Here is a 72,089-nt window from a genome sequence, read left to right as displayed (position 1 = left end):
GAGGGAGCTTCTGCTTTGCTAAAAGCCTGACGTTTTGTCACAGAGTCACTTTGCTCACTGGAAAAAAACCCAGCTCCGAGAAATAAGAAGCAACAAAATCATAGCAGTAGTTTTTAACTCTGACATATTCAAATTATCTGGGCAGTTTTGAAAAAAATACTGATATTTGGGCCCCATCCCAGACCAATTAAATCAGAATTTCTTAGGGATGGAGCCTGGGCCTTGTTGATTTTATATACTTCCTAAGCCCGTCATCTGCCTTCTCTACCTGCTCCACCCTGACCATGCAGGTGAAAAAAATGTATAACTAAGGTAACAGCAAAAAATGTCAATGCTTAAAATTTTTTTTTTTGTTAATAGGCCTAATTTGTAAATTTATGTGACTGCTTATAATTGTTGTTTATAAGATTATCTAAGCTCTGCCCCTAGAATTTTCTAGTTTCAAAAGTCATACCAAAAGGCAACAGTAGATGGCTCACTCCTCTCAGAAAGATTCAAGAACCAGCACCGGATACTGCATGGAAGAACCAAAACTCTCCTTGAAATTAGCTTGAGGTAGGGGGTAGGTAAGAAGATAAAAAAGTGTTGGGGAAAATAAGAATTCAGAGTCTCTCCTAGAATAATTGAAGACTAGGTTAAAAGAGTCACCAGAGGGCTTCCCTGGTGGCACAGTGGTTGAGAGTCCGCCTGCCGATGCAGGGGACACGGGTTCGTGCCCCGTTCCGGGAAGATCCCACATGCCGCGGAGCGGCTGGGCCCGTGAGCCATGCCCGCTGAGCCTGCGCGTCCGGAGCCTGTGCCCCGCAATGGGAGAGGCCACAACAGTGAGAGGCCCGCGTACCGAAAAAAAAAGAGTCACCAAAAAAAAAAAAAAAAAAGTACTAGGAATGGAAATGAGCAAAAAGTGATTCCAAAGTATATACTGTCTTTGAAACTGATAATGAAAGTAGTGAAAGTTTGAACGAGGAAGTTGACAAACCATAAAAGTGAGTCCCAAAGTTCCCTCTAATCATAGATATCTTTTTTTCCCCTTTTTCGTTGAAAGTGAGAATGGAAGATTTGGGTTTTATATGGACAACATCTGTGAGGAAACTTGGTCTGTCTTTCCCCTGAATGTCAATATGTACCATATAGAAAGGCCCAAAAGGCCAGGAATTTTCTCTTGCATCATCTGTTCTTAAAATTGTTTTCATTTTCACTTTTGCCAATTATACTGTACTTCAGAGACACGAAGTAATGATACCACTTGTTATCTCTTGCCGCTCTTTACCATCTCTCCCATCGCCCAGAGCACATGCCCTGTTTTGACCCAGAACTAACCTTTTTTGGAGTGTGTTATTGGCCAAGATTGCCAGCTAGAGGTCTGTGGACTCAATCATCCTACAGACATGTTTTGTTCGGGTCTTACAGTGTTTAAAAAAATTTTTGTTTGAACATTTCCCAGGACTTCTATCTTCTTGTGAAAAATAGAAAATTTGTCAACATTGGGCCTACATTCCTATATGGCAACCAGCCAAAGCTAAAAAATGACTTTCTGCTTTAGATGTGGCCTGCAGTCTCGAATTCTCCACAATCCCCACCCCTTTCCATTGCATCATTCCTAGCCTAGTCATTCATTTTCTTTATCTGCCTGTCCCCTATAGGGCCATGCACCTTTCAATTCCATATTATTCCCTCATACTTGCTCCTCTTTGGGAAATGTTTTCTGAGTTTCTTTCTGGTAGACCTCTGCCAGTCCCAATTCAACACCTCCTCCACTGTGAAGTCCTTCATTTGTCTGTTTCATTTGTGATCCCTTACATATATTGTTATCATAATAATATCATAATAATATCATAATATATTAGAGTTCATTATAAGCATTAACTCCCTAAACACCTGTTCCCTCAAATTCAAGAATCTGGATCTATTTACTTCTTCGTTGCCAATATTTAGCACAGGTGCCAGTGAATGGATAAGTTTCCAAGAGAGTCATGATATAATATAGAAAAGGGTGAACTAATTCCCACAACATTGAAGGAGGAGTGGGTTTTTTCTGAGACGAGCCTTGGATGTGTTAACAGTGGTTGAAAGTGGGGCGAAAAAGTAGGGTAGTAAGAAAGTTAAGAATATAAGCGGAATTTTCGCTTAAGAGCAAAGTCAGAAAATAGGACACATAATTGTACATAACCTGCAGATAGGTAAAAAATAAGTACACGGTGAGGAAAACTGTGAAGAAAACATATGGATACAAAAGTATTTGCATTAATATTTATAGTTTCCAGCTGAGAACATTTTCAAATGTAATCATATTGCTCTTACAATTAAAGAAGGCCAATTTCTGGGGTTCTTTATAAACCTATTCTTCTACATTATAGAGGTAAGAGGTTCAAACGCCCAAATGTGTGTTGTGGGAGAAAATAAGAAGAAAGTAACTCTCATTTTTCTGAACCTTTCACCAAAGAAGGAAGGAGAAGGGGAGGAAATTACTGAATACATTAACATCTTAAGGTTTGACTGGTAGGTAGACCAGAGCTCAGCTGTATATTTCCAAAGCAACACTTACCGCTACATGGTCTTTAGATTTTTTATGCTTGCGTCTTAAATTAATTCCAGTAAACAATAAAAATATGGGAAGACAGTTGAACAGTTGTTTACTGAATGAGGTATATGAAAAGTAAAAATGATTGCACACATCATAACAACAGAACTGATACTCTGAGCTAATAAACAACAATAGTCTGGTTTGTGTAATGGATTCTTCTTTATCACTCTAAGGGGTACACACATTCTCTTGTATAATTCTAGATCACTTCCTTTAAAGCTTCTAACTAAAGTACTCTGACAAATGTGTGCTTGCATACATTTAAATTTATCTTTTTTATTACCTACTATTAATTTACTCCGACTTCTTTTCCATTAGCTGCTTAAAAAGAAGGCGCATGTAGTAATTGACTTAGAAAGACAAATTGCCGAGTTTTTAAATGAAAGAAAAGAAATGTGGTGTTTGTAAGATGACAAGTTTATGTGGGAGTGTTATTTTCAGTGACTTCAAGGAACCCTCCTATTTTTGTTGTATAACGTCAAGTTAATGCTGTGCTCTTAATTTTTTTTAAAAAGTGTTCTCTCTCTTACAAAATCCTGTTGAAGAAATAAAACATACACATCTAAGTATAAGATACTAATTTCCTCAAGTATCTTCTATGAAGTTACAAAACTCATGATGAAATAACAGCCTCTTTGAGCCCTGTGTTCAATATCTCTGACTTCAGTTTATGCCGTTAGAAGATCCTTGGCATCAGAACATTCGTTCTCAATCCCATGCCCCTTAAACGTTTGCTCTATAAGCAAATAAGAGGTAGAGGTGTTAAGAGGAAGAACTGAAATGTCTTATTCTGAGGAGAAGAAAGTATGTCTCCACGTTTTCATTCGAAAACATCTATTATCATGATCAAATCCTTTCCTGTCACCAGTTTTTAGAATTAAATGTTTTATTTTACTTGAATGAATAGCAAAATGTATAGGCTTCACAGTCTATAAGTATATTTTAAAAACTGGTTTCTTGAATCTATTTTCTTGATCCTAGGAAGCTAAATTGTGCTTCCTTTGGAAAACTGACTAAAATTTCGCCAGGATATTTAAGGCAAAATGACACTAGTTACAGTCTTATTTTCATCTGTTTCTGTTCTTTACCGTAGGAGAAATTAACCTTTGACTTTTCAGAATACAAAGATCATTATCTCTTTTTAAATAAATTAGTCAGCATGAGCTCTTGTCTATCATTTTCCATTGAAATAAATGACCTCCCAAATATAGCAGTGCCTACCATAATTCAACTTACTTAACTGAGCATATGCTTTTAAAAGAATGCTTTGTTTTGTTGTTGTAGCTTTATTTCGTGTTTGGGCTCAGGACATTGCCTGTTAACATGCAGTCCAAGCCATTTGCCACAAGCCCTGTTTTTACATGTATATATCAAATAGGCAAATATGGATCTAGGGAATTTGGGGTGGGGAGCAGTCTGAGACCTTTTGACTTTGCCACTTACTAGCTGTGTGACCTTGGGAAGATTTAACTCTTAGTCTCCTCATCTCAAAAAGGAGGACAGGGCTTCCCTGATGGCGCAGTGGTTGAGAGTCCGCCTGCCGATGCAGGGGACACGGGTTCGTGCCCCGGTCCGGGAAGATCCCACGTGCCACGGTGCCACAGAGCGGCTCGGCCTATGAGCCATGGCCGCTGAGCCTGCACGTTCAGAGCCTGTGCTCCGCAACGGGAGAGGCCACAGCAGTGACAGGCCCACGTACCGCAAAAAAAAAGGAGGACAATACTTAAATTCTAGTGTTGCTGTAAAGATTCAATGGGATAATGTATGTCAAGCTGTTGGTCTAGTCCCTGGAACATGAAAACATGATCAATTAATGATACTGACAGAAAAGATGATATGATGATGAGGATAGGAAAAAGAGAAGAGAATGGTTTTTGGTCATTCCCTACCCAGGCCCTTTATCCTAGACAGAATTCAGGAATTCTCCACTCAGTCCAGGAAATGTAGGGAAGAAAGTGGGGTTCATTGACAGGCTGTGTCAAAGTAACGATGTCCTTTTTTTTTTTAATTCCCTCATTCATTCAGGAAATATTTACTGAGTGCCCAATGTATGCTAGGCACTTTTCTAGGCAAAGAAGATACAGCTGTGAAGAAACAAGGCCTCTTTCCTTCTTGAACCTATATTCTAGTGGAGGAAAAGACAATTACAAGGGTGAGTCCAAATATATTGTACATCAGAAAGTGGTTACATGCTAGAGAGAAAAATTCAGCAAGAAAGGGGTATTAAGAATTTGGAGGTGGGGAGCAGAAATATTACATAGAATACATAAGAAGATCTCCCTGAAAAGGGAAATTTGAGTGAAGACCTAAAGCAAGAGAGGAAACAAGTCATGTGGACAGAAGAAGAACATCCAGGTAGAAGAAAAGCAGACCCTGAAGTAGGAGCATATGCCTATCATGTTCCAGGACCAGCTAAGAGGTCACGGTGACCGGAGTGGCCTGGGCAAGAACAGTAGGGTGATACGAGGTACAAAGTCAGGGCAGGAGGCAAAGCAGTGGTGAATCACACATATGTCATCACTGGGACTTAGCTTTTTACTCTAAATTGGAAAACCATCAGGTTTTGAGCAGAAAAGTGACATGGCCTGATTCGTCTTCTGAGAGGGTCTGGCTACAGTGTTGAGAGTAGACTGAAGGCAGTCAGTTAGAAAAGTAGAGTTTGTAGGTAGGCAGCTACTCACAGGGTGGTAGCAATGGAGGTGGTGAGGTGTGGTCATACTCTGGATACTTTTTAAAGGTAAAGCCAACAAGAGTTCTTGGATAATCTCCAAGTTTTATAAATGGAAGAATGAAGTTGCCCTCTTCTGAGGAAGGAAAGATTTGGAAGGATCCAAAGGTGAGAACCAGGCACTTCGCTACATGAGTCTGAATATCAAGAAACAGATCCAAACTGGAGATAACATTTCAGAATCAGAGGCATGTAGGAGTACATAGAAGGTATTTAAAACCATTTGTAACAAACTCTAAAGCAACAATGGGCTAAACACCTAAAACAAACTTGGAACAAGCAGAGTAGAAGATAGCAGAGAAAAAGAACATGGAAATGGAAGGGGATGGGTTACAATAGTTTGTTGCAAGGGGCTCCGAGGTCAAGGGCACCAAGCACAGCTCACTGTAACAGGAAATTGGCCATGGGGGCAGGGCTGTGAACAAAGATGAGCAATTCTGCCTCCTTGCACACCAGTGGGCCTTGATGATCTCATCTTACTATCAGCTCTTACACCTCAACCTACTCTCCGTACTCATTTGAGGGACACCTACTTCAGTGTTTAATTCTAACTTCATTTTTCTTTTGAACAGATAACAGCTCACTAAAGGACTTACTATACAAATAAATAATGTAAAAAATATTTCGAAAGGAAACGTTTATCCATTTGCTTCATGTGCAAAGAAAATATTGACATTTGAATGTGTTTATTAGGAATCATTCCTACAGATTGATTAAAGCAGGATCCTCAGTTATCATAACTTGGCATATGACACCTTGAGCTCCTGGAGCTTTTCTGCCCTGACTCTGCTCTTGGCTAGATTTTCCTCCCCATCAGGAACTCCTGGGAACTCTCTCCTTGGGCCATTCCCTTTCCCATCCTAACTCTCTCTTTGGGAGTTCAAACACCCCACACAACCACCAACCATATGCTGATGAAGTTGATGTTCCTCATTTTTCCATTTCTCAGTATTAATCCAACAAAAATAATACTTCCCTGGGCATCTTCCATCTCTCATAGGTGTCTCAAAGGCCACACATGTCCAAACTATTATTTTCTCTTCATACCCTCTCCTCCTTACCCAGAATTACATTTCCTACAAGATGCATCATTATTTATGAAGTCTCTAGAGCCAGAAACCTCGGCGTGACCTTAACTCCTTTATTGACGTCTTTCTCAACTCGACATCAGTTAGTCTTGTTAATTCTGCAATTAAATATGACTTCCTCCCCTATACCACTTCTATAATTCCTGCATACTTTTATCTTTACATATATCAAAAGATTTAGCAATTATGTATTTCTATGTCTGTGTTCCCTGTTCGCCTGTGAATTTCTTAAGGGAGGACACTGGATCTTCTTGTGGAAGTGAAGGGACTAATTCCAGATTTCAACAGAGTGAGACTAACTGGTAAGGGCTTGGAGCTAAAGACAGAGGTGACTGTAGCAAGTGACACCAAGAAGAAAGGGGCTGACATCTTGTAACAGTATGATCTCGGAAGGTAACCCCTAGAGTTGTACATATACAGCCTGTCCAGCCACCTACAGAAGTCCTGATTAAATACACTTGAATCCATGAGCGAGAATTTGCTGAATGCCTGCGGTGAACCAACACCATGATAGGCGCTGGTGGGGAATAAAGAAGTATCAGACACAGTCCTCTTTCCACCAAGAGCACAATACACGACAGTACAGAATTCACTGATTTACTTAATGGAGACTGTGTCCTGGAAGAGGAAAAAAAACATTGTAATGAAAACCTTCGCGCAGGAGGTGAACTTGAGAAGGGAGTAAAAATGGGTAGAATCCAATAGAAAAGGAGACTATGAAAAGGAAATGAACACATAGGTTCTGGAATGTGTTCACAGGACAGTCAAGAGATGAGGCTTCCTGTTGTGGGACAATGAGAAGTAAGGCAGGGCAGGGGAAAGACTGAAAATCTAGGCAGAGGAAGATAGTGGAAAGCCTGCGAGAGTCATTAATTTGAGCAAATTATAATTTAAATTTGACCCTCTACTCTACTTTTTAAAAAATCTATTTATTTTATTTATTTATTTTTGGCTGCGTTGGGCCTTTGTTGCCGCACACAGGCTTTCTCTAGTTGCGGTGAGCGGGGCTACTCTTCGTTGTGGCGTGCGGGCTTAGTTGCTCCATGGCATGTGGGATCTTCCCGGACCAGGGGTCGAACCCAGGTCCCCTGCATTGGCAGGAGGATTCTTAACCACTGCACCACCAGGGAAGTCCCCTTCTACTCTACTTAAGGTTGATATTTCTTTGGGCTCTATTGAATTTCCTGAGGTCTTCTTACATATGAAGCATGATGACATGGATCCAGCAGTCTTCGAAAGTAAAGGAAGAGAGAGGGTGTGCCTGACACCAGTCATCAGAAACACACCAGCTGATTAAGGAGGGACATTATTTCACTTTAAAAGGAGGCTCTTGCTTCCTCCTAGGGACTCTGAGACTGACCACTTCAATAGGAAAGGCGACATCAAAAGGAACTGAGCGATGGGCAAACCAGAGTTAGAACTTCACAGTAGAACTTCAATTATAGACTCTAGAAATGTGTGTTTAACTACAGAAAGAGGACTTGGAGCCCGACCCAAAGAAACATCTTTGTGCATGTGATGGAAACAGACTACATCAGTTAAAGAAAGGCCAAGAAAGGAAATGACAGAGAGGTGTGAGGTCTGTTTCCCTAATCACCCTCTCCAATTCTCAGTGAGTGCAATAGCCTACCCAATATGACAGAAAACTCATCGTGAAACTGGAGCCAGTGGCAAAGCAGTGAGCAATTTCATAGAACAACAACGGACATGAGGTCTTCAACAGAACTACAAAAGGAAGAAAGTTAACTGTTAAACCTCCAACAGTTACGTTCTGCCTGGTTTAGGAACAACAAAATTTAGAGGCCATAGAGTCTTAACTTTAATCCTCAGACGTAAGTGTTTTCCTTTTATAAGCTTGCTTAGAAACTGAACATACTAGACTAGGAGATTTTTTTTCCTGTAATTTGTTGTGCATTATCAGCTATTTACATAATTACTCTAATTAAACTAGTTACAGCAGTTCCTGTAAATATGCAAGAGATCACTGAAACATGTAATTATGTCCTTGTATCATTAATTAAATTATATCAGCTGGGAAAATTACTGTAACTATGTCTGGAGGTGTCACTAGTCTGTGTAATGGAGACATAGAATTCTTTACTGAATTACAATAAAGCGCTCTGCTCTAATAATCCATTTAAAACACCACTTGTGATTTTTAAAGGTCAAGATCCCAGGCATAAAAGAAAATTTTACCTTTCATACCCATAATGGTTTGAAAAACTGATCAGGTTTTAGACTTCCTTTATTACCAACTTGGGTAGAAGGCAAATTGACAAGTGGGCCCAATGACCTAGCGGTCATTCCTAGAATTGCAGAGAAAGTGGGCAGGGCCTAAGCTCTGAGCTCTTCCCCTGGTAAAGACACAGCCAAGGCCCATCCAGGAGGACATGTCTGCCTCCCAGGCCGGACGGGCCTCCACTGTTCCCTCCTGTATTCTCGTGTACCTAACCATTAACCTCTTTGCTCAGCGTTTATGTGTAGCTGTCCCAATGGCCCTAACCAAAATATTGGATTAATAAGGAGGATTCCTAGGAAAGACTGCATTTTAAAGGATACAAACATCAGAAGAGTGAAAATCTCAAAGTACTACATTTCTAAAGATAGAATTTCAGACATTGTGAGCATGATTTGTGAGGCTAAGGATCCAGTCTCTTATCCTTTCAAATCAGACAGCTTCTGCCTTCCCCTGAGGCAGGCCCTACTGCCTGGAGGTACTTCAAGCCTTATACCAGGAAATAGTATCCTGATTGAGTCAAGAGAAAATGCAGACAGCTCGGCCTGGGGATGGCAAATGATGGCCACAAAAGCCCTTATTGGTTCCAATGATGCTTGCTGTATAGGAAGAGGTAACTAGGACTAAAAAGATGAGGGGATCCCCAGAGCTTCAGAAAGACACACAGGAAACCCCCTCCCTCAGAAAATAACAAACAGAGAAAGCTTTCAGTTCTTCAAGTGCAAAAAATAAGAGCTTATGACTAGAATTCTGATTCTCTTTAGTTTAATGTTTATTTCTGGGGAGAGGAAAAGGTTAACTTTGTTCTTATACCAAAATCTTACAAAGGTTTTCATCTTTTTTGGAAACAAACAACTACATTCTAAAAGTTCTAATTCTTTGAAGTAGAAATGTCTAAGTTTTGGAAGAAAGCACATGATTTTATCTTCAATAATTTAAAAATATAATAAATACCTCCATTTGTCTCTAATCTTTGCATGTAGCAGATAACATACTTGACTAAGTTTCCATCAAATTCACATTTATGGACTAACCAGATATTTAAAAACTAGATTTGAATTATTATGATTTCTGCCTTCTTTCAACTTCATTTCCTGAGGTAGAATTAAACTCATTCCACAAAATGACACATAATAACATACCTCACTTTTTGGGTCCACCAAGGACTTCATGAATCTAATGATTACTACAAAATTCTCCCCTTTAAAAATGAAATGAATATATTCATTACAATTTACATGCAATTTAAAGTGTCCTCTAAAGTCTACTCATGGACCCAGGTTGAGGACCCAAAAAATACACTTTGAATTTTTAATATTTATTGGATTTGTGACTGTTCTCTGTTAGGACTTCTGGACTGAAGTGAAAAATCAACTGAAAGTTTCTTGCTTTTTTTTTTAACCAAAAGTCTTTAATGAGAGAAAATCATGGCTGATGATAATGTGTAATACAGAATACTGGCAATATTTCAGCGCAAACACTGGTCAGGAACTCAGACCAACTTTTAGTACACAAATACTACAAATACTGCTTGTTCCACTCCCCCATCCTTCCTTCTTTCAATGAATTTTCATAAGGCTCAGAATAGTGTATATATAAAAACTATTTTTCAACATACTCCTGAGGTAACATTGTCTCTCTGATCTATCAGTGTTGTCATATCTCCCCCCACGCCCCGCCCTGCCCCGAGTGAGGCAGCCTCAGCAGATCTCTCCACAGGCTCCAGGTTGTCGGCTTCTGTCTGCACATCACGATTCACCTACCTTAAGAGCAATCTGGTCTTCTCAAGGCGAAGCGTGTCTCTGAAGACAGGTTCCTTTCCAAATAAACCCAGTAAAGGCTGGAGGGCCTGCCTGTGAGGAGAAAACAAAATAGGAGCGATCTTACTCATTTTCTGAAACCCTAGGAGCACCATCCCCAAAGTTGTAACTCAATAAACAGAGCATCTGGGTACAAGATATTGCACGAGCCTCGGAGAAGGGATTTGCATCTCCTGCTGCTTCTCTTCCACTTGGTGACAGCCAAGCGTGGTCTCATTTGAAAGCCCTTAGTTAAGCTGTGCAATGCTACCTTCCAAATCAAGGTTCTTTTAGATCTATCGTGAGATGAAAAAGCGATGTGAAAACTGCATTTTTCATACTGACCTGAAGTTTTATGCCTTCTGCCAAGTAATTGCAGGAGCTAATCTCTTGATCAACCACAGTAAATAAGACTTTAGGATCACATACTTGGCCACAGAGTTTATCCTAGGATATAGGACAACAAATGGAGTCTCTGATACCATCAGTGGATTAACTCACCTCACTTAGGTAGGTAGTTGTTCTCACACAGTAGTTCAAGTGGCCTCAGCATGACCCTTTACATTAAGGAAAACAAGAATCTGGGACTTCCCTGGTGGTGCAGTGGTTAAGAATCTACTTGCTAAGGCAGGGGACACGGGTTCAAGCCCTGGTCCGGGAAGATCCCCCATGCTTTGGAGCAACTAAGCCCATGCGCCACAACTACTGAGCCTGTGCTGTAGAGCCCACAAGTCACAACTACTGAGCCTGCGTGCCTAGAGCCCGTGCTCCGCAAGAAGAGAAGCCACTGCAATGAGAAGCACGTGCACTGCAACGAAGAGTAGCACCCGCTCACCACACCTAGAGAAAGCCGTCCTGCAGCAATGAAGACCCAACGCAGCCAAAAATAAATTAATTAATTTTTTAAAAAAAGTTTCAAATACAAGTACGAATGGATTTAAATAAGGGTTGTTAAAAAAAAAAGGAAAATAAGAATCTAATATGTAATCTTAAAGACTTCATGTCTTTGAAGGACATTGCCTTTGAAGGAAATGTTTTTTAAAACGCTGAATAGAATGTGCATATTAGGGGTACTGTATTTATTAGAGGCAGAGGAAGAATTAGACAAAACTAAAAAACCCAGGTTAATTCTAGGCTGCTTCTCAAGTCCACCAAATGGGGTACTCTCACTAGGATTTTTATCTCCTACCGAATGAGGTTTTTCACTCCAGTATCTAATCTGGGCCTATTCTTGACCAAACCCCCAACTCAAAAATGAATGCACCCTTAGAGGTAATAGTTATAAATGGATCCATATGGTCTTTCAATTCAAAACAATCTTTGAACAGGAATCTGATCTCACCCTAGGGTGTCTAAGTGTCGGGTAGACAGGGAAAGTATCTTTGGACAGGACAGTCTACTGAGAACACATTAGACTAGGTAATACAGGCCAAATACTCACCAACATCTTCTCCGGTTGGTGGATAATTATGGACAACCTAAGCTCTCTCCCACAGAACTTCATGCACCTTGTACGATAATTATCACATGCTAGTCTCCCTACACTGAGCTCCTTCAAGGTAGGGACTTGTCATGTTCATCTTTGTCCCCAGCGCTGAAGGACTTCCTGGCAGCTGTGCTGGCCTGCAGCTTTGTCACTCTGCTGCTGACCCTGTTCCTGCTGACCCTGAGGAACGTGCTCAAGGCCTTCCATCGGAGCTGCCCTCTGGGCTGCCTGGGGGGCACACTGAAGCGGGCTGTGGTCTGCCCAGCACCCAGGAGATGGGGCTAGTGACCAGGGCAGCGGAGAGCCTCTCTTCTGAGGGGGAGATGGATGGGGTATACCAGTCTACTGTGGTGATCACAGAGTGAACCCTGATGGAATGTTTGCTGGTCTCCAACGAAGTGCTAGATGCTCTATTTATGTAAATACAGCCAACATGACACTGCTGTGAATCCTGGAAATTATTTTCTAAATCCCAGAAGCAGAAATAAAAGACAAATACAAATCTTTCTTGCTATACCAAAGCAACATACATTTTGTAAGCCACTTTGCTGGAGCTGTTTTACATCCTTTTTGTTACAAATGGGGGATCAAGAGGATATCTAAATAAGTAAGTATAATTGAAGCCCTGCCTTTTTGACTTTTGGAAGTAGCTGACGTTGGTTACTTCTGATGGTTTGAGTATTTGTGGTTGATTCCCTTTCTTCTCTGAACATCAAGTCATATATTCCATAAAAGGAAAGCTCTTAGATTTACATGAAACCTGATCGCAACTCTACTGAAGCCCAGTTGTTTTCTTTAAAGAGGGTATGCCTAATCATTGACAACTAATTCCATGGCTCCAGGCATGACTCAAAGCCAGAAATGCAAAACAATGACTGACCTCAGAAGGTGACATGCTCCTTTGGAAAATTATGCGGAGCAAATCCTTATTCAAAAATCTCTGTGGAGTTATTCTCCATTCTACTTGCTGCAATGGGTTAAACCTCTTCTAGGCCTAGACTTCCACAATCTCTCTCAAAATGAGTGATATTCTCAGCTCACTCAGTATTTCCAAAAATCATCATTAGATTATCTTACCCCAGTAACCGAAAAGAAATTGAGGAATTTTACCATTTTTTAGGGGGGATAGTTGTAAGGTTTCTAGGAAGATTGTTTATTAATAAGTATCTGATCTTGAACAATTCCATGTTTTATAGCTACACTGTCTAATATAGTAGCCACTAGCTACATATGACCATTGATTAGTTGAACTGTGGCTTGCGTGACTGAGGAACTGAATTTTAAATTTTAGTTATTTTTAAATTAATATTACATTTAAAACCTGACACTTGCTTCAGTTACTAGAAAACTTTTAAGTATGTTTGAAACACTCTGGCTCTGTAAATTTACTTTTTCAACTGTACATTTTGTGAATTCTCATAACAGATCAAATATTTCTGATAAAAATTTAGCATGTGAGTAGAGATGCGCTATAAGTACCAAAAAAAGAATGCAGAGTATTTTCTTAATAATTTTTAATACTGATGGTGCATTGAAGTGATAATATTTTAGATATATTAGGTTAAATAAAAATATTGTCACAATTAGGGTTGTCGGTTTCTTTTTACTTTTTTAAAACACAGCCACAAAAAATTTTTGAGGTAGATGTATGTGGCTGGCGTTAAATTTTATTTGTCAGCAGTCGTCTACAGAAAACTCAATTATCTATGTGTCAGGGGAAAAGTACAGGTAATATCACTTTTCATTTTATTGATAAATTTTAATTTTTGACCAGACTGAGTCTCAGATTCTTCATTACTAAGATCTTTCAGGGATGCTACTTCCTCTGAGACGGCCAGACAGAAGGCAAGAATGTGGGCTTTTTGTTTGTTTTTTGTTAGTTTGGTTTTGGGGTTTGTGTGTGTGTGTGTATGTGAGTGGTAGGAATGGAGAGACAGGGGAAGGGCCTAAAAAAATCCTGAAATGGACATAACTCTTGAATTAAAAGCTATGTTCAGTCTAATTCAGTGCCTCAAATATTTATGAAATATCCACAAAGTGAAAGTGACTTGTTACCTGCAGGTTAATAGAACCCAAAATGCTGGTCTCTGAGGTGCTTATCATAAACCATCGAATCAGCATCACCGAATTCTGCCTATTAAAAACGCAGATTCCTCGATTCCAGAGAGGTTTATTGAATTGGAGTCTATTGACTCTAGGATCTATTGAACAGACATGGTTACTTAGGAATCTTGCATATTGAATGGTAATTCTTATGTCACTAAAAATGAGACCCACTGTTCCCGAGGACCAGGCAGAATGAAACAAAGGTTAAACATAAAGTAAGCATTCTGTTAGAGGCATTGATTCACAGTGTGCCCTGTGGTGACATACGAGCAGTGGACTGTTCTGAGGACATAAGAATGATATGAGGCTATTAGGAGTCTTAGATGTAATGCTAAGGATTTTGATCTCTACCCTGTAGGTAGGTCACTTTTTAGCGTGAAGGGGACATTGGTGGAGGTGGTAGGGGAGGCATGTGTAGTCTGAAAACAGTTTCCAGATGACCCTGATATTCTGGTCCAGAGCCACTGCTATAAGCAGGATTTTAAGCAAATGAAACTAAATGAGATTTAAGCCATCCTTAAATGGCTTTTAAGGATGCTGGCACAGCATCAGGGGGCTGACAAGTGTCTAAACTGAAGTGGTAGTAGAAGGGATAAAAAGGAGGGAAACTTGGATAAATGTTAAAGAAATAAGTTTAGCAGGAATTTGTGCTTGATTGAAGATTGGGGCAGAGAGAGTCTAGGGTGACTTCCAAGTGCCTGGTTTGACTAACTGAAAGGGAGGCGATGCCTTTCACTGAGAGAGAACACCAACAACTTAGCCTATTCTGATTTCAAAACTTTGCTTGGCATGTTCTTTGGAATGAGTCATTCTATGCAAAACCTTCTGACAGTCTTCAAAAGAAACCAATAAATCCATAACATGGCACAAGATTGTATACCACTACGCTGGAAACACATCAGGTTTTGCATTGATAACATCTGTTCCCACGTTACATTTTCAAAGAAACCTATTTACTGTGAAATGCTTTTAGGATATGAATCAACATTATCATCATGAAAATTCTGATATTTACATACTGAAAGGTATCTTTAAGTACATTGCAGTGAGATTTTTAAAAACTTTTAAACATTAGTAACACCAACTTCATATATCGATATATAGCAAATTGTGAATTTTAAAAAGTAATAGTCTGAAGATAAAAAGTATCTTCTTTCGGGCTCCCCTTGTGGCGCAGTGGTTGAGAGTCCGCCTGCCGATGCAGGGGAAGCGGGTTCGTGCCCCGATCTGGGAAGATCCCACATGCTGTGGAGCTGCTGGGCCCGTGAGCCATGCCCGCTGAGCCTGCGCGTCCGGAGCCTGTGCTCCGCAACGGGAGAGGCCACAACAGTGAGAGGCCCGCGTACCATAAAAAAAGAAGAAAAAAAAAAAGATTGTAAACAATTTGATATAGTTTCTTTAGAGGCTATTTTCTTTATGAAAAGTAAAATGTTTGCTTAACACAAGTATTTAAACCAAATTAAGATAATTCTGGGAACTGACATTTTACAAAAGCTAACTATTTTTATTTATTTCCTTAGACCCACTACTAACACCAAAAAGTAAATTAGAATAAATAATTCCATAGATGTCACAACTTTTGTAGTATTGGTTTTACACTTCCACAGATTTTTTATATTTCTAGCAATAAAGTTAAATGGAGAAAGTAGAGAGATGGTATACTTTATCCCAACAGGGTTCATTCACATTTTAAATTATGTAGCCCACTTGATCTGAAGGGCCAAAGAAAATAAAAACTACCTTAAAGCTATTCCCCTGTCCTCGTTCTGGTGGAGGAAAGAACTTCATCTTCTTAGACTGTGGGTTCAGATGGAAGGAAGGAAGGAAGGAGGGAGAAAGGAAAGGAAAGGAAAGGAAAGAAGGAAGGAGGAAAGACATACTAGTGATTAGAAAAGATGCCAGTTCTTACCAAATGGTTTTCACAAAGACTAAGAAAGCTTTTCATATTTGCTGGACATAAGCACTCATTCACTCACTGAGTTTATGACTAGTTTCAAAATGGATGGCTCCTTAAGGTAAAGGAATGGAATTCAATATTACATGAAGACATATTAAAGTAAATAAATAAAGATAAATATATAATGATAGGATAGAAATGGAAGAAATAAAATTCAGAAAAACAGTATGTGAAAAAAACATGCTTTGAAAGTCGACAGCTGCAAAGTCAAGTTGCCAAAAGGACAAGGATCTATGTAAATACTAGAAATAAAGCACTGCTTCTAAGATTAAAACAATGGTATTGATATAATTTGTAAGGTTATCAACCTTTACCTGAGGGCAGAATTGAATCCATGTGGGGGAATCCAATTTGAGAAGAATTACAAGAACGTAAAGGGGGAGGAATTAAAAGTTGGAGGCTACCATAGAGTAGTGAACTCAGGGTTTGGAATAAAAAACCTGGGGTTAAACAATCCCAGCTCTTCAATTTATTACCTGTGTGACCCTGGGCAAATCACTTCACCTCTCTCAACCTCAGTTACCCCCACCCAAAACTAGGGAAAATTATATATGAGAGGGGAAAAACCATAGGCAGAAAGATAAGAACTGCTATGGGGATTAAAGATAATATATGACAAAGCCTGTTGTAAACTCTAACACCCAAATACCAGGCATTAAATTTATTTTTTAAAATATTTATTTATTTATTTTTGGCTGTGTCAGGTCTTAGTTTTGGCATGAGGGATATTTTGTTGCAGCAGGCACAAGGGTTTCTCTCTAGCTGTGGCATGGGCTCCAAAGCGCAGGCTCCAAAGTGTGCAGGCTCAGTAGTTGCGGTGCACGGCTCTCTAGTTGTGGCACTTGGGCTTAGTTGCCCCGCGGCACGTGGGATCTTTGTTCCCCGACCAGGGATCGAACTCGTGTCCCCTGCATTGGAAGGTGGATTCTTAACCACTGGACTACCAGGGAAGTCCCCATTTAATGCATTTTTTTAAAAAAGCAACACATGCACACGACAGCTCCAGCTAATTCCTCATTAATTGTCAACAGCACCACAAATATTTATGTGCGTACCTGTGCTCAAGATCCTGCTCCAGGAACTGAGTATATAGAAAGTCAGAAGATACACCCCTCTCCTCTAGTTTATAATCAAAACTCAACATGAGATAAGGCACATTATAAAAAATAAAGACAGAGAAAAGAGATAAGTAAATATCAAAGGAAGGTAACACAGGCCATATGCTCAATAAAAGGCAGGGAATAGAGGCATGAACACAACTCACCGGTGGGCACGCTGATTGTGGATTAGGGAAGTCTAAGAGGATTTCAGAAGAAAGGTTGGGCTTCAGCGGGGCCTGAGGGATGCGGTGGGGGGGGCCGCTGAGGGATGCGGAGGGGGGGGTACTTATGTAAACAGAGAGGAGGAAGGAAAGCATTGCAGGCAGGAGGCATGGTGTAAGCAAAGGCCCTGAGATTGCCAATGCTTTTTTTGGGAGGAAGCAGAGTGAACAGAGCGTGGCGGGAGATAAGGTTAGAAGGGAGGTGTGTTGTAAAGCAGAACGACACTCAGCCAGTGCGCCCAAGTGGAGCTATACAGGTTGTGCTTAGCCAGGCCTTCTGATTGGTCGGTACATGAGCCATCCCAGTTATTAAATGCCATAACCCCCCGGGGGTAGGCCGAGTAGGCACAGAGGCCAGAGCAAGCTCCAGACAGGGAATGCCAAGTGGAGGAGTTCAGGTCTTAGCTTCTCAACATTAGGGAGTCAGTCATGGTATTTTAACATACGACTGAACTGCCAAAAGTGGTTAGAGTGAGATTGACTTGCTTGCGGTGAGTTGAGAATGGATGGGGGAGAAAGAGATCGTAGGGGGGAAATTCGTTGATGCGGGGCTGTTATGGTAGTTCATGGTGACGTAATGATAATCTAGGAGAAGGTGGTGACGATGGGAGTGGAACAGAGGCCTTGAACGATCAAGAATCATCTAGCAAAATGCCCCGTTCCTTCTGCAAGCTCGTGCTTCACACAGTGCAATAAAAACAAACTGTGGGGGCTTCCCTGGTGGCGCAGTGGTTGAGAGTCCGCCTGCCGATGCAGGGGAAGCGGGTTCGTGCCCCGGTCTGGGAAGATCCCACATGCCGCGGAGCGGCTGGGCCCGTGAGCCATGGCCGCTGAGCCTGCGCGTCCGGAGCCTGTGCTCCGCAACGGGAGAGGCCACAGCAGTGAGAGGCCCGCGTACCGCAAACAAAAATACTGTGGAAACATTGTCAGGTATATAGAAGTAAGATGGGAGACCTAGGTATTTTGAGGGAAAACAGAATATTAAAGACTGGAAGCACCTTTCAAGCTCTCTCCTGCAATCTCCACATTTTGAAGGTTTGGAATACGAGGCTCAGAGAAATTGCTGTCTGCTGTATGTTTGATGACCTGCCTTGCCCACCTTGTCATTTCGTTACTCTGATAAGCCCCTAAGTGTGACTGTTGTTTCTGTTACAATTTCTATTAATAACAGCTCTTGGGCTTCCCTGGTGGCACAGTGGTTAGGAATTCGCCTGCCAATGCAGGGGACACGGGTTCGAGCCCTGGTCCAGGAAGATCCCACATGCCACAGAGCAACTAAGCCTGTGCGCCACAACTACTGAGCCTGAGCTCTAGATCCCACGAGCCACAACTACTGAAGCCCGCGCGCCTAGAGCCCATGCTCCCAACAAGAGAAACCACTGCAATGAGAAGCCCGCACACCACAACAAAGAGTAGCCCCTGCTCGCCACAACCAGAGAAAAGCCCACTTGCAGCAATGAAGACCCAATGCAGCCAAAAATAAAATAAATTAAATAAATTAATAAAAAAAAAAAAGATTTTAAATGCCAAAAAAAAAAAAAGCTCGTTAGTTTGTTTACTGACTCTGAAAGCTGCTAGTTTACATTTACTACACATGTGGAGGAAGTATGGAGAGGCAGGAGGAATTGGCCACGAACAGTTGTGAGAAGAGAGGGGAGAACCATTACTTCTGTAAACTGGTTTTGAGGACTTTCTCCCAAAGCTTTGAAAAGACAGGACTGCCACTTGGGGAAAAGTTACTGTCTAAAGCAAAAAGAGGTGAGGTCTTCATCCTCTCAGAAGTGCTTTTCAAACTGTCCTTCACTACCTGTAAGCAGGGCACAAAAACAACATAGGGTTCCTAACCAGGATGTATTAACAATAGAATGGAATGGGTTGGAATGGAATGGAGTAGAATAATGTGAGTCATGATCCAAAATGTTTGAAAGCCACTGACCAATAAATACTTTTTTTCAAAGTAAAGGAAAACCGGGACTTCCCTGGTGGCCCAGTGGGTAAGACTCCATGCTCCCAATGCACGGGACCCGGGTTCGATCCCTGGTTGGGGAAATAGATCCCGCATGCATGCCACAACTAAGAAGTCCGCATGATGCAACGAAGATCCCAAGTGCCGTAACTAAGACCTGGCACAGCCAAAATACATACATACATACATACAATAAATATTTTTTAAAAAGCATTCTTTAAAAAAAAATAAAGCGGGCTTCCCTGGTGGCGCAGTGGTTGGGAGTCCGCCTGCCAATGCAGGGGACACGGGTTTGTACCCCGGTCTGGGAAGATCCCACATGCCGCGGAGCGGCTGGGCCCGTGAGCCATGGCCGTTGGGCCTGCGCGTCGGGAGCCTGTGCTCCGCAACGGGAGAGGCCACAACAGTGAGAGGCCCGCGTACCGCAAAAAAATAAATAAATAAATAAAGGAAAACCTTTCAAAGTCAGCTGATAAAATACAGAATCCTATCAAAAGAAGAAAAGATAATAACATTTATTTATATATATCTAGAAACTTTCTTTACTTCCCAACAGGTCTCTCCACCTAGCTCCTACACTCAGTCTCAACCTTGTCTTTCAACCTCTTAAATATTCTCCAAAGACTTTCCCTTGGCCATCTCTCTGGACAATGCCTATTAGCAAAGCCAGGCTATACCACAATTTCTGCCTTCGCGCAGACAACTCTTAACTGTTGTAGCATTTGCCACTTTTTATGGGGCAAATACTCCAACCAGAGCCAATTTCAAGCTACTCACACAACTTCACTGAACACAAAATTGGAAAGAAATGCACATTCGCATACATTACATAGTATTTCCATCATGCAGAGGTAATAGAGATAAACTCAAAAGCATATTTAACAGTGAAATGTAGTAAAATAATTAGGACATGATGAGTTTTTAATATTTATTACCTTTCAAAATCTATTTAATTGTAGGTTTATGTAATTCAGCATTTAATAATGTCCGTATCTAAGGACTGGCTCCCAAAGCTTTGCCCCAGGACACGGCTGTCCCAGCTCGACCTCTCCACAGGCTCTGATCCCACACTCTCTACCACCTGCTCAGCAGCTCTACCCGGATCTCTTCCAAAAGAAACCACAAACTTAACATACCGAAATCTAAACTCACTTTCCTCTTTGAATCTCCTTGGCACTCACTTCTCTTCCCCTCTTGACTTCCCTATTTCTATTAATGGTGCCTCCAAATAGCCATCCAATCAGTTGTTACAGTCTTGAAGGTTCTGCCTCTGCAGTGTTCTTAGGATCTGCCCCCTCCTTTCCATTCTAAATAGGGTTACTGTCCTAGTCCAGCCCAATTAGCTGACCGACCTCTTCTCCTACCCCTTTTTCTCACTCCAATCTATTTGTGACAGTTAGATTAACCTTCCAAATGCACCGCTCTGATAATGCAGATCTTCCATTCAACACATACACTCTGACCTGGCCTTCAGAACTCTCCTTGCTCCAGGAAATCTGGACACCTCCTTATTCTCTGTGCTTGGAATACACCTTGTGGTTCCCGATCATGTGCTTTTGCTCACACTTTTCCCTTCCTCTGGAATGTCCTTCCCACATCACACACACAAAAAAACCCTCATACCTTTTATTTAAGACAAAGTTCAAATGGCAATGAAAATATGTGGTTTGGTTGTCACAGGAATACACATATAAGTTTATGAAGATCTGGAGGTTGAAAACAAACAGGAAATGCCAAACCCAGTAATCCTTTAAGGATAAAATTTTTTTGGTCACCATCCTGTATGGAGGCTCTATGAAACATATTGCACTAAGCACTTCCCCATTGTTATTACTAAAAGGTTTGCTGTGAGCCAACATGAGGTTTATCTCAAACCTATGGATTTCAATTATACATGCTACAGCTGTCATTCATTAACTGAAATGATCAAGAATTGTCTGTACTTTAACCATTTGGTGTTTACTGTAATTATTTCCCTCTTAATGCTCTGAACCAAATTGGCTTGAGGGGGTGGGAAAAGGTGGGTGGTTAGAGACATGGGGCCCCTGGGGCCTGGTCTGTCACCACCATTGGTCCTCATTCATCTTTGGGACACTGCTCACAGGTATTAAAGATCCACCATGTGCCCAGAATTTCTCAGCAGTCAGAAGCAAAAACGCTGGAATATACATCTTTCTTCTGTCAGCCCTTCCCCTCAGTGTTTAAAGTAAAATAAAATGCTTTAAGTGCTTACTTTCTGGAGGAGGAGATGATCATAATGATGACTAGCGTGTGATTAAGTGATTCCTTTTCTTTCAAGTTTCAAATATGAGGCAGAAGTTTAGTAGTAAAGGAAGAAGAAATAGGAGGCCACAGCCCAGCGGCCACTGGCACCAACTTTCCCATGGACCTAAGTTGTCTTGGGTTTCTGAGAGCCTGATTCCTTAGTCCAGGAGAGGTGAAAGAGAATGAGGTAGGGGAAGGTGGTGAGAGGCAACAGGCAGAGGGAAAAGTGTTTTGAAGCAGCCTGACTTCACTCTAATACCGAGATAGTCAATGACCGATTCAGAGACAGCTTGCATGAAAACTGTTTGGATACTTATTAAAAATGCAGAGTTTCCTGGGCCCTGCCACAAACCTATGGAATCATCTAGTCTCTAGGGGGATGGCCTGGGACTGTGCATTTTTCATGGATACACTTAGTGATTCTTATTCTAAAGACTGAGGATCACTGGTTTAATGTTGTCCAACTATGGCCTGCAGGCTGGATATGGCCTTCAAGCTAAAAATGGTTTTTACATTTTTAAAGGGTTGTAAAGAAAAGAAAAAGAAAGGTAGAAGAATGTGCAACACAGCCCCAAAAAAGTCTAAAACACTTGTGATCTGGCCCTTTACAGAAAAGTTTGCTGACCCCCATCTAGCACATTGCAAATAAAAGGCTGTATCTGAATTTAGATCTAACCGAGGCCTGCCACACTAAAATAACTGATGCAGCAGATCTTTAAAAAAAAAATGAAATATATAATATTGTCATCGAAAAATGCATTTGCAATAATTATAAGTGGAGGAAGGAGATGTATAACTATAGTTACAGCTCATATTCTGCAATGTCTTTGAAAATACATTTTCATCCATACAAGAATTTATAATTCCATTTGATTCTATCCTTCCACATACTTATCAGGTGGCAATATATCCCAAATTAGCCTAGTAAAATCATTGCATGCCTACCCTTTATCAGACTATATTTGTCCCCGTCCATATTTTTGTCACACATATGAGGGAAAAAAATGTAAACCTAAACTCCAAAATGTCTGGGGAATGACAATATTATAAATTCTCAAAACAACATGTATGAAAATGATGCACAAAGGGAATAAAGGAAATAAAATTGAATTTGGTATTTTCTACTTAAAAGGAGTTTAAGAATCATAGACCACTTCCATCTCCTAAAAATCCTGGGAAAGAGGTGGTGAGCTCACTTTGGGAAGGGTTCAGACACTCTTACTGTGCCAAACAGGCTCAGCATTTGGGAATCATGCCAGTTGGATTCATAATAATCCCAAAGACAGATGCATTTACTTTAAGGGTGGGCTCTAGATGTTTGTTCTAGGTTTTTTTTTTAATTTGTTTATTTTTGATATGGAGAAAGAAACTTTATTATAGAAACTAGAAATAAACATTGGCTTTTAAAATATATTAACTTGCAAGTGACTTGTCTTTCAAGACTGTGAACTGAATTATCTCACAATAATTTTGTTCCAGTGTTATTTCTTTTTCCTCAGGAAGAAAGGAATGTTAAAACCTAACTAGAAACTCACACTTTTTGATAAGGATTTAAACTATATTACAATGTTAAGAAACAAAGTTTAAAACACCAGATAAAATCTTGAAACCAAGCATGCTTCACCATTTAATAAAATTGTGACTCATTTCAGTAAGAAAATGCTTTTTTAGTAAGAAAAATGCTTTCTGAGCTAAGTTTGAACTGCCGGGGCACATGGGACACTCACAAACCCAGTCAGCAGAAGTCTCAAACTCCTATGAGATTAAAGGAAAAATAAATTAGTGTGTACAGAGAACGAAAAAAAAAAAAATCCCCAATGGTACAAGTGTATAAACGGAAGTAAAACTAAAACTCCCCTAAAATCCCCCAATCATCAATCCTTATAAATTCAGCACTTATATTCTCCCTCTGCTTCTTCGGGAGCCCCTACTTAGATGAACACGAAGGTCTTTCGTGATTTTTATCTCGTAAAACAAAGAGTCCTAAACTATGCTCAACGTGGATACCGACCTCCGTATCACAAACTGTTGAACTTTTAAAACCATGCAAGCACACGTGGGGTTTCCTGAGTTCTGCTGGGGGCGGGCTGTTTGGAACCCTGTGGATTTTGCAGGTGTGTAATCCAGGGCGCGCGCTGCATTCTGCATGGGCAGAGGTGTGTGGTGGGCGCCGCCTGGGCCGGGCAGGGTGGGTGGGGCCGGGCGTGTGCCCCGGTGAGAATGAAGGCATGTGACAATGCGAAGGTGGCGTGTTGGCTCCAGGATCTGGGTGGAGAGTGAAAGCTCCGCCGGGGTGCGCCATGTGTGAGCGGTGATAGCTCCAGCCCCACTCGTACTTAAGTGTCTTTGGTCATCAGGTTAAATTAGACATGATCTTTATTTAAAAAAACAAAAACATAGCCAAACATCCTATGCAAACGTATGCTCCCATCCCCTACTACCTACCCCCCAATCCAACATTGCCCCATCGCCAGGGAGCTGAGTTTTAAACCCTGCAGAAAATCCAATCTCAAATGCCGGAGTCCCCCCCACCCCCCCCACCCCCCTTGCCGCCCCTGCGACAGTGAGGCAGAGCCCGGCGAGCTCGGTTCGGGTGCCCAGGAGCAAGCCGAGTGGGGCGACGGCGGTGCGGCCACCGAAAAGGCGGGGAGGAAGCATCAGTGGGACGTGGCGCGGCCCCGCGCGGCCCATGCCGCCGAGCGGGTTTTGCTCAGGAAAGGGCGCCGCCGCGGCCCCCGGCCGCCCCTCCCTGGTCCCGGGCTATCCGCCCGCGCGCCTCCTGGGCCTCGCAGCGCGCCAGGAGCAGCTCGGCGGCGCGAGAGCCGAAGGGGAGCGGCGGCCCCGCCGGCCGCGCAGCCCGGCGGGCGGCAGACAAGGCTACAGCGGAGGCGGTGGACAGGGCGCGTGCGCACTGCAGGGGCGCCAGATTTGGCGGGAGGGGGAGTGTCCAAAGCTCTTTGTTTGATGGCATCTCTGTTTACAGAGTTTACACTTTAATATCAACCTGTTTCCTCCTCCTCCTTCTCCTCCTCCGCGACCTCCTCCTCCTCCTCCTCCTCTTTCTCCTGAGAAACTTCGCCCCGGTGGTGCGGAGCGCCACTGCGCAGCCGGGGAGGGACGCAGGCAGGCGGCGGGCAGCGGGAGGCGGCAGCCCAGTGCGGTTCCCGCGGCTCCCAGCGGAGCCCCGCGCCCGCCGCGCCATGGCCCGAAGACCCCGGCACAGGTAACGGGGATCCCGGGCGGGCGGCCGCGGGCGGGGGCGCGCTGGGCGCCAGGCGCCGGGAGAGCAGGTGGGAAATGGTTCCCGGATCTTCTGAGGGGCTGTCAGATCCTGCGAGGACCTAGAGCCCCTGCCTTGGCAGCAGAAGCCGCTCGAGGGACTGATGAATGGAAGAGCCTATGCGAGAAATGCATTAGGACGTTGAGAAGCACGCCCTGCGGCTCATTTTGCAAGTTGCACGGGGGTACGTTCTCTCTAGGGGGAAAAAAGCACGTTCCAGCCGGGGGCAGAGCGGTGCCCACCATTCCCGGGGAGCCCACTAGGTCCCTGGCTTGATGCCGCGGGTGTCGGCGAGGGAGTCGCAGCGTAATTGCTGGATGCATTGCGATATGTTTGGACTTGGAAGTGCAGAGCATATGGCAGATATAAGGAAAATGCCGGATTGTATAGTAGCTGCAGGTAGTTCATGTAAATTTCATTCATTCTTTATGGAGGCGAAGAAGAGTGTCAGCTGACAGGCGGCTGGAAAGAAGATTGTAGGGGAGGAAAGGGTCTCTACATTTGCAAATTGTTTTAAGCCCTGGTTTTGAAGGTTCTAATCATTATTCTCTGCGAGGCTTTTACTTCTAAAGCAAACATTGCACACCCGCTCCCACGCACCCGCGACGCACATGTCAACCGCACTTGGGGAGGCTCGCCGGGTATCTTCAATGAAGTGCCCTTACATTTCGGCCGGAAGGAGGGGAATAGGGAGCGGAGGAGGAAAAGACTGGTCCGAACTGTCACTTGCTGAAGCTCCCGCTTCCACCAGTCTCTGGACTTCCCGGACTGGACGCGCCGGAGCTCCCTGCGGGTGGCCGGGTGTAGGCGCTCGCTCGGCGGCCGTCACGGTTGCCACTCAACGGAAAGGGACTGAGGCGGGCAGCACCCAAGGCCGCTGCCGCGCAACCGGGACGCAATCCCCCGGAGCTCTTCCCCTGTGCAAGAGGTCCCGGCGCGGCGCGCGCACGTGGACCCGGCCGAAGTCGCCGTTCCTCCCCGCGCCCAGCTCTGCAGCCTCAGGTCGCCCTGTCGGAGGAGGGGAGACGGGACGGACCCTCGCCAGGAGGTTTTGGGGAAAAGTCCCTGGAGGCAAAGTAAACCCACCCTCTTTTCCTCGGGTTTCTTGATTTTCTTTTACTTATTTGTTTTCGAATCAGCGATCACGGGTCCTCTTGCAGAGCTAGGAAGTTGCAAAGAGCGTGGGTGTGGGCCCCGCTGCAGCACCCTCGGCCGGGCCTGGCCGGGCGGGGAGCGGCACCAAGGCATGGCCGGGTGCCGGAGAAAAAGGGAGGCGACTTGGGGGGCCGCTGGCTCCCTGAGCTTCGTCCAGGGCCCGGCCGCGCGGGGCAGGGGTGCTGCCCCTTAAGTGGTTTCACCTTCGCCCTTGGGACTTAACAGTGGAGCAACGGAGGTCACCTATTTTTTCGAGAGCGGAAACTAGGAGGAATAGGAGAAGGAGGGAGCTGGGAAGGGGTGCTGGGAGGAGGCGCGGGGGAGGCTCCGCGCCCCGAGATCTCGACTGTCCCCGCGGGGCGGGGCCGCGCAGGTTCCCTGTGGCTCCCAGGTAGCAGAGAGGGGAGGCGGCCAGGAGGGGCGGGAGCCTTGAACCTGCTTCAGGGGGAAGAGAAACCCGGCTGCGGGCTCGAAGCCGTTTCTTGCAAGGCGAACGTCAACTCGGCAGGGATTATTAACCAGGTCAGCGAAATGAGTCTGAACCCTGTTTCTAGAATCACTGTAGCGGCCACAAGGCACTTCCTCCCGCTCCCCTCCCTTTTCCCAACCCCCAACACTTCTTTTCTTTTTCGTTTCTTTGCACGGTTTGTTTCCTTGACAGAATGTAATATTCATAGTCGTACTCTTGTAACCGCACCAGGTCTAGCAGGTGGGGAGTCGGGTGCATCAAGCTTGAAATCAGCCTTTGAGAGTCTTCTGACTGTTGGGTCTGAGATCTTCTCAGAGCAGATAAAGGAAAAGTTATTTCAGGCCCTTAGTAGAAATTAATCATGCTACTTAGACGACCCGGACAATTGAGAACGAGGAAATCTCATGCAAAGCTCAACGGCGAGACCCGCGCCTAGCCGGCTGATGGACCCAGGAGCTGACACTGTGAGCAGCCCTGGGCTCGCCCTGCTCCCCTCATGGCCTCTTCGGGACCTGCGGAAGTTGCACACCAAGTTTTCCCCAAGACTTTGCTTTTGCACATCTCTGATTTTGCACATCTCTGCTTAATTTTTAAGAGTCATGGAAGATGTGGAATTATCCCTTATTAGCCCTGGAAAATACCTTAGAAGTAAAATCCAAGCCCTCTGTATAGGCGAGGAACTGAGGTCGTGAGAGAGAGAAAGTGATTTGTCCAAGTCACGCAGCTAGGTGGAGGCAGAACTAGCACCTTTGCCTCCAGAACCCTAGTCCTGTTTGATGTCTATTCTCTCTCACCTGGTGTAGGCTGCCCCCTATGGGCGGCTGAATTTGTTGCTTATTCCTGAGTGTTGATCTGTTTGCCCAGACAGTGGTGTCCAATTACTGATTTGGAAAACCTAGTCCTCACACCAAGGGAGGGAAAGGGGGAGGTGGTGGAGGGATGAATTGGGAGATTGAGACTGACATATATACACTAGTAGGTATAAAATAGATAATAAAAACCTGAAAAAAATATATAGTCCTCAGTTCTGAAAACGTGATCTCCAGATCCACCCAAACCCCCAAAGTTGAATTCAGTTGAATCTATGACTCCACTTTCAGATTATTCTGGTTTTCTTGGTATCCCTGATATTTCACAAGGGTGCCACCTCATTTGGGGGGCTTTCCAAGGAGTTCCCTATGAACCTTTCCAAAGCTCTAGGATTATAACTTTTTTTTTTACCTTATGATGCTTGTGCTTTTTATTAAAGGGAAACTACTGTAATTTTTAATCAGAAGTTGGTTTAGAGCCCCTTGTTGACAATGTGAAACAGGATCAGGCTCTTGTCTAAAAGGATAGGTACTAAATGAAAGATAGTTATAGATTATAAACACAGTTTAGTGGTCTTTTTTGTGGTGGCGTTTTAAGTTTGGATCACATCCTACTTGTCGCTATGCATCCTGGACCTTCAGATTGTTTCCCAAAATAATAGTTTTAAATTATAAGAACCTCAAATTCAGGATTTTGGGTAAGCATTTTTGCTTGCTTGTAAGGGGTGGGTAATATATACTTGTAAGTTACTTTTGGAAGACAAAACCTGATATGAACATACATTTTCCTTTTAGAATAATGATCTGCATTATGATATTGCTTTATATCATTTTTATTGTTCTTAGTTTGATGGAATTCTCAATATTACAATGATAAATTTTAGTAAATTTTTAAAGATAGTATAATTTTTCCTCATATCTTAAGTTTTATAAGTAAAATTATAACTAAAAGTAAACTGGCTGTAAAATGACTCTCACCTATCCATTATATGATTAATAAACATTATGTATAGAGTTACTTCAAAAGTCATCAAAATTTTTAGTTTTGGTCAAGTAGGTAAAAGAAAAAGCTCTTTTGAAAACAGTAATGGGTTCCTTTTAAACCCACCTGGGGGAATCCCTCAGTTTTGAATTAGGTACATTTTAAGATCTTTCAAAAACCATTCAGTCAGAGGTAGAAAAAACATGAATAAGATTCTGACTATCATGTGGCCTAATTATTCACTTGGTTACTCTGGAAACTGAGGATTGTAAACATGGCCACAAGTTGGATCAACCTGTCCTGGAGTTTTGAACTGTTTGGTATTAATGTTATTTACAAAGCAGTTTGGTCACTTGATCATTTATCCTTTCTCAGGTTTTTAAATCCTTTCCTTTTAGATTCTCTTAATCTTCTAATCTTTAAGGGATGACTACAATTATATTGTTGGGTGCATTACTTCTTGAATTTTTTTCTCTTAATAAAACACCAGTTCCATTAGGATAACATAATTGAGGGTTTTTTTAATTGTATTTGGGAAATATTACTTAAATGATGGGACATATACCAAAGGTTTTGCGAGTGTACTTATGTAAAGGACATGGGCTCTCGTTCCTTTTATTGTCCTTAACATTAAGTTTTAAACTTAAACCTTCATTGGTTGGAAGGTTGCCAATTGTGTAACTTGTCACTGGTCTAACATTAACAGCAGGTTTAAACATGCAGAGCAATAGAAAGTGCCAGGTCCTTTGCCGTATCTGTGGATACCAATAACAGCAGAACCAGTTTACAGTCCTAGAGCAACAGAGTGCCAAAAACAGTCTCGTTATGCAAGTTTTCAAAGTTTTATCTTTGTAACCTTTGAAAAGATTGTTGAGGAGTTTTGGTGTAAGTTTTGTAATCCAGTAGTTTGAATCCTCTTGTTTCAGTCCACATCTGCCCATTTTTATTTCTGCAGCATCTACAGTAGTGACGAGGATGATGAAGACATTGAGATGTGTGACCATGATTATGATGGGCTGCTTCCCAAGTCTGGAAAGCGTCACTTGGGGAAAACTAGGTGGACCAGGGAAGAGGTAACTAATCACGTAACCAAAACATGGGGAAAAACCTAGAGTGCATCCATTTATAAAAAACAAAATTTCAGCTAAACTACAGATGTTCAAACTCCTTAGCGGGCTCTCTGACTCTTATCCTAGCCTGCCTCACCACTCCCCCACATGGACACTATACCATCCTTTTCCAAAATTTTTGCATTTGTTTGAAGGTCCCCTCCTCACTTTGTTTTATCTGCGTTTCCTTCTGCCTATTCTGTTCTTGTCCATTTGCCCCACAAATTCTTACTACTTCTTTTTTTGTGTGGCGGGGGGGTGTTCGCGGGCCTCTCACTGTTGTGGCCTCTCCCTTTGCGGAGCACAGGCTCCGGACGCGCAGGCTCAGTGGCCATGGCTCACAGGCCCAGCCGCTCCACGGCATGTGGGATCTTCCCGGACCGGGGCATGAACCTGTGTCCCCTCCATCGGCAGGCGGACTCTTAACCACTGTGCCACCAGGGAAGCCCCTTACTACTTCTTCATCACTTGTGAAGACATCACTTCTTCTGTGAAGCCATCCTTGGCTTCCCCAGACAGGTTGGATTCATCCTCCAACCAATGGATACATGTTCTTATTTATTGTTGCTGTAATGTACATGCCCCCCCACCCAGTAGACTGTAAGTCTGCTGAAGGCAGAGCTAAACGTCTATTCATTTTTGTGTCCCCTGAACCCAGAATCGATTGCCACAAAGTGGGATATTAACAGATGTTCCCTGAACGAATGAATGAATTGCTATTTCCAAAAACAAAACAAAAGAATAAAGCAAAACACTCACAGAACTTGTCTTTTTATAATGGGTTCATTTAACATTCTTGGTATATAATATTACACAGAGAAATATATGTGGATGTCTGTTCTGAAGGCATTCAAAAATGGATGGAGGTGTGTCTCCTTCTCACCTCTCTTTGTCTGCTAGCTTATCAAATCTTGATCTCTATGGGAATGGAAAAATGCTTAGGAGGCAAAATTACTAATGTAAGAGAAAAGTTGCTTTTTCTTCAAAGTTCTTTAAAAAAATTTGCTACGAATTGTAGAAGATTTCACGTTAGAATAAATGGTATTGACTCTTCTTCGGTTTCATCCTGTCCTCCTTCACTTAAACCAGAGCTCTCATTGACAGGCAGACGGGATTTCCAGTGAGGTCCATAGGAAATCCATAATTTACCTATGGAAATTGTGCACTTGGGTGATTCTCAGAGGTTTAGAAGTTCTGTTTGTAACACTGGTTTCCTAATTGCTGTGACTGTGTCATAGCGAGGACTCACATTGTGTGTGAAAGTTACCTTTGCAGGAACATGAGGATTCTCTTTTGCTTGAACATGTTTAGAAAGACACTTGTGAACTGAAAGATTTCACCCTGACGTTTAGCGTCTTCTGTGTTCTAATAAGTTTGGTGTCATTTAAACTGTCAACACATTGATACAAAAGCTAAATGATTTTCTTACATCATACATGCCTTCGAGTGTAATTAAGAAAAGTGATCTTACATTTTTTTATATGAAAGAGGTTGAACTTACTAAACGTTAGACTAGAGCTTGAACTATTTCTTACTGAGAGTCTATCTATTGCCATAGTTCAATGTCTCTTAAGTCAAACACTGGAGTTCATTACTTTTTTCCTACAAAGTAAAATTTTAAAAGTTACCATATGTTAAACATTCAATGCGCCAGGCATTATGCTAAAGTTTTGCGTAATTAACTCACATAATCCCCAAATAACCCTGCTGACATCATCGTTTCCATTGTACAGATGACAATACTAATGTCCAGAAAAGCAAAATGATATACCCAGGTTTATACAGCTAATCAGTAGCTGAGTTAAGATTCAAACTCTGGTCTGTCTGACTCTAAATAAATCTATGCTGTAAACCAGTATATCACCTTAATATTTGTTGAATTTGGTTATTTTTGAGAGATTTTTTTTGGTGGGGGGTTGGTTCCCCTTTAACTCTGACTTGAATAGAGTTGTACAGTAAATGACTGATATCCTAGGATTCCCTTTAAATGTCTTAGGATGAAAAACTAAAGAAGCTGGTGGAACAGAATGGAACAGATGACTGGAAAGTTATTGCCAATTATCTCCCGGTGAGTTAGTAATTTTTTTCTTTCTGTAAAAGGAAATTTTCTCCTCCCAAAGATTTAAATAAGATATTGTAGGAGATGATATTAAGACATTACATATTTGCTTGTATATAAGAAGTAAGGGAGAAATGCCTTATCTGTAACTTATATTTCTTTTGTAATGCATATAATTAAAATTTCTAAATATATTTTTAAAGGATTTTTACAATGTATTTTAAACGTTTGCTTCTTATTTTATCTTTTAATTTTTTAGAATAATATAAATTAGCATTTTGATGATTTGTTGTACGGTAGATGACTAAACTCATGGCACTTCCCCCAAGTCAGCTTCTTTTAAATTTCCTATTTTTTCAATAGCCATAATTTTGGTACCCTGGTTTAAAATTTTAGCGTTCTTTTAGACTTATCATACTCCCCCATCCCCTACAATCAAGCAAGGATTAAGGAATCTGGGATTCCTTTGTTTATTCTTCTCACCGTTCCGTATGTTCGGCCCCTTTCCCTCTTCTCTGGCCAATTGCATTGCCTTCATAACTGGCTTTCCTACTTGTAGCTTTCCACCTTCCCATACATTCCAGACACCACTGACAGATGGAGCTTCATAAAATGCAGCTGTACTTTACTTTTCAAAACTAGCAGCAGTAACTTCAAGTCTCACACATCAGGTAGACTGCCTGGCACATGAGGGCCTTCCCATATGCCTCAACTTACAGCCCCAGTTCTGTTTCCTACTTCCCCTCTGTAAGCAGGTTTGGTTGAATTCATTTCTGCTTTCCCTCCTGAGGGCTTTTGTCCCTGGTGATGCCACCTCCTAAAATGTTCTAGCCATCCTTCAAAGTCCATGCCAAGAGCTTTTCTGTACTCCTTCTAAGGAAACATAATTTCTCCTCCTCAGAAGATGCTCCTTTTTCCACCCCAATATCATTTTACTTTGGTCTCTTCTTGCATATGAATCAAATTCTGCCCTCTATTAGTTAATTATATATTTGTCTTTTACTTCTTACAAGACTATAAACTCTTATAAAACAGGGCCTGTCTTTATTCACCTTTGCTCTTTCCGCGATATTAACGCTTGTGGTCCTAAATTGAAGCACATCTCTTAGTTTGAATGGGAATCAAACTTGAGTCATTTAGAGTGGGTTTCCATAGAAGTCCAACATCAATATGGAATCTCTAAGAAGTCCTAATCCATGTGGGTACTTCCAAATGCAACACACTGAGGTTAAGGTTAAGTTAAATTGACAACTAGGTATACAGTACGATGAACCTTTAGTTCACATGGCAGGACTATTTCCCTGAGGATGCAGAGCTTCTAATTTTAGATGCAACTTTGATATATTCTTTGTACGTTCTTTAGCTGTAAGTAATGGGCTCTCCAGATATGCCCTAAACTATGTTCTTGAATGTTTTCACTGCATATTGTCCGTGTGTGATTTTTATTACAGCAGTCTTCATGTGCTTATCACATCGTATCTGTATGACAGTGCACACTTTATCTTATTTGCCTAGAATCGAACAGATGTGCAGTGCCAGCACCGATGGCAGAAAGTACTAAACCCTGAGCTTATCAAGGGTCCTTGGACCAAAGAAGAAGATCAGAGAGTAAGTTCTTTCTCCGTTGGTATGTGAGTCACAATTATGAATATTCCCCAACATTGTTGACTGTTTCCCAACTTGAAGAAACAGGTAAAGTGTGCAAACAGGAAGCAGAGGACTCCATTCCCATATTTCCCATGAATGAAAGGAGAGTTTTAGAAATTTTCTAAAGATCTTGTAACATGAAGAATGATTACACTGACTCATTACATAACATTAAAACATAGGTTATTTTTGTGTGTTTATCTGAAGGTGATAGAGCTTGTACAGAAATACGGTCCGAAACGTTGGTCTGTTATTGCCAAGCACTTAAAGGGGAGAATTGGAAAACAATGTAGGGAGAGGTGGCATAACCACTTGAATCCAGAAGTTAAGAAAACCTCCTGGACAGAAGAGGAAGACAGAATTATTTACCAGGCACACAAGAGACTGGGGAACAGATGGGCAGAAATCGCAAAGCTACTGCCTGGACGGTAATAATATGTCAAAAAATATATTGATTGGGAAGAATGAGGGAGCGGGTATTGAACATTCTGCTTTAAAATGTATGGTGAGTGAATTACATTTTATCGATGGTAAATGTTTCACAAGATAAACTAGATCCATAGCTTTTACAACTGGAAGAGATCTTAGAGTTTACCTGGTTGAGGACTTCCAGAATCCACCCAACAGTGAGCTTGGGCCAACTTTCCTCAGCCTCAGTTGCCGCATTTGCAAAACAGGGCATAACCTACTTTGTAGGGCCAATGCTAGTATCAAGTAAAACAAATGTCAGAGCACTTTGTAAACTACGAAACTCTAAACACATAGAAGCAAACCAAGGGTAGACAGTTTGTCTTTGGTCTGAGTTCACACAGCTGGTTAAGTGACCAGAAGGAATTTGGCTACCATTTTCCTGATACCGTGTTCATTTCATTATACCACTTGGCTTAATTTTTTCTTTTGAATAAAGAAAGATTGTATTTCTAGAATTATCATACTGCTTCCAGGTTTTTAAATGATGTCATTGTTAAGCTTTCTTTTTAACGAACAAAGCACGAAAATGACCTCATTATGAGGGATATCTATGGAAGCTCATTTTTGTCCCACTTTCCCCATTTAAACAGTTTATAACGGATGTCATTTAGTTTGGAAGATACTAATTATAAATCTTACATTAAAATATTGTAGGATAGGAAATATTTTAAATATTTTTATTCTTGAGCTTCATAACCCCAAAGTGGAGAAAGGGTCATTTCAAAGAAGGCTATGGCTCTCATGGTCTATGCAGTGTTCTCTTGTGATGTTCTGAAACATTTCCTCCCTCCTGGTTCAGTATAAGCTTAGAGAATTCAAGAGGTTGATAAAAGGAGGCCTTTTCTCCCATATGGTCTGAAAGGATATGCTGTTGATTCTTCCAAAAATTTAAGGGGCAATTGAACTTCCTCTTTCTTTAGCATACATTCCCCCACCCCCATCGAAATAGTAAAAGGGAGGCTTAAAACGGTTTTTTTGAATTGAGAAACTGTTTTCCTGAGAATTGAAAAACCTTGGTAAAAATGCTTTGCAGTTTGAAAATATATTGGGGCGTTAGCCTCTTTCCCTTCGGGATCCCATTTTGCATTTTCGCCTCTGGTTATGGTTCCATTTGCCTGGTTACGGAACCATTTGAGGTAGTTTTCAAAAGGTGGGAATTTTTTTTACTCAAAATCTCTGGCTAGTGCTATTCTATATAAAGAGTAGACGCTGAGATGGCAGCAACGTCATTATTGCTCACCAAACTTTACTGAGTGCCTGTTGTGATGTGTAGGCCCTGCTAAGCCACACTCAAAGGAGTAATCTTCTAGAACAGCCAGAACTTTAAGTTGTATTAGAGTCTTGTATCACAATCAGAATAAACATGAAGGGTGTTGTATTGGAAATATTCTTAACAAGGAAACAAAATGGCTAAAAGATTTCAGCATTTATAGAAAACTATATAAGTTCCAGATTATGTAATTTAGAGAAACCTATCAATTTTTAATTAGGTGATAGTGGAAGCATGATTTTTAGGAGGCAGAGAAGACAGAAACGATTAAAAGGAAAAAAACACTCGTAGTGGACCAAAAGAAAGGGTCTCTGTTAGAAACAGTTTTCTGTCAATTAACTGTAATCTGAATTGAAATTTTTGTTTGTAAAATGTGTATGTGATATATTTCTGTGCAGAACTGATAATGCTATCAAGAACCACTGGAATTCTACCATGCGTCGCAAGGTCGAGCAGGAAGGTTATCTGCAGGAGTCTTCTAAAGCCAGCCAGCCACCAGTGGCCACAGGTTTTCAGAAGAACAGCCATTTGATGGGTTTTGCCCATGCTCTACCTTCAGCTCAACTCCCTCCAACTGGCCAGCCCTCAGTTAACAACGACTATTCCTATTACCACGTTTCTGAAGCACAAAACGTAAGCCATTCCTCAGAATTTAGTTTAATGAGAGAGATGTTATTTTAGCTCCAGGTAATAATGATACCTTTCAGGTGCATACTTCTCGGCTTTCATGAACATGATCATGATCACGATCAGTCGAGAGGGGTAGGTGTTGTTATCCCTGATGGGCCCGGAAATGAGGATGTTAAGTGATTTATCCAGGATTACACAGCTCATAGAGATAGTGCAGACTAAAACCCAAGTTGTTTGATTCTACCTTGCTGCTTCGAATCGAATTTGGGAAGTTAGCTTTTGGATGTAAATTTACTTATCAAGGTACTGCTGAAGAAGAATGGGGGTATGGAGGTGCAGTTGTATCTAATACTTTTCTCTGCTCAAATGAAAAGTGAATGTGATATTACATTTAAAGAGGAAATAGTTTGACCCTGAAATTTAACAGATGATTGTAAGTTCAATTCTGGTAGTGATCTAGCTGAAGTATCTTAATTTATTCATTCAGTAAGTGTTTACCTTCTTACTGTGAATCAGGAGCAGTTTCATGACTGACATCTGACATCTTTTGTCTTCCTTTGAATCGGTGTGATTCTTTCTTCATTTCTTGATATTTATATTTATAGACAAAAATCTTCAAAATGGGTGGGAAAAGAAGAATAAAGAGAAAAAAATCAAGAAACTTGAATCTTAAAATCAACAATAATAAATGGTGAAACTTATCCAAGAATTCAGAGCTCATAAGCAAATTCTATGCAAAACATATTAGTAGTTTTTACTCTTCTCTGTCTGTTCCATATATTTGACTACAGACCTTCCTGACTGGTCTCAGGTGAATGAACTATCTTAAGAGGTGCTATACTCTTTCCTAAAGCTCATAATAATTCACAGAAAAATATTTTTATTTATAAACAGCTAGTGCCATCCGTTTTTACCATCAAAACTTTCATACACTCGTGAATGTATTTTAGATTATATTTTTCTTTCTGTTTTACTCTAAGGAATACTTCCTATCAGGATCGATGAGCACCTTAAATTTCTTTCGCTCTGTTGCTTTAGCTCTTTAACAATTATTAAAGGCTTGGCTAAACTTTCCAATTGGAGTTAGGTTTTATTTATTTATTTTGCTTTGTGAATTTTATCAGAAAAGTGTTTGTTTGTTTGTTTTCCTTAGTCCTAGAGCAAAACTTCAGGAAGCCAACAAGTCCCCTGAAGCACGTGTAACCATGAATGTCTCAGCCTTTGTTTGTTTTGCCTTTTTTTAAAATTTAATTTTATTTATTTTTTTATACAGCAGGCTCTTATTAGTTATCTATTTTATACATATTAGTGTATATATGTTTTGCCTTTTTGATGTAGGTCTCCAGTCACGTGCCATATCCTGTAGCGTTACATGTAAATATAGTCAATGTCCCTCAGCCAGCTGCTGCAGCCATTCAGGTAAGCCCATTTTAAGATCATTTCATGAAGAAACTCATTAGCTACTCAAGGCACAGTTCTGTTTCTTTCATCCCAATGATTATTTGCACCTGATCCACTGAAGTTAAAAGAAAAGGGGGCTGTGGGGAGGTGGGCAGAGCTCTGGCCAGCAAGCTACACTTCCGGAGTGAATTAGTGCCGGAATTCTTAGGTTCTCTGATGTTAGAAGTTGAAACAATCCCTCCGTCAGCATCTCCTCTAGCCTCAGGTTTCACATCCCTCCCTTATGTCTGGGATAACATTCAGAGATTTCTACAGTGGCCAGATTCCGTTGGCGTTTGTTCCACGCCAGGGCTCTTTGGGTTCTATGTGGTCCCTCGTGAACCTCGGGCCACGATCATTGTATTTACACTTTCCCACCAGATCTTTGTCTTTTTTTCTCCCTTAACTTTTAATTTCAGAGACACTATAACGATGAAGACCCTGAGAAAGAAAAGCGAATAAAGGAGCTAGAGTTGCTTCTAATGTCGACTGAGAATGAACTCAAAGGACAGCAGGCACTTCCGGTAAGATGTCACCGCCTACTTGATCTGGGCGGAGGATAACGCTTGACCCCAGTGCTCTTCTGTATCTTTTCCCTTATCTTCTAAATATCACACTAATCAAGACTCTGTATATCCACTAATAATGTTTAAACACTAGAGGTTGCTTGTAATAAAATGCAGTTGGTATCACGATGTGTGTTGACTAAGTTGGAAGTAGTCCTTTTGTGTTGCCATAGAAACTCAATATCCATTTGTGATTCTCATTCTTGATTTTTCTTTTCTTCAGAAGGACTGTAATCAATTCAAAGACTAGCAGAGAAAAAATGAAAATTAGCAATTTAATTTTTTTTACAAATCTGTGTATCTGTTGGGTGCCTATTCATTCGATATTTTCTTTTTCTATTATTCTTTTAAGCTAGATTTTCATACTTTATAATTTCAAATATGATTTGATGTATGTCCAGTATATACATGTAAAAAAAGATATATATTAAATCCCTCCATAAGCAACATAAATGTCTCTCTTTTGTTTGCACACACAAAAGCTGTGTGGACCATTACTAAATTTTGACATCTTTTCTAGTGATTGGGCAGCAAACTGGGAAAGCAGCTTGCACTTTGTAACGTATGTAATTAACCAACAAAGAGAATAAAAGATGGGATACCCAGTAGGTATTCTGAGGAGTAGATTTCTTTTTGGTTAAATAATAAAATGATTATGTGCATATGATATTTCGACCACTTTTTAACTTTAGTTAATGTTTTGCAATTCTCCTGTTGCGTGGTCATGCTGAAAGGAGACTTCTGTTAATTTGCTCTTCTGCTTTCCTAACCACGTTGATTTGGCAGCCCTTCACTGCATCAGTGCAATCTGTAGCATTAAAAAAGGAGTAGAAGCCACAAGAATATATGCAAATAAAAGCAACTCTAACTCTTGAATCCTCCAGCCTTTTTGTAGGTTAGAATGAGAATAGTTCACTTCTTAATTTGCAGCATTTATGATCCTATTGGAAATTATGTTAAAGTAGATTTTTAAGACATTCCATGTGAGAGTTGTACTTGGTAACATAATCCCTCTATTTGCAGTTTTAACAAAATGATGACAGTGAAGGCAATCCTATAGATGACAGGCTATACCATTATTAAAAAGCAGGGTCTTGCATTGATAGAAGGAAACATCTTGACAACTGTCTCATAGGCGCAAGTTTTGGATGATGCAACGACTTTTATCTTTCCTCTAACAGCATCTGATACCTTGTGCAACTTCATTGCTAAGTTCCTTCTCCCTTTTTCCTCCCCGCTTTTTCTTTATTCCCCCACCCCCTCCTTAGACACAGAACCACACATGCAGCTACCCTGGGTGGCACAGCACCACTATTGCCGACCACACCAGACCTCATGGAGACAGTGCACCTGTTTCCTGTTTGGAAGACCACCACTCCACTCCATCTCTGCCAGTGGATCCTGGTTCCCTACCTGAAGAAAGCGCCTCTCCAGCCAGGTGCATGATCGTCCACCAAGGCACCATTCTGGACAATGTTAAGAACCTCTTAGAATTTGCAGAAACACTTCAATTTATAGATTCTGTAAGTAGAATTTTTAAGGCAAGTTAATGTTTTTGGAAGGGGGATTAGGAAACTCCTCAAATTGTTGCCATTTTCTATGGCGAATATCATGTTACTAGCATATGTTAACGTAAACGTATGACTTTAGTTTCTGTGTATGTATTTTTTCAATATCTGATTTCTTAGGCTACCCAGATAAAAAGGTAGCTTTTCACATATTTCCTTCAAAATGCATATTTTTAAAAATAGTAAAGTTACTGACCTATAAGTAGAGCTTGGGTAATAGGAATGATATTTGGATTATTTTAAACTTGTTTTTTTGTACTTTGTTTACTCCTTTGTGTTTCCCTAAAATTGTGCTTTGCTTTTGGATAGCACATTAAGAATTATGTTCACTCGGAGCTTAAAGCCATCTTTCAATATATTTGAAGTGGTAATATGTTCATTTGTTGGCACATGGCTTTCTCCACAAAACACTGATTACCAGTCCCAACGGATTCACTGAGACAAACCATCTCTGGTGAAACAAACTTGAATTCAGTATCACAAAAGCAGACACTCAATTCATTTCCTTTGTTTCCCAGTTGGTTAAAAAGTATTTACTGCATCCCCCATCAGACAGAGGATGAACATTGCCAAAATGTGCTATCAAAAAGTCTTCTTTTTGCTTTGAACTGCATGCAAATGATAGAGTGCCAGGAGGTCCCTGCAGCACCAGGGTAGGGCCAGCCTTGAGGCAGCATGGGAGACGCACCATGCAGTGTACCAGAACAACTGTTCATCCCGAAGCTGTTTCTCAGGAGGTCAAGCAAGTGGGCCAGGTGTTTTCTTTGCATTCAGCATCTCTTTCTCAGTGCTGTGTTTCAGGTGATGGCACACATCATGCACACACTGTCTCAAAGTTCTGCGCCTCCCACATTGTTTCAGGATCCTTCATCGCGGGGTGATCTCAGCAGTTTTGAATTCTTTGAAGAAGCAGCTTTTTCACCTAGCCAACACCACGCAGGCAAAGCCCTCCAGCTTCAGCAAAGAGAGGGCAATGTGAATAGGCCTGCAGGAGAGCCTAGCAAGAGGGCGAACAAACGCAAATTGAGTGAGGGTTCACTTGACTTGCCCAAGCCCTTCCCTCCTGCGAGGCCCAGCACAATTCCACGGGTCATCCTTCGAAAAAAGCGGGGCCAAGCCAGCCCCATAGCCACTGGACACTCTAGTTCCTTGATATTTGCTGACGTCAGCAGTTCAACTCCCAAGCGTTCCCTTGTCAAAAGCCTACCTTTCTCCCCCTCGCAGGTAGAGCACAATTTCTGCACAGCTGTTACTAATTTTCAACAGACACCTGACCCTTAATAATCTAGAAACTAATCCTTTGGAACAAATGACTCATTACTGTTGTCTTCACTGATTTCATTCCGTTGTTGCCTCTGGCTGTTGCTAAGTCATACTGCCTCCCAGAGTGTAGGCTATCTGTAGACGGACTGATGATTTTGTCATAATTCTCTCTCTGACTTTTTGGTGATTCTAAAGAGAGTTAGTTGCCTGGGATGTGCTTTTATTTCCTTCAAGACTGGAGTTTAACATTTCTATTTCTTCCTCTTCTCCCATCCCTTTAAAAACTTTAACAGATTTTCTGCCTCTTTGTTCACTTATTGTTATGTGATTCACTGACCCAGGGGAGGAGGGAACCAAATTATGTTTAGATAACATTTGAGCTGCAACGAGAAAATTTAAAGGTTCCAGTCCATCTTTAAGTGAAAAAGTTTTGGGAGAAAATGAGGAACAAATGCTTAAGAAAAACAACGTATGTTTTAATTTCAATTTCTCAACATTGGCTCTTCTGAGTCGTGCCATAATATTTTATTGGCAGTTTTTGCCAATGAATGTTCTTATTTCGTACAGCTTTTTTAAGGCATGGAAATTATAATTTTTATCAAAGACTTGTGTTCCTTAATTATGAAAATAATTGAAGCTAAAGGATAATTTGGCACTTTAAAACATTTTTCCAATTATGCCTGTCAAGTCTGTTATAAGAACAACTTAGGTATGAGCAAATGATATGCCCACTAAAAAAGATCTTCTTTTTTTGCTTGTATTTTCCAAACCCTGTTCTGAAGTATATTAGTTCTACAAGACCTTAATGATGTTCCAGAAAAACATCTAAATATATAGGTATATAAGTTTGGGAAACACTGAATCAAACAAAATTAAAATGGTTTCTTTACTGCAGGACCTCTCAAAGTTTTTAACATATGGATGTGCATTGTGAATTTCCAGGAGGAGATTACAATATGTGTGTTTCCCAAATTTGTTTTACCTTGGAACCATTTGAGGAACACCTATTACTTTCCCAGAACATCAGTGTTCTGAGAGATACAGCTTAAATTATTCAAGAATTTTCCACATAATGTCAACTTTATATAATAATGGTTCCTAGATCATTAAAGAGAAAAAACAAAGTATGAAAGAAAAAAATGATTACTTTCCAAAAAAAATCACTTTAACACCTTTAATGTTAAGAAGAAGTGCATCTCATTCTCTTTAATGACAAGTGTCCTTATTGAGAATGTTTTCTTAGGATTTTGCAAGTTTTTCAGCATTGACTCTAGATTTTATTTCTTGGAAATCATACTCCAAATCCTGGGTGCTGAATTGAAATTAAACACTATGTGCTTGTTAACATCATTGTTATCTCATATAATGGGCCAGTAAAACATACCTACTTGTTAACAACATGTCATTTTTAAATTGGGCTGACTAAAGAATCACTGTTTAATGTAAGTATATTTTCTTTCTTCCCATATTTAGTTCTTAAACACTTCCAATAACCATGAAAACTTAGACTTGGAAATGCCTTCTTTAACTTCCACCCCTCTCAATGGTCACAAATTGACTGTTACAACACCATTTCATAGAGAGCAGACTGTGAAAACTCAAAAGGAAAATACTATGTAAGTCCTTGTTTCAAGAAAAAAATTATTTATTTTATTTACTTATATTTAATTAATAGAATATAGTCCCCAAATGTCTGATCTATTTATATGTATGTAATTTTACTGATCCACTTTTATATACACAGTCATGTGTATCTCCACATTGAATATGCCTGTCCTGGGCATGTTAGGACTACCTAGAGGTAGAAGGTAGGAGAATAAACTAAATTACCTTTTGTAGTTCATTTCAAAATTTCCTATATATGGGCTTCCGTGGTGGCGCAGTGGTTGGGAGTCTGCCTGCCGATGCAGGGGACATGGGTTCGTGCCCCGGTCCAGGAAGATCCCATATGCTGCGGAGAGGCTGGGCCCGTGAGCCATGGCCGCTGAGCCTGCGCGTCCGGAGTCTGTGCTCCGCAACGGGAGAGGCCACAACAGTGAGATGCCCGCGTACTGCAAAAAAAAAAAAAAAATTTCCTATATATGCAGAGGTAATTTTAAAATAACTTTTCCATTCAGTTTTTCTGTTTGTTCAATAAGTCCTTTTCTTCTTCACCAAAAACAAGCTTTTTCAGCCTCCTTTCCTCTTTGATTATAAACTTAAGAATAAGAATGAGTATGGTTCTTTACTTAGTTCATATTTTTTTAATCTTATTTTTTCTTTTTGAAATTTATCTATAGATAGGACCTCTTTTGCCATCCCCAGGAAAATTATATGATTAGAAGCCAAGGAGTGATTAAGTAGTCATTTATAGTCAATAAAGCCTTAACCAATTCAAAGAAATGGGAGAGAACATCAATAAGAATTATAAGAAACCTTTTAAAAAAGCAATTTTATTGTTTCCAATATAAAATACACTTTAAAAGGTTAACATATGTTTTCTGTTATGGGTAGATAAGAGATAATGAATGGATAAAATTGATTTTTAAATGACATCAGATCTTCACAATACTTATGGTCATTATAAAGGCTTAGGGGTACTACATGTGTTTTCAGAATGATTAAAGAAAGATGAGAAATATTTTAATGCTCTTAGTTTTGTGGTATGATATTTTGAAATATGTGATTGCACATATTATCTTTTCCCTAACAATACCTATATGATTCATCATCATACCCTATTCCATATCAATGAGTTTATTGTATTCAGTAGAAAAATATTAAATTTAACAGGTAGAGAAATGTAAGGGACATATGTTTTTTTATATTTAACCAAAACTTGTTTTCCTTTTAAAGTTTCAGAACTCCAGCTATCAAAAGGTCAATCCTAGAAAGCTCTCCGAGAACTCCTACACCATTCAAACATGCACTCGCAGCTCAAGAAATTAAATACGGTCCCCTGAAGATGCTAGTAAGTTCTCACAAAGTTCTTGGGGTTTAGTTGGTTTATTAGCACAGACAGAAATTTTCCTCTGATACAAATGTACCCAATCATCCCTTCAGCCTCAGACACCATCTCATCTAGTAGAAGACCTACAAGATGTGATTAAACAGGAATCTGATGAATCTGGAATTGTTGCTGAGTTTCAAGAAAATGGACCACCTTTACTGAAGAAGATCAAACAAGAGGTAAACACAAGATTCTTTGGAAGGAACAACCCTGCTGTTTTTGTCCCTTGTGGGCAGCTTGATGTGTCTGGGGGAGGGGGGAGGCACTGTGTAACAACACCACTTTTCATAAAAGATTTTCATATAAGATGCAGTTACGAGGTACTGCCAAGCTGTAGGCATGCAATCTTGCACTTAGGAAGCCGAGCCACTTCTATTTCCTTCCTGTTTGAACAGAAAACATGTGAGAGAGTATAGAGGAAAGAGAAGGAAGCAGTTTTGTATTGTACTTTTTAAAATCACTGATATATAGGTGGATGGATGACTGGTTGATACATAGATATTTAATTTTTGGACATCATGGAAAATTGAAACTAATTAAATTAATAGTATCTTTTTTTTGGTCTTTTTGATTTTATTCATTCTAATGAGTGTGGCATTGTACCTCATTGTTGTTTTTTTTTTTTTTTTGTAGTTTTTTTTAATAGCTCTTTATTGGAGTATAATTGCTTCACAATACTGCATTAGCTTCTGTTGTACACAAAAGTGAATCAGCCATATGCATACGTATGTCCCCACATCCCCTCCCTCCTGAGCCTCCCTTCCACACTCCCTATCCCACCCCTCTAGGTCATCGCAAAGCACCGAGCTGATCTCCCTGTGCTGTGCTGTTGCTTCCCACTAGCTAAATGTTTTACATTGGTGTCAAGAAGCATTTCCAACAGGTTCGATACAGTGCCTCTTGAATTTATTTTCATATAAGGATAAGTGGTTGAGAGACTGGCCATAGATTTACTTTTTCTTCAGCCTTACTGAGATATAATTGACAAATACAATTATAAAGTATTTAAAGTGTACAATGTGATGTTTTGATACATGTGTACCTTATGAAAGGATTCTCCCCCATTGAGTTAATTAACACATCCATCTCCTCACATATTTACCTTTTTTTTCCAGTGAGAACATTTAAGTTCTACTCTTTTAGCAAATTTCAGTTATACAATACAGTGTTAGCAACTATAGTCACCGTATTATACATGAGATCCCCAGACCTTATTCATCTTACAGAAGTTTACTCTTGAGTTTAACAGTTTCATGGGAAGTTCTAGCTCTAGAAACAACAAAGCACTTCCTGTTTGCTTTTAGGTGGAATCTCCAACTGATAAAGCAGGAAACTTCTTCTGCTCAGACCACTGGGAAGGGGAGAGTCTGAACACTCAGCTGTTCACACAGGCGTCGCCTGTGGCAGATGTGCCCGTAAGTTATGACATGTTATGAGATGTGGGCGGCTCACAGAATTCTGTGTGTGGCATGTGGGCCCACTGTGGTTTCGGCATTTAGTGCATCATACTTCTGAATATTCTCTCACATGCTTATTTTCTTATGATTATTAATGTTGAATATAAAGTGAGATTTTCTACACGTGTTGGAAATAGACTGTGTTCCATTGCAGACTTGTTTATTTTCTTATGATCTGAGTCCTTGCCACTTAAAAAATCTGCTGCATGTATATACACATTTCCATGAAAACAGAATATTAAGTTTTACATTTTCTTTTAACTTACTTATTTGTCTTCTAAATGTAGTATAGGGTTTCCCCTGCTATCTGAAAGTAGAGCATTCCTATGATACCTTTAGTAGGCCAAAATGACATAAAGCAAAGAAGCAGTTTACCTTCGGACATATCTTGCTAACAGGTGCAAAAATTAAATAACATTAAAAAAAAAAAAAGAAACAAATGTAACAAATAGAAGCAGACTCACAGATACAGAGGACAAACTAGTGGCTGCCGGAGGGGAGAGGGGTGGGGAGAGGGACGAAATAGGTTTCGTGTAGTTCAAGGTAGTCCGTACCTCCGGATTAAGAGGTACGGACTCCCAGTTATAAAGTAGATGTCACAGGGACGTAATGTATAGCACAGATAAGATAGTATTTTTTAATAACTGTGTATGATATGTGATCTATAAAAATATCAACTCACCGTGGTGTACACCTGAAACTAATATAATATTTTAAATCAACTATACTTCAATAAAAAGTGAATAAAAATAAGGAAATTGACATAAAGCACAGGTACTCACACAATTCAAAACTATGGGGCTTGATGCTGAGATGCTGAGTGTAGCGCCTGGGGAAGGAGCTTGGTGGTGCCACTCTAACTGCCCAGGGTGTGTGCTGCCTCTGTAACAGTTGTGGCTGCAAAAGAAAAGCGAAAATTCTCTTCAGGTTTCTTTTGGTTAGCAGTTAGCGAAAATATTAGGTACTAATGTAGGACTTTCATAAAAGCAAAGTGGTGTGAAGCGAACTTTTGAATAGCAGGGGATGCCTGTATTTCCTCCTTGCTAAGTTGTCTCCTGTTTGGTTTTATGTAGCATCTAGCATAATGCTAATCACAGTGTCCATAGTAAATTCCCTTTATTGTACCCGATATTGCATTGCTTTGCTTACCACCATTTTTTTTTTAAACTAACATAGTAGTTAACCCTGTTAACTTTTTTTTTTTTTTTTGCGGTACACGGGCCTCTCACTGTTGTGGCCTCACCCGCTGCGGAGCACAGACTCCGGATGCGCAGGCCCGGCGGCCATGACCCACGGGCCCAGCCGCTCCGCGGCACGTGGGATCCCCCCGGACCGGGGCACGAATCCGTGTCCCCTGCATCGGCAGGCGGACTGTCAACCACTGCGCCACCAGGGAAGCCCTACCACCATTTTTTTAATAGACTATTTTTCAGAGCAGTCTTATGTTAACAGCAAAGTTGAGCAAAAGGTACGGAGATTTCCCATATATCCCCTGGCCTCACATATGCACAGCCTCCCGATCATCAACACACCCCACCAGAGGGGTATATTTGTTACAACTAGTGAGCCTACATTGATACATCATCACCCTAAGCCCAGAGTTTATGTTAGGGTTCACTCTTGGTGTTATTCGTTCCATAGATTTGGACAAATTTGTACTGACATTTATCCACCACTATAGTATCGTGCAGAGTAGTTTCAGTGCCCTAAAAGTCCTGTGTTCTGCTACTATTCATCCCTCCAACTTCTGGCAACCACTGATCTTTTTACTGTCTCTAGTTTTGCCTCTTCTGGAATATTATATAGTTGGAATCATACAGTGTGTAGCTTTTTCTAGCTAGCTTCTTTCACTTAGTAACATGCTCTTAAATTTCTTCTGTGTCTTCGTGGCTTGGTAGTTTTGTTTTCTTTTGTTTTGCCCTTGGTTATCCATCGATTTTAAAGTTTGTAACTTGTGAATGATTGCCCTTTCCCCTTATGAAGAATCAAAGCTAATAGCAATTGCTAATATTTATTCAGTGTGTTCTAAGTGGTGAGTAATAGTCTAAGAGCTTTAGATACATTAACTCATCTAATCCTCACAAGGTTGGTAACATTATCATTTCCATTACACCGGGGGGAAACTGAGGCACACGGAGGCTTAGTCACTTACTCAAGATTGTATAGCTTATAAGTGGCGGTTCTGGGTTAGAACTTTAGTCTAGTTCTAAATTCCATACTTTTCACCATTATATTATACTGCCATTAATCTGTAAGTCAAAAATATTTCTTTACCAATATATAAAATAAACATTTCTCTCACCAGAGTTTAGTAAATTTTTAAAAGCACAAATTTATTAATCCATTTAGCAGATGTATTTTGAGTGCCTGCCTCATGCCTAGAACTGTGTGGGACCCTGAAGCTTTTTGCTTTAGTGATGTTTGCCACAGTGGGGATTAGTGTTAGTACATAGTTGAGTTCTCAGTTTAGCTCATTGGGAAGAGAATTTCTGGCAAATACCTGCATTTTTTTCCTGCCAATGTGTGTCAACTCACAGTAATCTACTCTCTAAAGTGTTAGAATTGTGTCGGCTCTCCTATTATCCAACCTCATTTAAATTTCAAATTATTCTCTTTCCCTTTAGAATATTCTTACAAGTTCCGTTTTAATGACACCAGTATCAGAAGATGAAGACAATGTTCTCAAAGCATTTACAGTACCTAAAAACAGGTCCCTGGCGAGTCCCTTGCAGGTAATTATTATTCCAACATTGGTATCTTAAAAGTCATTCACTAAAAAAAATTTTTTTTTTTAAAAAAGAAAAACATTTTAGACATAGAGGAGTGATGCTTTTAAACAACTCCCAATGTCTAAAAACCTCCTAAAATTCCTTGTTGCCACTCATATGAGACTCACTGGAAATTTTTTATTAGAGCAGGCTCCCAAAGCCTGATGAAGTGAAACATTTCTTACTGTGACTGAGACTAAGATTGTTAATTACACATGTGTCAATACCTCTTTCTTCTACTTTTAAAGGTTTTATAAAAAATTGGTATAGTTTAATTTTAGTTTCAAAATTTTTTATGTTTTCTGCTCCCTCACTAAGCCATCAAAGCTCAGACCCTGTTTAGATTTTCAATGAAGTTTGAAATTAGATAGCTAGAAAGGAATTACAACATATTTGACTATCAGAATGACAAACTCAACTGTCAGTGTTATGTGGCTAATCTGTAGTTGAACATCTGCTCACGGGTTTTAATATCGAAAGAGATTTCCCTTTTTTGAAGGAGGTGTATGTTGATGAGATACAACAAATTCCAAATTAACCCTGAGCCAAATGTAAATAAGAATGCAAATTTGTTTCCTTAAATTATTTAAAGCATTTCCCAACATTCAATAGCCCAATACCCAGCCACCTGCTGAGCCCTCCCCTCTATCCTCCTGTGCTACACTGAGGGAAAAGCCATAGCCCCTGCAGCATGCAGAGAACCTGGATTAGGAAGTGGAAAGTCACAGCTGTCCTGTGAGGGAAAGGCACTGTTTTAGGCAGTGTGATTTGAAAGAGTGTCCTGTTCCTGGAAGGCCTTTCCCATCACTGCAGTAGGCCTTCTCTCTCCAAATTGTGAGACCCTTAAGACTACCTCCTTTAAAGCATTTGTGATATTTAGCATTATTTTTAAGAAAGACAAATACAGCTGGAAGGGCTGTAGGCACACTTTGTGTCTTAATTCCATCAGATTGCTCTCCTTGTGGCTTCTATCTGATCCAACTGCTTTGATGAAAGGCGACTGTTGACTGGAGTGTGGACTAGGGAAAGTCTGTCCTTGCGGGGAATCTGGAGTCCTTCCTAAGTCAATCAGGCTTGGGTAGCCATGTGAAGAAGACTCAGAATATGGCAAAGAACTGGAAGATGAGGAAAAGAACAGAAGGGGGACATATGGGGGACAAAGAAAGGGGATTAGAAGGATTATAACCAGAGCATAGAATTTGACTAGTGCTATTAGTGCATTAATTAAACTAGGTTGAGTTTTATGTATATTTTGTAACATAGGCTAGGATCTGACCGATATTTATAATAGTATAAAAAAAGTGCATTCTAAGTGGCAAAGTGCAACATATATATATATTTAGGGACAGTTATCATTATGTAGGTTGAAAACCCCTGGTTCTTTCCCTAAAACTAAATCCTAAAGCTTTTGGCCTAACCAAATAGTGTTTAGCAAAACCTAAATCTAAACCTTTATGCAGATATAAATAAAATATATCCAGCCAAACATGGTACAGATATAAAATATACATATTACATAAAATTTGGCAAGAGTGTCAGATTTCTAAAAAATAGGTTGTCTAATTTTTACCTTGAAGATTTTAATGATACTAATTTAAAAAAAATCAGTATGGAACTTTATTATCAGCATATTTATATTTTATTTGATGGAAATATTACTTATCTTTGAAACTCAGTATTAAGTAGTAGGTCTATTTTTTTAAAGTTTATTTATTTATTTTTGGCTGCACTGGGTCTTCGTTGCTGTGCGCGGGCTTTCTCTAGTTGCAGTGAGCGGGGGCTACTCTTCGTTGCGGTGCGTGGGCTTCTCATTGTGGTGGCTTCTTTTGTTGTGGAGCATGGGCTCTAGGCCCGCGGGCTTCAGTAGTTGTGGCATGCGGGCTCAATTGTTGTGGCTCGCGGGCTCTAGAGCACAGGCTCAGTAGTTGTGGCGCAAGGACCTAGTTGCTCCGCAGCATGTGGGATCTTCCCAGACCAGGGCTTGAACCCATGTCCCCTGCATTGGCAGGCAGATTCTTAACTACTGCACCACCAGGGAAGTCTAGTAGCTCTGTTTTTATTAGTCAGTATTTTCTAGTATATTGGTGAGCCATATGTGGCACTCTACAGATTCTGATACTGTATATTGAGATTAAGCCACCTACGTACATCACATGGTGAAGGTAACATTTGTCGGCTCCACTAAACTAAATAATTGAGACCTATAAGTTGATTTTGGAGTCAATGCTTCTATCTACATTATATGGTTTTAGTGATTTACACCACTCAAATATATTTTAATAACCTGCTATAATAGATAACTAATTCATTTTAAGAATGAATGAGTGAATGGCACGCACCATGTATCTCCTTCATTTTGTGTCATGGAAACGTAGCTTCTCGTACCATAGAAATATGTGATTTCTAAAATGTTTCAAACTTTTGTGATAAATATCAGAAAATGCATCAGGTGATTCTAAATATTTAAGCATATATTGCCTATATTTCATATAACCCTGACTCAACAATATTTATGTAGGTAATTTTAAGCAATTTGGTAATTTTTTATTAAAACCATTATGCTTTATCGTATATTTCCATTGATAATTCAATTTGACCTAATTAGGCAGATTTCTCATGAACGGTATTGTTGAACATATTGTGCATTTGTTAAATGATCTGGCTATTCAACTTGAGTACTTTATATAACCTAGAAATTTTGTCATTTGTACTTATAATAAATCAAATGTGAAATGGGATTTTAACCAAACAATCTAGACATTTTTGTTAGAGTGCATTTAATTAAAACAACTAAATATGACTCCTAAAATATTTTAAATTTCCAAAACTTCTAAAATGTAAAATGTCATTTGTGGAGTACAGTTGATTGTCTATCCATCTAGTTGACTAAATAAATTTACGTAGGTACAAGAAAAGTTTATAGAAGACTACACTAACTGTGCAATCCTGTGTTCTGTCATTTCAATGGTAATGATCCTTGGCTTAATTATAGCTGTAACACTTTAGACAGAGTAGTTACTGTTTTGAGGCCCCAAATATTGGGGCTTTATAGTTCAGCTTCTAATGCACATATAAATGCATGTGCTTATACACGAATACGTGTAATAGTTACATTTCCTTCCTCTCTTCTTGGAACCAGCCATTTCCCTAAGGTGCTGTGATCCTTTTAGTGGGAAATGGTATGTAGAGACCAAACTCAGGGTGCTAAGTATGCCCATTTTTTATGCGGGTTGTCATTGAGAAGCAAAGAATTTTAATAACTCAGCGCTTTCCATATAACCCCTAGTCCGTAAGCTATAATGTCTAGAGGCTATTATAAACCATTATGCACAGTGTTATATTTGGTTTTGAAATTATTTATGCTTGATCTTTTTTTAAAAGGAATTTGCAGCAGCTGCATAATAGTTGGATTTCTTCTTTTTTTTAGTTGCCTTAACTTCAATTGTAAAAACAAACAGGGACTCTTATAATAAAAATGTCCTGAGACATTTTTTGATATTTGTGTCTTTCATGCAGCTCAGAATATGTGAGATTTTCAGACCATTGTGCTGTTTTCCTCACGCTGTGTGGTAGTAGAGAATGGAGTCTAGAAGCTTATACACAAATGAGGAAATAGACATTCAGCCTAGAAAGCTTGCAGTTTGGAGCAGGAAAGGCAGATTCACTGTGGAACACTACTGGATTCTGCTGTTCGAAAGTTACCCTGAAAGAGCCCAAGGCAGACACACACACATACACACACACACAGCTCCCTCAGCAAGGAGAAAAGAACTGCCTGTTTTTCTCAATGTGCTTTCAATTTGCTTTACATTTTGAAATAAATACATTATGCCAATAAACATTTCCTAAGGTAGACGTTTTCATTGGTAGACCTGAAACTGTACTTAAGTTATAAGCCTCTGAACTTCTGTATTTTTCTCTTAAATTATAATTTCCTTTTATTCCTGTTTAAAACCCAAATGTAAAAGATGTGTTCATATGCTTTTTACTCACTCACTTTCCTCTTTTTTGTAACCACAGAATGACAGCCTTAAATTTTAATTTCCTGACTTGGCTTGTCCTAGCCTTACTTTTTAAAAACAGTGAGTTTAATTTAAGTAAATTTCTCAAGCCATTAATACTTAAACACATTTGCACAGCATCAAAGCATCTTACGATATTATTACAAGCAGTTGAAGCTCACTTCTTCAGTTCCATGTGCTTTGGATTGCTTTTTGCATGATTGGCATTGCTAAGGAGTGTAATAAGCTAGCATGCAGGCAACAGGCAACTGGGTTCTAGTCTAGACATCAGCAGTTTCTAACTGCATGTTTTTAATTCATTAACTTCTTCAGATGAAAATGCTCTCATTTTAAATTGGGGACTATAGTTATTTCCTCCACTTATCATACAAGGTTTCTATGAAGATCAAATGGATATAATATTACTTTCAAAATGGCAGCACAGGGCTTCCCTGGTGGCGCAGTGGTGGAGAGTCCGCCTGCCGATGCAGGGGACACAGGTTCGTGCGCCGGTCCGGGAAGATCCCAAGTGCCGCGGAGCGGCTGGGCCCGTGAGCCATGGCCGCTGAGCCTGTGTGTCCGGAGCCTGTGCTCCGCAACGGGAGAGGCCCGCGTACCGCAAAAAAAAAAAAAAAAAAAAAAGGGCGGCACACTTGCCAATGTACATTGGTGGTACCTATTTTCAGACAAAGGGTATGCACTGTCCCTGTCCTTAGAAACATAGGCAAGGAGGCCTCACTTTGCACTCTGGTGTATTATTTCCTCTCACATGTTCTTTCTCATTCCTTGCTCCACTCTGGCAGAACTGTGTCAGTGGGTCACCAAAAGAGATTGCTGATTCAACTGATTCCTGAAATAAAGGTAGTCAGATCTCTTTGGTGTTATGGAGATGAAACAACTGATTTACTGGTCTTCTCTATTTTTCTGCTGCTTGTGTTGGCATGTCAACTGACATAGAAACAGTCCGTCTCCATGTGACATAGATCTTTCCAGGCATTTCTTGTGTTAGTGTGCTGTTGTTGACCTACTCCCCTGGATACCTCTGTATCCATTTGGTTCTCCCTTGGGTCACTTTTTTCCACTTGCCCTGGCAAGATTTCACATAGCTGTCAATAATATTTCAGTGACCTGCTTTCAATATATCTTATATAATAAGCAAGTTTACCATGTACAGTTTTTGGGGTGAACTGAGAAAGGCTAAATGAGTGGGGAAGGCAAGTTGAGCTCAAATTCAGAGTGCTCTACCCCAGAGAGTACACGACCTGGATTCTTTTTTGTTTGGTTCGGTTTGGTAAACACTGTGATATTGAATCTTCCTTGGGCCAACAAAGATAGAATTGCTTTAGAGCAATTTGGCACTTATCTTAATCTTAATAGTTGAAAACCAATATGTGACTAAGGAAGAGCTATTCTTCTAAAAAATTGTGACATCTGAGGCTATGTGATTACAACTGTTGGGAAGTCTATCAACATGTAAGATGAAAAGAACCCTAGAGACATTGGCGACAAACTCCAAATTTGGGAAAAGTCCATCCCTATTAGTGATTGTTAACTTAGACATGGGTGGGATGTGGAGGCACTGGTGGATGGAACACCCTCCATCACCATCTGGACCTTTGACCCATGCTAGCTTTTAGGTCTCTTTTCTATGAAAAGTTAGCAACTCTGAAGTTGGGAGCATTTAATTGTTTTGTGCAGACATAGGGAAGCATTTATGCATGGGAAAAGTTTGATAACCATTAACCTTACCTTAGCCACACTTCATCTCAGGTTTATTCTTGACTCTCAAGATACAGCTAAAGATTTCAACATTATCTCTTAGATAACTAATACATTTTAAAGGATGCCCCACTGGGAAGGAATTCTGACTTTTAGAATTTTAGTCCAGAGTAATTCTTTTCTTCAGATAGGTTAAATGGAATTATCAAATAATTCTTAGTCTTTTGGACACCATTTATATCTGCCTATTATTTTAAAAAAATGAAACAGAAAAACATAACACCATCTTATAAGTTGTTTTGTTTTTGCAAAATCATTTTTTTATGACTTAACGCAAGTTTCTTATGAGGTCTGTGAACTGTAAAGCACATGCCCTGCCAAGGCTATTGACGGCAGCAGCTACTGTATGAAGCTGCTCTATGAATATAACAACAATGGCAGTTCTTGTTCAGCATGATGAAAAAAACCATTCATATTCTAAGTGAAAATGTGGAGATAATTTAATTCCGACAGAAAACCACCTGTGGACATGGTCTTGTCTCATTTTTTGTCTTGTTTTATATAAAGGATCTGCATATTTATTTAAAGTGCTTCAGCAGGATATCCCAGTTAGACCTCTGACAGTCCTTTTTCAGTTCACTTCTGCCCAGGGGCAATTAAAGGTAAATTATGGGCTAAGTAAGATAACTCGCGGGCAAGAGAAGGAAGATGTGCAGTAGGATTATTAATGTTGTAATGAATTAGGGTAGAGTGACATGTCTGCAACAGCACCATGAGTTAGTCATTTAACAAGAATTCATGTGCCGAAATCTGTAATTCTTTTTTTTTTTTTTTTTTTTTTTTTTTTGCGGTACGCGGGCCTCTCACTGCTGTGGCCTCTCCCGTTGTGGAGCACAGGCTCCGGACACGCAGGCTCAGCGGCCATGGCTCACGGGCCCAGCCGCTCCGCGGCATGTGGGATCTTCCCGGACTGGGGCACGAACCCGTGTCCCCTGCATCAGCAGGCGGACTCTCAACCACTGCGCCACCAGGGAAGCCCAAAATCTGTAATTCTTACTAATCCTTTAGTGTAAATGAAACTAACATTTAAGGAGAGGGAATGAGGAGGGTGCCCAAGGATCTATATGACAGTATTAAAAAACATCCTCCTAGCACAAAGACATTTAATCCTCCTTTGTCAGAACTATTCCATCAGCTTGAAAAGTTGGCCCAGGGCCCCAGGGCTTCAAGGTAAGGAGGGAGAAAGAAATAGCAGTAGGAGGCAGCTGCCCTTTTGGCTGGTGGACCTCAGCATTTCCTTTCTTACCCGAGTATTCGACCTTCTGCTCTTCCTTTACCTTCACAAAGTAGGTATGTGTCTGCTCTGACCAGTATTTCCATTCATGGCTGTAAGAAGTGCTTGCTTTGTACTCTCACGGTGCGGAAAAGGAGCTGCCCACTCACGTTCGCCTTTTTGTTCTGCGCTCAGTGGTTCTTGCACACAGTGGCTACTGTGTCTTGGTGTCTGTCTACACTGGGAGGTTCAGGTGTTCCAAGTCGTCTTGCCCTCCCTCAACTCTGAGCTTCAGGGCTTAGGTGCCCCTCAAATGCTCTGCTTTCTGAAATTCGGATAGTTCAGTCAATTTGATTTATTTCTTCATAAATTTCATTTTGACTTGGGGGAAGCTGACTGTTTGAAAAGTGTTTTCAAAGTACTAACTAAAAATATATGGTACCTTCTTTATATTGATCTTGTTTTAAATATCTGGTCCTGGAGGAAGAGCCAAACATGAATAAGTGATGAGCCATCTGGGAGATCCAACAAGAACACAGTTAAAGTCCAAGTTGAAAATATACTAAGCCGATAACTGTGTTAGATTCTCTTGAACAGACATTGGGAATCCCGAATTAAGTACTATGTTGTCAAGGATCAGAACTTGACTTTTACCAAAAGGCATTGTAAAAGCAAGCATGAGATTCTTTTAATATAGGATTTTAGGATACTTAATTTACTTTAATATAGAAAATTAATCCTATGTTAATTGAAGCACAGCTAAGTAGAAAAATTCTTAACCAGAGAAAAACAGAAACAATCCTTTCTTCCTTGCTCCTCACTTTTATCTCTGTTTTCACCTACATTCTCCCTTCCCCCTCATTTGTTTGTATGTATTCTTTTGAAATATGTATTTTTGGGTTTTGTGTGTATCTTTGTTATTTTTTGCTTACATATAAGATATTAGCATATTAAGATGTTTTATTCTGCTTTTTTTTTTGTGGTACACGTGCCTCTCACTGTTGTGGCCTCTCCCGTTGTGGAGCACAGGCTCTGGACATGCAGGCTCAGAGGCCATGGCTCATGGGCCCAGCCGCTCCGCGGCATGTGGGATCTTCCTGGACCGGGGCACGCACCCATGTCCCCTGCATCGGCAGGCGGACCCTCAACCACTGCGCCACCAGGGAAGCCCTCTGCATCTTCTTTAGTCACTTGCTTTTAAGATCCATGTACTTTGTTCTGTGTACATCACTGATTCTAAGCCCTGCATAGTACTCGTGATGGACAGCCATCATCTTTAACTATTCACTCTCAAATGGTAGTTAGTATATGTCATATTGCTATTGTATGTCACATTTTAGGATGTCACATTGTTATTATATGTCACATTGTCATATATGTTCTATGTGTGTCACTACAAATACAAGCTCAAAATTACAATGATAACATTAAATTTTATTTTGTTAATTGGATTCCTTGTGTCAATTAGGTGTTTCAGTGCTGCACTGAAAAATGTTAGCAACAACCTGTAAGCAGTCAACTAAACTAAAATATGAGACTTGGATGGGCAGTTAACACACCAAAGAAATATGTATATGTAACCCACTTCCTTCAAACTAGACAAACATCATTTATTCAGGACTGTATCAAAGAATGCTTAAACTACTCTGGTGATTTTACTTAGTAAAACATTAAATGTGACTCAATGGCAGAAGTCAGCCCAGAACGCCTTGTCATCTTTGTCCTGTCATTTTTGTGATTCACAGTTCCGGGAAAATATTATGATAATCAATCTTGCCTACGTAGTATTTCAAGTTATGTATTGAGCCTCTGAGCCTTGAGAGTAAATATGTGTAAACTTGGATGGTGCCTTTACATTGGCAGTGAGATGGCACGACAGACTGGGCAGAAACGGGGTAATCTACTTTGTGTCCTGTGAAAGTTTACAGGTTACAAACATGGCACCGTAAACCTTATGTCACTGAAAATTTATTCCAGACCCTAGGCAAGGAAGCCTCATCACCATACAAATACCACGTTCATTTGGAATTGTCTTACCTATTTGCTAAAAGTCTGATGACTTTGACACCTCATCTAAGCACTTCTTCCTGCATTCCAAGGCCCTGCTGACCAGACCCTACAATTTCCCACTGATAAGAACGCTAATGGAAGCAGCGAGTTAGAGCCCGGATTCACATTTCTACTTCATCACTTCTTAGCTGGGTGACTTTAAGGGTGTTGCCTCAGCTCTCTCTTCCTTTAAAATTGCCTGCTCTGTAAGACATGTGTAATGAGCCATACTTATGCCACTGGTGTTTTGTATGAGAATTAAATGAGATGATACATGTAAAATACTTAGAAGCGTGAGTGGTGTGTAGTAAGCACTTGTTAAATGTTGTCATTTAATCCACTGTGTCCCTTCCTCTCTGTCTCCCAGTCCCTCCCACAAGCAATGTACAAACTGCAGCTTCCTGACTCTTTCATGTTATTTTCCCACCTGGGTTACCCTCTTTACCACTTGTCTATCTAAACCCTGCCTATTCATGCCCTTTGCCTAGAGCATGGCCCTGGCTGCTCGTTGGTGTCCCCTCTCCTCCTCCTCTGGCCGTGGGACCACAAACCTTTCATCTGCCTGTCGTCACTCCACCGGTTTCACATGTGTTCATTTTTTCTCTTAAAGGACAGCAGAGGCCTTTCTTTTCTTATTCTTCTTTTGTCCATGAAAAGCATCCCTCTTAGATATCAATACTAGGAATAGTTGTGCTTTTTAAAACCACTGATTTCATTTTGAGCTTATAGACAGCAAATCTTATATCTGCTTGTGTTTCTGTTTCCTTCTTTGCATTGACTGCTAGAGAGCTCAGAGCCATGTTTGGAGTTTACATCTTGCCGGTGCATTATAGTTCATGGCAAATGTTTTGACTACAAATCTCACCCTTCTTCGTATTATTTATTTTTTCCACATTTCTCTGTGACCCTGCCTTGTCCACTTTTTAAACTCTCTTTGCTTATATTTACTTTGTAAGCATCTTAAATCCTTTTGGGAACTAAGTAAGGCACAAATAGTACATATTTTGGTTTGAAGCAACATGGAGGGAAAGCAGGAGCCAGGGCTCGCAGAAGACAGACACACGTTCAAAACCATTACTCTAGTTACCCATAGAGTGGCCTTGGGCAAGTTATCCTTACTTTCTGAGTCTCCATTTCCTGCCCAGTTTAAGAGAGAATGAACCTCCCACCCAGGGTAGTTGTGCTGTGTAAATGAGATCATGTGTGTGAAGGATCGAGATGCTGCCCATGAGATATTAGTTCCATCCTGTATCTTTAAAAAGTAAGCTATCCAAGTAAACCGATATTTCTTAATTAATTGGTATTTAATTGATAAATATCCATTTTAATTGATAAATTTAAATTTTCATAACTGAACTTAATCAATTTAATTGTTTAAAAAGATATACTATGTTTAGTAGGTGTTGATCAATTCCAGCACCTACAGGAGCTTCTTTGCTGGGTGGCTCAAGCACTCACCAGTTTGCTTAATAAGTAAATGCCCACAGCTCACCTTAGGTATCTGGGGGATTAGACTCACTCCTGTCTCCAACTCTGTAAAATCTCCTAATAGACAAAAGGCACTCAAGTGTGAAGATACAGCTGTATCTTATCATACTGCTTGGAGTGGGTTTTCTCTCTTCGCGATAAACAATTTCTGATAATTAATATCACTTAAGAATGCTGGATTCCTGGTTGTCAGAGGGAAGATTTTATCTGACAAAGGCTCCCTGGTGTCTACTACTTGCTGTCTGGAGGTCACCCTTTTTTTCTGCTGGCCCTGCTGGGACTGGGAATCCATTTGTGGGCTAAAGTGTGTGCTTCCCGGTCTGACCTTGCCATTGCCTTCTCTCTCCCCATTAGCCTTGTAGCGGTGCCTGGGAAACTGCATCCTGTGGGAAGACAGACGATCAGATGACGGCTTCCGGTCAGGCTCGTAAATACGTGAACGCCTTCTCAACCCGGACTCTGGTCATGTGAGACGTTTGCAGACAAGCATTATGGTTTTCAGAACACTTCAAGTTGATTTGGGATATAGCATTCCTCTACATGAAACTTTTCATGAATGGGAGAAGAGCCTATTTTTGTTGTGGTACAACAGTTGAGAACAGCACCAAGTGCATTTAGGTGGATGAAATCGTATCAGATTTCACCCAACTAAACGAATTTTTTAAAAAAAATTAATAAATAACAGTCTTACCTAAATTATTAGGTCATGAATTGTAGTCAGTTAGTATCTTACTGCAGATTTAAAAAAAAAGAAAACATAAAGTGATTTATCTGTATTTTAAGAGGACCAGTATTTTTTCTGTGATAGGGTTTTTGAAATTTTACACAAAAAGGTACTCCAATATTTCACTTTTCTCAATCACTAAACACAATGCATTACTATAAATGTTGGCTTAACACCATGGAATAAGTAATCAATATTGTAAATGCTCATTTATGGTTAATAACATTGGAGGTACATTTACTGTACTAAACCATTTTATGAGGGTTTTTTTTGTTAGCTTGCTTTAAAAATTATTACTGTATGAAATAGTTTTATAAAAAATTATATTTTTATTCAGTAATTTAATTTTGTACATGCCAAATGAAAAAAATGTGTTTTGCTGCTATGGTCTTAGCCTGTAGACATGCTGCTAGTATCAGAGGGGCAGTAGAGCTTGGGACGGAGAGAAAAGAAACTTGGTGTTAGGTAATTGACTATGCACTAGTATTTCAAACTTTTTTATTTTTTATATATATATATATATACTTTTTTTCCTTTTGTAATACATTGGAAAACTTGTTTGGGAGATTTTGCATTTGTGGTTGTTTTTTGTCTTTTGTTATTGTTGGTTTATAAGAGCATGCACTGCACTTCTTTCTTGGGAGATCTGTGTTGTTGAAGTCCTATGTTTTGTTTTGAGTTCAGCCTAACTGTTCTTTAATTCAGGGGTTATGTGTTTAATCAGCATTCCCCGTGGTCTCTAAGTGTATAGTCTCAGAACTGCCACACAGAACCTGTGTTTGCAGCTGGGGTCGATAGCCAGTTGCTGCCTTAAGAACATTCGGTGCAAGATGGCCGGCACTGAACTTTTGATATGACAGTGTACTTACTGCCTTGTAGTGAAATAAAGTTGTGCCCTTATTTTACTTACTTTTGACTTCTGTCTTACTTTCGACTGTGGACAATAGTTACAATTTTAAGAAAATGGAGTGAAAGCAGAGCACTTTCCTCTGTTAATAATTTGCACACCATCTGAACTTCACTTAAAGAAGCCAAGAATTATAACTTTGGAGAAAGAAGGACAAGCAAACCAAGTTCAGTAGTTCCCAAAATAATCACGTGCAGAATGACAGCTGGGAAGAATGGTCCAGAATCTATCATTCAGGGTTCCAGCAGCGTTTGAATTAGAATAATGCAAGGAGAGGTCGTTTACAAGGGTACTAATACCACGGATGTGGGCAGCGGGTAGCAGGACCACAAAGGGTAGTACGTGCTCATGGATGCAGGCCTGAAGGACACTGTCATGTGGAAGGGGAGAGTCATGGAAAGCAGGAGCTCTTGAGAGGAGCAGCGACCTTTGGAATTCTCACAGAAAGAGAGCCAAGGGTAATCCCTAACTTTATATTCCCTGTCCCTCCCATCTCTGCCAAGGGTCCTCATTGCAGAACCAACCAGAAGCTAGAAGGTACAGGAGTACCTGGATGCAAGGCAGCTGATCAGCCTCCTGGGGCAGAGCCAGAGGACATTTTTCCACTGGGGTAAGGACAGGGCGACCCAGCCGAGGCATCCATTCTGTCCAACTTCCACTGGCTTCCATCTCTCAGCTCAGTGTTCTCCTCACTGTGCTACAATATCCCTTTCACATAGTTTCCTTACAATTTCCTTTAGTCACTCCTTTCCAACTCATATTTTGAATTCTCATATGCATGATGCACTTGGTGTTCCTAGAGCCAAGGATCTGTTGCCCCTAATTATTAGTCTTTAAGACCACTTAGTATTCTTTGATTGTCTTTCTAATAGATAATAACACATCTCAGTGTTAGGAAGCTTATTACATTCACACACCCACAGAGTCTTTTCGAGGTGCTAATTCTGCCACTTACTAGGAGCTTGAACTTGAACAAGTCATTAACCTCTCTGAGCCTTTTTTCTCCATCTGTAAAATGAGTTCATTCCTACAATGCACTTTTGTTAAATAATGCACTATACAAATGTTCGTTATTACATAAGCTTTCCATAATTAAGTGATGCATGCTGTGTTGTGTGTCAAATGTTCATCTCATCGATAATGTGCATTGCCAATTGCAGAGTTCAACTTAGGGGTCATTGAATATCTATTAAAATAAATTAATGGCAAGAGTGAATTCAGCATTATATAGAACCAAAATATTTACTTTTGAAATAAGCACATAACCTAATAACTAGAGACTAAGCACCTAAACTAATGAAGTGTAAATTTAGGTTTTATGTATAAATACATTAATGTAGCACCCATTTCACAAGCATCTCTAAAACCTTTATCTGTCCTAGACATTTTTTTTAATTCTCCTGCTGTCTACCACAGAGATTCCAGTACTAAAATAAATGGAAACAGCATTACTTACTACCCAAACAATGGTTGTCCTTTTGAGTCACTATGTGTAAAGTTTGAGTCCACATGTGCACATCGGAGAATAGGAGAGACACAGAGAATATCCTAAACTGTCTCTCAGCCATTAATAGGGCTGATAATCCAAGGTGAATAAAATGTACAAGGAAGAACTTATTCTCTTTAGAAATTATACAACATTAGAACTGCAAGAGACCTTTAACAACATGAGGGACTTCCAATAAGAGGTTCTCCACGCTGCTTTATTGAAAGAAAATCAGTTTTGGAGCCCAAACAGTCTTGTTTTAAGTTCAGACTCTGCCCTTTACCAGCTCTGTGACTTGGTAAGAGTTTTACTTAATCTCCCTAAACTTTACTTTACTTATATTGGAGATAAAAATACATCTCAAGGTTGTGGGGTATTGTGAAGATTATATGAAATAGTAAATGCATTCTTGCGTCTTTGTAAAATGTTGTCATGCTTATTGATGACATAAGTCACTATAATGACTATCGTCAAAGAAAAAGCAGGTCTGTAACCTAGCAATGGAGAAGTAAGTACCACTGAGGCCCACATCCTTGATTGTGTGTTAAATCTATTCTTTGTATTAAAATTAACTTTAAATCTAAATTATATCTTTTCAAAATACTCCTAATCATTCAAAATATTACTAAACATATTTAAATATATGTTTCTCCTTCTTGTACAACTGTATGTGGGAAATATGGGGTATATTTTCCTTAAACGCATGGGTTTCTAATTCGAAAAAGAAAACTATCTAGTAGATAAAATGTGACGGGCAGATCTGTTACACCGCACTTAAAATACTTACAAGTTTGGTGCTTATTTTTCTCCTCTAATCTTGCAATTATAAAATAAGGTCTTCCTTATTCATCATTTTTAGAGGGTAAAGGAAAGAAATCAGCCAAAAGGCAAAACCTCTTTTAAGAAATGAAGTGAAATTGTATACAATTATACGTAGTAACTTTGGGAATTACAGTAAGAGGAAGCTGAACTATAAATCTTAGGGAAATTAGCGTTTGGGCAACAAATAGGTTAGAATTCTTTTTAATTAACATTTGACACAAATGTTCTTGATGCTAATGTGGAAACTGGAGAGACTGATATCTGCCTTATGGACCATGTTTCTCTTATTCAACTAGTATATGTTCAGCACCTACTGTATGCTAAGTGCTGTATTTGAAGTTGGGGTTAGAACTCAGAACAACATAGATTAAAAAATCCCGGGGCTTCCCTGGTGGCGCAGTGGTTGAGAGTCCGCCTGCCGATGCAGGGGACACGGGTTCGTGCCCCGGTCCGGGAGGATCCCGCGTGTCGCGGAGCGGCTGGGCCCGTGAGCCATGGCCGCTGGGCCTGCGCGTCCGGAGCCTGTGCTCCGCGGCGGGAGAGGCCACAGCAGTGAGAGGCCCGCGTACCGCAAAAAAAAAAAAATCCCGGGACTTTCCTGGTGGTCCAATGGTAAAGAATCTGCCTTACAACGCAGGGGACGTAGGTTCGATCCCTGGTCAGGGAACTAAGATCCCACATGCCCAGGGCAACTAAGCTCTGGAACCCGTGCACCACAACTAGAGAGAAGACCGTGCACCTCAATGAAGATCCTGTGAGCTGCAACTAAAACACGACCCAGCCAAAAATAAATTTAAAAATAAAATAAATAAATCTAAAAAAAAAATTCCCTGCCTTCTGTGAGCTTATGTTCTGATGGGAGAGACAGATGCATAAGTGGACAATTATGGTATGTTCGTATAGGGGTAACAGAAACCACTGGAGAGGACCAGATCTAGACTTGGGGGAGCCACAGAAGTTTCCATGGAAGAATCTAGCAGGACTGACAGACAAAGCCAAGCTAAAGAGGGGGGCAGCAGGGTGAGGGTAGCATCTGAAGTTTACTGGAGAAAAACATCCAAATATAATGACTTGTCTTACTTTAAATTCATGATGACAAATTGCAAATGGACACTTAGGCAATGGTACTGCCTGGAGATATTCTCTAGTGTATTTTTCTTCCCTCCCTCTGGGCAACCATTTCACACCACTTTCTCTCAGCCCTCTCCATCCCATCTCCAACCAATTCCCAACTGATAACCTTGACTCATACACATCCATGACAAAATATAAGTATTCACCGTCCCACACCAAAGCCACCCACAGACCAGCACATGTACTGACATCCTTGCCTTCCCTCTTGTTAGCATGGACGAACACTCCTGGCTGCAAACAAGGGCTGGCCCTTCCATTTGGCCTCTGCAACCTTTATATCCTCCAGGCCTCATCCTGCAGATACTATCTTTCTCCTATATGCTAGTGTCTTCCTCTCTCCCAAATCATTCTTATCACATTAACATGGTCTACATCTCCCAGCAGTAAAAAGTAACACTCTCTTTATCCCATATCACCATCAAAAAGCCCCATTTATCTGCTCCTCTTTTCAGCAAAACTGCTTAAGGGATCTTCTATGGTTTTGGTCACCACTTCCTCTTGTTGCCGTCCTCCTGCAGCCCATGCCACATGAACTTTCATCGCCCCGACTCCATCATGTTCACCCTCGTCATTGTCACCAGTGGCCTCCATGTTGCCCAATCCGGTGGTTACTTCTTAAGCCTCATTTTACTTCACTCATTGGCAGCCTTCAACAGAATCGACACTCCCATTTTTTTTTGTTCGTTTTTTTTTTTTTTTTGGCCAAGTTCCATGGCATGTGGGATCTTAGTTCCCCGACCAGGGATCCAACCTGCGCCCTCTGCACTGGAAGCACAGAGTCTTAAACACTGGACCACCAGGGAAGTCCACTCCCACTTTCTTTTTTTTTTTTTTTTCACTCCCACTTTCTTGAATCACTTTCCTCTCTTGGCTCCAGGGTACCCTCTTCTGGCTTTTTTCCCTTCCTCACTGGTTACCTCTGCTTGCTACTCCTTCTCCCTTTGGCCTTGAAGTGGTCCTTTCCACCTTCTCTCTACATAATTCTTTCCAAGGGATTTCAAGACTGCTGTTGCTTTAAGTACCATCTCTATCTTCAGCTCTAACCCTGTTCTGAAAGTCCAGACTCCTGTATCCTATTCCATGTTAACATCTCTCCCTCACCCATAGGTATCTTAAACTTAGTATGAACAAAACAAAACTTGCAATCACTCAATGCTTCTTTTTTTCTCATTTGCAGTAATTAGGCCTAATTTTTAAATTAATTTCTTCATTTCTCAAGCCAAAAATTTAAGTATCATCCTTGATGTCTCACCCCTCTTACACCCAAGGGCTCAGAAAGACCTGACTACTCTTACCTTGAAAATATATCTTAATGTGTCCACTTTTCTCCATTGTCAGTAATGAAATTATTAGCAATAATACAATATGTGTTAAGTGCTGACTACATGCTGGAGAAGAAAGGAGAAAGAGGGAAGGTTCCCAGCAGACAGAAGAAAACTGGTGAGATCTGAGAGGTCAGAATGAGAAGAAACCGAATGGGAAACCTGGGGGAAAGACATGAGGCTGGAGAAGGAAGTCATATAAATATTCTGCAAGCGTTTGGACTTAGTCCTTAGAGATATGGGTGGTCATTGAATGATTTTAGTTCAGGGAAATAAAATGATTAATTTACCCCTGATTTGTAGAAATAATTCTGTTCAAATCCCTTTTTTTATACATAATATAAACTTAAACCTCATGTTAACAGGACCAAATGATTGCAGTCTGAATTTTATACCCAGTTAACTGGATTGTACACAGTATATTTCCTACTGCTTCTTAATTTCAAAAGAATATGCTTTAATCCCAGAAAATCTCATTGAAAAATATCCTTTGATCTGAAGTATATCAAGGCTGTTTTCATAGTTTATCTTATATAAAGTAATTAGTTAAGAAAGAATTGTTTGGAAGAATCGTTTGCATTAAACACTTTTCCCCTTTAAGAGCAGAATATTTTCAACCAATAATTTATCTAAAATCCTCCTTGTCGTTTTCAAACACTAAATCTTCAACAGACTTTTTAAAATATGGCATAGTCCTTGATTTGCCTGGTGTTTTGCCCGTTAAGGAATCCTGCCAGTATTGCTCTCGAGGGTATCTTCAGCTTACTTTAACATTTCTTTTATTACACTCCTTAATCTAGAACATATTCTTATATTCCAGTGGTTTTCAGACTTTGGGGGCATCAGAAACACACTGAGAACTTACTTAAAATGAAGATTCTTGACCTCGCCCACAGGGATCTGATTCATGAGTCAGGTGTAGAGCTAGAAATATTTCAACAAGCTTCCAGGTGATTCTAAGGCAGGTGGTCTTAGGGGATCACACTAAGGCCTTAGGAAAAGCCTTCTAGTCCCCCAACCCTGTGCTTTCATTCTAACCCTCCCCATAGCGTTCAATTCCAGTGGAGCCCATAATTCTTCATTAAAATGCCCACTGGTCTAGAGAATATTTGAAAAATATTAAGCCCATAACTATAACAAGAGTTTCTTAAATCCAGAGAATTACTATGTGACAGGTATTGTTAGTTAATGCTAACCTTGGCCTTCAGATCCACCTTTTGTTCGATTTTTACAAGATGTGGGGAAGCATAATTTTATGCCCGTGTATCTGAATCTCTAACAACAACACTATTTTAACCCAGAAGCCCCTGGTTCTAAACCAGTCTCTAATGAACTTACTGAAAATCCTTGTTCAAGTCACTTTACACCTCTGTGCTTTGGGATTTCTATTTAAATGGAGGAAGTATTTAATCCTGTATATAGTTACAAAGCACACAGAGGTCCTCAGATCAAAGACAAATGAAATTCAAAGAAAGCTTTAGTAACCCAAAGACACTGGAGTACTTAAGATTGTTAGGTTTTCCTGATGGAAAACCTCCTCTGAACTGAATTTGAAAATTAATAAATCACCCTTAGCCTGTGTTTGGGAGCAGATGTTAAGGACAGAGCTACGATTTTCTTTTATTCACCTAAAGAATGTAAATTCATCCACCTATTTTTTATTGGTCCCAATTACCTAATGATGGGAAGACTCTTTCAACTTCCCTTCCTTGGTCAATTTCTGAGTCAGTGCAAGCAGTGAACAATGACCAGCCTGAAGCACACTGGAAAGATGGTTATTGCATAAGGTCATAACCACTTGGCTTTACTCAGATCATCCCAAATCCATTTCTCTCCCCTATTTCAAATCTTCCAAAATGAAAGGACATTAGAAACATGTATTCTGGTTGAACATAGTGTATTGAAGACATGAATTAATGACACTCCATCAGGAAACTCCACCAAATGACAATGAGGAGACAAATAAGGGGCATAAATATACAAGTCAAAGAGAATAGAAAACAACAGGTAAGAGATATTTGCCAAGAATCTAAGTCACTTATCCAACAAATGTAATATTTGTTGAATATTTATTGAGCACTTCTCATGCAAGGCAGAGTTCAAAACTATACATAATTTGATATACATAATTTTCAAATAACTGGCAGAGCAATATGGTCTTGGATACCCCCAAAGTACTAAGAAAATGGTCTATTTCACATTATTCTCTAAATCTTCATAACCATATTTCTCTAAACCTAAAATGTCCTTTTTCATGTTTTAACATTTTACATCAGGATATGTTTTTAACATGGTCTGATTTTTTTCTTTCTTTGAAAATTGCTATTAAATCTGTACAGCCATAAAATTGATGATACCATAAAATAAAGGAAGAGTGTGGGATTCTTGGAAAGCAGGAATTTCAGAAAGAACTCCTCAGCTTTTTTCTTTTTTTAAATTTACTTTTACTTTTTTTTTATAGAGCAGGTTCTTATTAGTCATCCATTTTATACACATCAGTGTATACATGTCAATCCCAATCTCCCCATTTATCACACCACCACCCCCCGCCGCTGCTTTCCCCCCTTGGTGTCCATACGTTTGTTCTCTACATCTGTGTCTCTATTTCTGTCCTGCAAACCGGTTCATCTGTACGATTTTCCTAGGTTCCACATATATGCATTAATATACGATATTTGTTTTTCTCTTTCTGACTTACTTCACTCTGTATGACAGTCTCTAGATTAATCCACGTCTCTACAAATGAGCTAATTTCATTCCTTTTTATGGCTGAGTAATATTCCATTGCATATATGTACCAAATCTTCTTTATCCATTCGTCTGTCGATGGGCATTAAGGTTGCTTCCATGACCTGGCTATTGTAAATAGTGCAGCAATGAACATTGCAGTGCGTGTGTCTTTTTGAATTATGGTTTTCTCTGGGTATATGCCCAGTAGTGGGACTGCTGGGTCATATGGTAATTCTATTTTTAGTTTTTTAAGGAACCTCTATACTGTTCTCCATAGTGGCTGTATCAATTTATATTCCCACCAACAGTGCAAGAGGGTTCCCTTTCCTCCACACCCTCTCCAGCATTTGCTGTTTGTAGATTTTCTGATGATGCCCATTCTAACTGGAGTGAGGTGATACCTCACTGTAGTTTTGATTTGCATTTCTCTAATAATTAGTGATGTTGAGCAGCTTTTCATGTGCCTCTTGGCCATCTGTATGTCTTCTTTGGAGAAATGTCAATTTAGGTCTTCTCTCCGTTTTTTGATTGAGTTGTTTGCTTTTTTAATATCGAGCTGCATGAGCTGTTCATATATTTTGGAGATTAATCCTTTGTTGATTCGTTTGCAAATATTTTCTCCCATTCTGAGGGTTTGGTCACCACTTCCTCTTGTTGCGTCCTCCCGCAGCCCATGCCATATGAACTTTCATTGCCCATACTCCATCATGTTCTTGTTTATACTTCCCTTTGCTGTGTAAAAGCTTTTAAGTTTCATTAGGCCCCATTTGTTTCTTTTTGGTTTTATTTCCATTACTCTAGGAGGTGGCTCAAAAAAGATCTTGCTGTGACTTATGTCAAAGAGTGTTATTCCTGTATTTTCCTCTAAAAGTTTTGTAGTGTCTGGTCTTACATTTAGGTTTTTAATCCATTTTGGGTTTATTTTTGTGTATGGTGTTAGAGAGTGTTCTAATTTCATTCTTTTACATGTAGCTGTCCAGTCTTCCCAGCACCACTTACTGAAGAGACTGTCTTTTCTCCATTGTATATCTTTGCCTACTTTGTCATAGATTAGTTGACCATAGGTGCGTGGGTTTATCTCTGGGCTTTCTACCTTGTTCCATGGTTCTATATTTCTCTTTTTGGGCCAGTACCATATTGTCTTGATTACTGTAGCTTTGTAGTATAGTATGAAGTCAGGGAGTCTGATCCCTCCAGCTCCGTTTTTTTCCCTCAAGATGCTTTGGCTATTCGGGGTCTTTTGTGTCTCCATACAGACTTTAAGATTTTTTGTTCTAGTTCTGTAAAAAATGCCATTGGTAATTTGATAGGGATTGCATTGAATCTGTAGATTGCTTTGGGTAGTATAGTCATTTTCACAATATTGATTCTTCCAATCCAAGAACATGGAATATCTCTCCATCTCTTGGTATTGTCTTTAATTTCTTTCAACAGTGTCTTATAGTTTTCTGCATACAGGTCTTTTGTCTCCCTAGGTAGGTTTATTCCTAGGTTTTATTCTTTTTGTTGCAATGGTAAATGGGAGTGTTTCCTTAATTTCTCTTTTAGATTTTTCATCATTAATGTATAGGAATGCAAGAGATTTCTGTGCATTAATTTTGTATCCTGCAATTTTACCAAATTCATTGATTAGCTCTAGTAGTTTTCTGGTGGCATCTTTAGGATTCTCTATGTATAGTATCATGTCACCTGCAAACAATGACAGTTTTACTTCTTCTTTTCCAGTTTGTATTCCTTTCATTTCTTTTTCTTCTCTGATTACCAGGGCTAGGACTTCCAAAACTATGTTGAATAATAGTGGAGAGAGTGGACATCCTTTTCTTGTTCCTGATCTTAGAGGAAATGCTTTCAATTTTTCACCACTGAAAATGATGTTTGCTGTGGATTTGTTGTATATGGCCTTTATTATGTTGAGATAGGTTCCCTCTATGCCCACTTTCTGGAGAGTTTTTATCATAAACAGGTGTTGAATTTTGTCAGAAGCTTTTTCTGCATCTATTGAGATGATCATATGGTTTTTCTTCTTCAGTTTGTTAATATGGTGTATCATGTTGATTGATTTGCATATATTGAATAATCCTTGCATGCCTGGGATAAATCCCACTTGATCATGTTGTAAGATCCTTTTAATGTGTTGTTGAATTCTGTTTGCTAGTATTTTGTTGAGGATTTTTGCATCTATATTCATCAGTGATATTGGTCTGTAATTGTCTTTTTTTGTAGTATCTTTGTCTGGTTTTGGTATCAGGGTGATGGTGGTCTCATAGAATGAGTTTGGGAGTGTTCCTTCCTCTGCAATTCTTTGGAAGAGTTTGAGAAGGATGGGCGTTAGCTCTTCTCTAAATGTTTGATAGAATTCACCTGTGAAGCCATCTGGTCCTGGACTTCTTTTTTTGTTGGAAGATTTTTAATCATAGTTTCAATTTCATTACATGTGATTGGTTTGTTCATATTTTCTATTTCTTCCTGGTTCAGTCTTGGAAGGTTATACCTTTCTAAGAATCTGTCCATTTCTTCCAGGTTGTCCATTTTATTGGCATAGAGTTGCTTGTAGTAGTCTCTTAGGATGCTTCGTATTTCTGCCATGTCTGTTGTAACTTATCCTTTTTCATTTCTAATTTTATTTTATTTATTTTATTTTTTAAAAGTAATTTTATTTTATTATTATTATTTTTTTTTGGCTCAGTTGGGTCTTCATTGCTGCACGCGGGCTTTCTCTAGTTGTGGCGAGCGGGGGCTACTCTTCGTTGTGGTGTGCAGGCTTCTCATTGTTGTGGCTTCTCTTGTTGCGGAGCACGGGCTCTAGGCGCACGGGCTTCGGTAGTTGTGGCGCGAGGGCCCAGTATTTGTGGCTCATGGGCTCTAGAGCACAGGCTCAGTAGTTGTGGTGCACAGGCTTAGTGGCTCTGCGGCATGTGGGATCTTCCCAGACCAGAGCTCAAACCTGTGTCCCCTGCACTGGCGGGCTGATTCTTAACCACTGCGCCACCAGGGAAGTCCATCTAACTTTATTGATTTGAGTCCTCTCCCTCTTTTTCTTGATGAGTCTGGCTAGTGGTTTATCAGTTTTGTTTATCTTCTCAAAGAATCAGCTTTTAGTTTTATTGATCTTTGCTATTGTTTTCTTTGTTTCTATTTCATTTATGTCTGCTCTGATTTTTATGATTTCTTTCCTTCTGCTAACTTTGGGTTTTGCTTGTTCTTCTTTCTCTAGTTCCTTTAGGTGTAATGTTAGATTGTTTATTTGAGATTTTTCTTGAGGTAGGCTGTACAGCTATAAACTTCCCTCTTAGAACTGCTTTTGCTGCGTGCCATAGGTTTTGGATCATCGTGTTTTCACTGTCATTTGTCTCTAGGTATTTCTTGATTTCCTCTTTGATTTCTTCAGTGATCTCTTGGTTATTTAGTAACGTATTGTTTAGCTTCCACGTGTTTGTGCTTTTTACGTTTTTTTCCCTGTAATTGATTTCTAATCTCATAGTGTTGTGGTCACAAAAGATGCTTGACATGACTTCAGTTTTCTTAAATTTCTTAAAGGCTTTATTTGTGACCAAAGATGTCATCTATCCTGGAGAATGTTTCGTGTGCACTTGAGAAGAAAGTGTAATCTGTGTTTTTTGGATGGAATGTCTTATAAATATCAATTAAATCTATCTGGTCTATTGTGTCATTTAAAGCTTGTGTTTCTTTATTAATTTTCTGTTTGGATGATCTGTCCATTGGTGTAAGTCAGGTGTTAAAGTCCCCCACTATTATTGTCTTACTGTCGATTTCCTCTTTTAGAGCTCTTAGCAGTAGCCTTATGTATTGAGGTGCTCCTATGTTGGGTGCATATATATTTATAATTGTTATATCTTCTTCTTGGATTGATCCCTTGATCATTAGGTAGTGTCCTCCCTTTTCTCTTGTAACATTCTTTATTTTAAAGTCTATTTTACCTGATATGAGTGTTGCTACTCCAGCTTTCTTTTGCTTTCCATTTGCATGGAATATCTTTTTCCATCCCCTCACTTTCAGTTTGAATGTGTCCCAGGGTCTGAAGTGGGTCTCTTGTAGACAGCATATATATGGGTCTTGTTTTTGCATCATTCAGCAAGCCTGTGTCTTTTGGTTGGAGCATTTAATCCATTCACATTTAAGGGAATTATCACTATGTATGTTCCTATTACCATTTTCTTAATTGTTTTGGGTTTGTTTTGGTAGGTCCTTTTCTTCTCTTGTGTTTCCCACTTAGAGAAGTTCCTTAGCATTTGTTGTAGAGCTGGTTTGGTAGTGCTGAATTCTCTTAGCTTTTGCTTGTCTGTAAAGCTTTTGATTTCTCCATCGGATCTGAATGAGATCCTTGCTGGGTAGAGTAATCTTGGTTGTAGGTTCTTCCCTTTCATCACTTTAAGTATACATGCCACTCCCTTCTGGCTTGTAGAGTTTCTGCTGAGAAATCAGCTGTGAACCTTATGGGAGTTCCCTTGTATGTTATTTGCCATTTTTCCCTTGCTGCTTTCAATAATTTTTCTTTGTCTTTAATTTTTTGCCTATTTGATTACTATGTGTCCTGGCGTGTTTCTCCTCGGCGTGTTTATCCTGTATGGGACTCTCTGCACTTCCTGGACTTGGGTGGCTATTTACTTTCCCATGTTAGGGAAGTTTTCCACTGTAGTCTCTTCAAATATTTTCTCTGGTCCTTTCTCTCTCTCTTCTCCTTCTGGGACCCCTATAATGTGAATGTTGTTGTGTTTAATGTTGTCCCAGAGGTCTCTTAGGCTGTCTTCATTTCTTTCCATTCTTTTTTCTTTATTCTGTTCTGCAGCAGTGAATTCCACCATTCTGTCTTCCAGGTCACTTATCCGTTCTTCTGCCTCAGTTATTCTGCTATTGATTCCTTCTAGTGTAGTTTTCATTTCTGTTATTGTGTTTTTCATTTCTGTTTGTTTGTTTTTTAATTCTTCTAGGTCTTTGTTAAATATTT

General features: G+C 40.1%; 1 protein-coding gene across 8 annotated transcripts; it reads left to right on the top strand.

Annotated features, from left to right (window-relative positions):
• Positions 1–24,649: 24,649 nt before the first annotated feature.
• MYB (MYB proto-oncogene, transcription factor) lies at positions 24,650–59,631 on the top strand. 8 transcript variants are annotated; one of them, XM_065889214.1, is made up of 16 exons: positions 24,737–24,759; positions 29,187–29,304; positions 31,337–31,408; positions 32,915–33,007; positions 33,254–33,474; positions 35,186–35,420; positions 36,756–36,836; positions 37,277–37,372; positions 38,692–38,946; positions 39,853–40,215; positions 41,728–41,870; positions 43,090–43,204; positions 43,297–43,422; positions 44,548–44,658; positions 47,325–47,432; positions 58,353–58,469. In XM_065889214.1, exons 1-16 carry the CDS (start codon positions 24,737–24,739, stop codon positions 58,467–58,469), a joined length of 2,277 nt encoding a protein of 758 aa, XP_065745286.1. The 8 variants fall into 8 exon arrangements, with proteins under 8 accessions (XP_065745292.1, XP_065745286.1, XP_065745287.1 ...); XM_065889215.1 differs by having other exon boundaries at positions 37,277–37,381; positions 38,692–38,898; XM_065889213.1 differs by having other exon boundaries at positions 37,277–37,381.
• Positions 59,632–72,089: the final 12,458 nt, after the last annotated feature.

Source organism: Phocoena phocoena, chromosome 12 (genome assembly GCF_963924675.1).
Source record: "Phocoena phocoena chromosome 12, mPhoPho1.1, whole genome shotgun sequence".
NCBI classification, from domain to species: Eukaryota; Metazoa; Chordata; class Mammalia; order Artiodactyla; family Phocoenidae; genus Phocoena; species Phocoena phocoena.
This window is presented reverse-complemented; position numbering and strand designations above follow the sequence as displayed.

Excerpts from the sequence above, each read along its gene's own strand:
- MYB (XM_065889213.1), top strand. The coding sequence starts at position 24,737 with ATGGCCCGAAGACCCCGGCACAG. Across the intron at positions 24,760-29,186 it reads GCCCGAAGACCCCGGCACAG|CATCTACAGTAGTGACGAGG; the intron begins GTAACGGGGATC and ends TTATTTCTGCAG. Across the intron at positions 38,947-39,852 it reads CACTTCAATTTATAGATTCT|GATCCTTCATCGCGGGGTGA; the intron begins GTAAGTAGAATT and ends ACATTGTTTCAG.